The sequence below is a fragment of the Homarus americanus genome, unplaced genomic scaffold (assembly GCF_018991925.1).
Source record: "Homarus americanus isolate GMGI-L3 unplaced genomic scaffold, GMGI_Hamer_2.0 scaffold18703, whole genome shotgun sequence".
Taxonomy (NCBI): domain Eukaryota; kingdom Metazoa; phylum Arthropoda; class Malacostraca; order Decapoda; family Nephropidae; genus Homarus; species Homarus americanus.
This window is the reverse complement of record NW_024749779.1, coordinates 8,697,740-8,769,828: the sequence shown is the minus strand read 5'-3', so window position 1 is coordinate 8,769,828 and position 72,089 is coordinate 8,697,740. Positions and strand designations below refer to the sequence as shown.

Sequence of the window (72,089 nt, the reverse complement as noted above, 5' to 3'; positions counted from 1 at the left end):
GTTCGGGCCCTGACCTCTGTGAACCTTCTGATGCAACTCATCCGGGGACTCCTGCCAAGTGAATAAATCAAGAATCAACAACATAAATTATGTAAAATAGACGAAAGGACAAGTGGGAGAAAGAGTTACAAGATTATAAAGGTAATAAGAAAATATAGTGTAAAGAAATGAATGGATGAGGTCGACAGGAAAAACAATTGGTAATAAAGAATTGAAAATAGATGGATGCTGTGATGTTTTATTCAAAAAGAAATGTTGTAAAGGTAATTTAAATAATTTGGAAGAGAAAATTTATGATGAAAATATGCGCTAATGAAAATATATTGATAATAAGTATAAACAGGAGACAGATAGAAAACAATATACAGTAAATTTAGATAAGAATGTGAAATAGAACAATAAAGGATATATGATGATAATAGATAAGTAAAGAATTAAGACAAAATAATGTAACTATGAATGAAGAGAGAATGAAGGAAGAAAAGCGGAGGATTTGTCAGCAAATGGAATAATGAATGACGAAGTGAATTTTTTTACGGGATTAGCCCACCAGGCACAGGTCATGACCCACAACGTCTGGGGGCGAAAATGTAATAATAATAATAATTATAGTAATAATAATAATAATAATAATAATAATAATAATAAAAAATAATAATAATAATAATAATAATAATAATAATAATAATAATAATAATAATAATAATAATAATAATTATAATAATAATAATAATAATAATAATAATAATAATAATAATAATAATAATAATAATAATAATAATAATAATAATAATAATAATAATAATAATAATAATAATAATAATAATAATAATAATTATTATAATAATAATAATAAATAATATTAATAATAATAATAATAATAATAATAATAATAATAATAATAATAATAATAATAATAATAATAATAATAATAATAATAATAATAATAATAATAATAATAATAATAATAATAATAATAATAATATAGAAGCTAAAGAGAAGAAGATACAGATGCGCAGGGAATATATGGAGAGAGAGAGAGAGAGAGAGAGAGAGAGAGAGAGAGAGAGAAACTATTGTCATATATTTTGTTTGTATTCGCCACGCTGGTAGGAACAGAATCTAACCTAGCATAATCTAATTTAATACACCTAACCTAACCTAACCTAACCTAATCTAACCTAACCTAACCTGATATTAAAACTAACCGTAACCGAATTTAACCTAAGCTAAGTTATTCTCAACTGATCTTACACTGCCTAACAAACCAGCCTTAATTATTTACCTATCCTGACCTAAACAAAATTAACCTAACCAAACCTAACCTAACCTAACTTACTACCTCAGCTCAGCGTTTTATAAAAAATGTGTTGAGTATTTGACTTGACGTCTGCAGCTAGGAAGAAGGGCAATTGCCTGTGTTACTGGGGTGAAGTAATAAGGTGTTTTTTTGGGGGATGGGGGGCAGGATTAGTTTAGGACAAGGTAAATGAAGGGGGATGAAGAATTAGGAGAATGATAGTATGGAATGATTTTGTTGCAAGTAAAACCAAAATTTTAATGATGTATTTTCCTAGCTTGATAGACACTAATGAAAATATTAAAATAAATATATGCAGTATTCATTTACAAACAGGTGAACAAAAGTAAACCCGAGTAAATGATAATGGAAATATTCTAAGTTTCAGTAGTTTATATTTGTATCTATGATATAAGTTTCTTTCATTTAGTTTTGAAATTACCCTCAAAGTATGTGAGCAAGCTAGAGCCAGCCTCATTGTGCCAAGTCAGGTCAGTCTGGTACCAAGTCAGCCAGGAGTCTATGGGATGGTGACCCGAGGCACGTCAACATGGCTGTCAGGATGCCACCGTAGGAGGTCATGAACACCAAGGAGGCCAGGAGCCACGTGGTCACTATGAGGCGGCCTCCGTCCTTCTGTAGGCAGCCACTCAGAACCTGTGAGAAGAATGAAGGAATGGTGAAGAAATCATGTGGGTATACAAAAGTGATCCTTTATATGGTAACGCTCTTATGTTACCTAATACATCACTGATTTAATGTTGCCAGATGAAAGTGTGATGGAGTTAAGAGGTGAAACGTTTGATTTAACACTAAATGAAGTCGATCGATCACTGTAGAAGGGTCTGAGGCATGATACCAAGTGAAGAATTAACTGACATCATTTCGCACTTGTTCTCCAGCAGTAAAAACTTACATAATTTTGATTATAATAATAATGATAATACTAATTATTATTATTATTATAATTATCATTATTATTATTATTATTATTATTATTATTATTATTATTATTATTATTATTATAATTACTATTATTATTATTATTAATTTATTAATATTTTCATTGTTATTGCTATCACGATTATTTCTATTACAATTATTATAGTTTCATGAACCGCATATATGTTTCGACGTTGCTCGTGTTATTTTTGACGAAGTGATGTTAACCAGAGCTTTGCCGAAATTAAGTGCATAGGACTAAGCAAAAAATAATAAATATATACAACTAAATGAATAACTAAACAATATTAATTATCTGCTAAATTTCAGCTTTTTATCTTCAAGCTTGTGACCGTGCATTGCAGACAGAAATAACACAAAAAGTCACATTATACATTAAAATTATGTTTTGAGAAGAATATAAAGATGAAAAAGATCGCTAACTTACTCTCTTGGGAGAGTGTCTGGATGACCCACATAAGAGACTTGGGGAGGATATTGTTGGTGAGGATCCCGAAGATGTTATCCTCAGCCCTTACCACACAGGTCATGGCCATGCCCACACTCAAGAGGCTGGCCAACATCAGTAACCACACCTGGACAACAATTAAGAACAACAAGATGCTTTACTGCTGTACGTCTGTAGTCACCACCGGAAAATAGATTGGGTGATAAATTCTAAACTTGAAAGTAAAAATGAGGTAATAGAAGAGAACAGACAAGTGGAACTAGGAAAACAAATCTAAATTACAAATTAACAGCATCAAATATCAATCCATTTATATAGTAGAGAGGAAAAATCGTGCAAATGGTGATACGAGCATGAAATTTGGCATGATCATACCCTAGGAGCTACTTGTCAAATCTGCCTGATTGGTCATTTGGAAATCCAAGATAGCGGCCATTTTTCAAGATGGCTGCCAAATTGACCTTCAAAAGATGATTGTTTTTTTTAGAAATTGATGTAGTTGGTCAATCTAAATGATCTTAGTGTCGATATGTATGTTTTCAAGCATGCTCAGGTGATTTTTTTTTATTTCTGATACTCTCACATATATATTTGTGTTATTTATGACTGGTTTTATGTACTGGTTTTATGTTTTTTCCAACTAGGTGAGGGTAGCATGCAGAGGGTCTCCGCATGTGAGGGAGTGATTTTCGGGCACAACCAGGGCACACAGGTGACTCACTGCTGTGCAACTCAGCATGGGGTTCAGTGTCAGCTAAGAAAAAGCATGTCATACTGCAACAGCTTAGTGTCCCATATGCTGCTTAACCAACCCCAAATGAGTTAAGCAGCCGCACCTGAATTGACAGGATGTGCCAGCGCGGGAGAGCCGAGCCAAGGAAAACTGGGTTTTAGTTATCTGGATGGTGTAAAGATCGCACGGGACTAATGACACTGGATGAACGATCGGACTAGGTGTAGGGCAAAAGGCATGAACCTAGCTGTATCCCATACAAGACAGTTCTCATCAGGGTGATAAAAGGATAAACCCTCGGCCCTGAAGATCAAAAATAGTTATGGACACAAAATCTACCAACAAATCATTCCTCACTGACTGGGCAAAGTGTTGTCTTTGTCAACAGGATAAGAAGGAAGATCTTAAGTCTCCACATGCAAATCCTGCCAAAAAAGGATATGACGATTACAATAGATTGGCAAGGAATATTCATCTATTCCATTCAATCAATGCACTGCCAATCAAGCTTGACCCTGCAAGACTTGTTGAAGATGATGGGATAGAGGAGACCTTAAGGAGAAACAAGGCACAGTATCATGAGAGTTGCGGACTTCTGTTCAACAACACAAAGTTAAATAGAGCTCAGAAAAGGCGAACCTCTGCAGTTGCTACAGAGGAGAGCAGCAGTAGCAAAATACCACGAATGGTCAGAGACCCCAAAGCAACAGAATGCTTTCTATGTGAGGAAAAAGCTTCGGGAAATGACATAAGACATGGAATGATAATGAAACGTTATAAAAGATTGAATGATTGTGCGAAGACACTTAGCGATGGAAAAATCCTTCCCAAACTAAGTGCAGGAGATTTTGTGGCACAAGAAGTGAAGTATCACTCTCGCTGCCTGGCAGACCTGTGCAACCGAGAAAGAACACACCGAAATGCTCATGAGTAAGAGGAAGCACAAGAGCTTCATCCGAACAAGGACGCATACCCAACTGCTTTCTCTGAACTGGTCACTTACACCACTCAGATGAAAGCTTCTAGTGAAGGTACTGAACCACCCATTTTCAGACTTGCTGACCTGGTCACACTCTACAGACAGAGACTTGAGCAGCTGGGTGTTGGATCGCCCGATGTTCATGCTACTCGACTGAAGGACCAGCTGCTTTTTCACATGCCCCAGCTGCAAGCTCATCACCAAGGAAGATATATCCTACTGGCCTTTGAGAAGGATGTTGGCTCAATCCTGGCACAAGCAAGCAAATACGGTGACGCGATCCATCTGGCCAAGGCTGCTGAGATGATACGACGGGACATGCTTCAGCACAAGTAACACTTTAGCAGTACATTTCATGAAGGATGCATTGAACAGGCTGTTCCACCATCACTGCTTCAATTTGTATGCATGATCGAACGTGGTGCAGATATCAAATCCCAACTCCAGCATGGCGCATCGAAGTCTGTCTGACCTTGCTATGTCACAGCTCTTACTGCTTTGCCAACTACAAGGTAGGAACACAAATCCACAAACACTCCAAGGACCATGAGACACCTTTTGCTATCTACGTCAGCATGTCTGTGTTTGCTAAGACAAGAAAGAGGCAGCTCATCGAAATGCTGCATGAAATTGGGGTCAGCATTGCATATGACAGAGTTCTACAATTATCAGCCCAGCAAGGAGAAGCAGTTGTATGCCAGTACGTGGAAGATGGAGTGGTGTGTCCACCAATCATGAGGAAGCAGTTGTTCACGACTTCAGCAGTGGACAACATTGACAACAACCCCACTACGACTACGGCCAAAACGTCCTTTCGTGGGACCAGTGTGTCCATCTTACAACATCCAAGCCCTGAGCAGGCTGGTGAGGAGCGTGAGCCACTAAAGACGGAATGCACATACGATGGTCTAGAAAGTTCCTGAGCTTCCAGAGGCATTCACCAATGTGCGACCAGCTTATATTATGAAGAATCCCAATCCGACCTTGGTAGCACCTCAGTCATTGCCAGCACCTGAGTCAATCCAGTCACACCTGCAGGAAGAGTATGCTTGGTTGGAAGAAGTCTTGCTCACTGAGGATGTGGCTGATGAAGTCTGCATCACGTGGGCAGCTCACCATGCAGCACAGAAGAGGAGTCAGCCATTTGAAGTGAGCATTATGTCTCTGCTTCCCCTGCTTCGAGATCAGGCACACTCTGTGGCAACCATCAGCGCATGTCATGGAAAAGGTTCGTGATACAGTGGCTTTTCTGAACCCAGGTCAGATCCCAGTCATTGCTGCTGACCAGCCACTGTATGCCCTGGCAAAACAAATCCAATGGCATTGGCCTGAGTATGGAGAAGACAGGTATGTTATTATGTTCGGGGGACTTCACATAAGGATGGCTGCACTGAGATCAATAGGAACGCTACTACAAGACAGTGGTTGGACCGGTTCCCTTGTTGAAGCAGGAGTGGCTTCATCTGGTACAGCAGAGTCTTTTCTCTCTGTGTCAAGTGTAACTAAGACAAGACTAGCACATCAAGTCACAGCATGTAGTTTGTACAAACTGATGAAGGAGACATACCAGGACTATTGCTCTGATGAGTCTGAAAGGTTAACTTTGAGCTTTGAAAATTGGTGTAAACAACTGAGGCTTGAGAGTTCACAGTTCCAATTCTGGAACCTTGTGCTGGACATGGAGCTCACCATCTTCATGTTGATCCGCTCATTCAGGGAAGGCAATTTCAAACTCTACCTTGAAGCACTCTCAGAGCTGATCCCCTACTTCTTTGCGAACAACAATGTTAATTATGCCCGATGGCTTCCAATTCACCTTCGAGACATGATGTGCCTTGAGCAACAAAATCCAGATGTAGCGAGGGAGTTCTACAAGGGGAACTTTGTTGTCCACAAGTCAGGAAGAGAGTTCTCTGCCATTGCTATTGATCAAGCCCATGAACAAAACAATGCAGTCCTGTCAACTGTGGATGTCTGCAGAAGGGAGAGGCATGGCAGATACGTTGGACGACTCTTCCCCCGATTGCGACATGCTGTCAGGAGCTGACCAAATGTTCCTGTAAGAAAGACTGCAACCAGAGATGCAAATGCTTTCGCTCTGAACTTTCCTGCACAGCACTTTGCAGCTGCATATGCGAACAGCAGTAAATGCACAAAGATGTACTGTCAGGAGAAGTCACAGGAACCAGTGCTAATAGTGAGTACTTTTTTTTTAGTAAGTTCTTTTTTGTTATATTTTTTTTTTACTAAAAGTGTTATTTTATGTGGATAAAAATGTTACAATGGACTTCAAACTATAAAAAAAATCATCTGAGCATGCTTGAAAACATACATATCGACACCAAGATCACTCAGATTGACCAACTACATCAATTTATATAAGAAAAATCAACTTTTGAAGGTCAATATGGCGGTCATCTTGAAAAATGGCCGCCATCTTCGATTTTCAAATGGCCAATCAGGCAGACTTGACTAGTAATCATTAGAGAATTGCCATGCTAAATTTGGTGTTTGTATCACCATTTGCATGATTCTCTTGAAAAATTGCATTTAGCTGCCCCACTAATAGATGAATTTGGACCATATGAAGATTACTTTCCCTAATTTATTTCACTTTGAGATTAAACCAAACCAAACCTAACCTACCCTTATATTATGTAATGTAATGTAACGTAACCTAACCTAACCTAACCTAACCTAACCTAACCTAACCCCCCAGAGTATTTAATCATAAGGCGAGATAAGCTAGGGGGCTAATCTTCATATGATCCAAAATTTCCCAGAATTCACACACAAGAATAGTTTAGTGAAGATCTAACAGCTGCCTCAAAGAGATCGTTTACCCCCTGTGGTAACGTTAACGTGTTGTACATGTGGCAACGTTCAGAAGTAATTTCACTCGGAAATAATAATAAATAGATGTTGCGATATAAACTCAACATAAACAACACACACATAGATATTTCTAATAAGAAAACAAATATCAATATGAGTGATAGGGCTTTAAAATTAAAACTTATACGTGGAAAGTTGAGTAATTCATGATCATCATACACCAGGAAACTTCTTCACACAGAGACACCGGGGCCTTGATAAATCATACAATGGATCATACAATGGTTCAAAAACTTGTAATCCTTAGAATTCATATTATGCGGAAATTGATTCATGCATGATACATGTTATAATCATACAGAACAGTTTAGCAGTGTAGCAGTGAAAAATGCGAATAAGGATATACGGGTCTGAGGAGGCTAAGCAATTTAGGGTGTGTCAATTTTGTCAACATGTTAAAAAACAAATTTGGTAGTCAAAATATTGTGCCTCTTTATGTCTAAACTTGAGATTAGCAAACAAAAATGAATTGAAATAACCCTCACCTACATCAATTATACCTTAAAGTTTCAAATATCAGTATTTCAACAAATTAATGAGACTTGATTAGAATTATTCACTTGATATTAACTAATCTCATGTAAGCATATGGATTATGGAGTATTTTATGGTTCTATAGCTTGTGTACAATATGCATGTCAGAACATGAACATGAACAGGCTCTCCGTGTGGGACAGTTTAATTCTTGTTTTGACTTGTACCAAGCGTGAGGATAAGGCGCCCGGCTCACTCTCCTTCTAGATATCATAGACGGTGGTTTGCTCTCATTGCACTTGCACCTACTCTACCAGACGAATTCTACATTTTAATTATTGTAAGTAGGGCATATTGATTGTCGCAGTTACTTATATCATTGTATAAAACATTATGTTCTAAGAAATTATTATGTTATTTCTGTTACAGCATTTTTGATAAACAAATTGATATTTTTTGAAACAACAATTGAATTATGAAACATTGAAATATTTTTCTATTTGTCAGATAGTGTGAAGATGTCAAAATTGAAGACAAGAAGTCAGTTGTCAACCCACTTGAGCCTGCTAGTTGGTAAAGGGAAGGAGCTTCCTGTATCAGAACTTCCAACAGTGAGAGACATGCTAAGATTAGGGTTACTCCTTCGAGAAAAAAATGCAAAGGACAGAAGGAACTATACAGATAAAGAACTCATAAATGACATGATAGTCCCTCTTCTGCATCAATGGACAAAAGCTAATGCACTATTCAAACCACCTGTGATTAATCAGTGTCGAACTATTGAGCTAAAACTAACGAAATTATGGCACAAAGCAGTTGAAACATCACTTGGTAAAGGAAACTTGGCCAGGAAAAATGAATTTCTGCACACACTTGATACTCTGTTTGACATTTTGACCTGCAAGTGCTCCATACAATTATGTTCTGAATCCAACTGTTCTCACTCAGGTAAGAGAGAAAATAATTCCCACATTGATTGTGGTTGTCCTCGTGAAAAGAAGATCCCTGTTTTAGAGCTTGAATTTATAAAGGCACAGAGGACAAAGGCAGAAGGCCAAGGAAGTATGCAAATGGGTTCAATAGATTATTCAGAAACAAAGAAGCAGATTGCTAATGCCAAGAAGAGAGAACAAATCCGAGAGAGGGAACAAAAGAAGAAAATGAAGAGTGAAGAAGCCATCCAAAGAGAGGAAGAGCTGTGTCAAGATGTTTATCACTTCTTTGATAGTTCTTCTGATGAACAGGAAGCAACATCAGATGATAGTTCCAAAGAGCCATCTGAACCTTTACCAAAGAAAATGAAATACAACACAAGAAATATTTCAAACATTGCTTTAGCTAGTATTCGCCACCATGCTGGACTTCGTGAGGCTGCAGAAATTGCAACTGCCGCTTGGATAGATGCAGGCCTCATCAGCCGAGAGGATGTATCTTTGGTGATAGATCATAATAAAATTAGAAGAGCACAAGAAAAAATAATGAAGGAAATATCTGATCATCATGAAAAAGATTTAAGCGAGGGAGGGCTCTCCTGTCTTTTGTTTGTTGGAAGAATAGATGACACAAAAGTTTTGCTAGAAGTAGAGGGAGTGAACAGAAAGTTTCCAGGTCTCATCAAAGAAGAACACTACTCTGTCTGTTCTGAGCCTGGTGGTCGGTTTTTGTTTCACTTTGCTCCCGAAACTGAAGTAGAAGGGAAGAAACATGCAGAGGTCATTGCTGATCATATTTTATGTTGGGTTCAGGAGAGAGGACTTGGCAGTTCACTGCAGGCTGTTGGTGGAGATTCAACTGCAGTGAACACCGGATGGCAGGGGGGTGTAATGACGCATTTAGAGAAAAAACTAGGAAGAAGACTTGTTTGAATTGTATGTGATTTACATACAGGCGAGCTACCTCTTCGTCATCTCATCCAGGAACTTGATGGTCCTACAAAGAGCAACAACAAGTGGTCAGGTCCCCTTGGCATCATGCTGGATGAAGCAACACAACTAGAAATAAATACAACCTTTCCAAAGGTCGAAGTTGGCCCTCCCCTTCCGGCGTTGTCTGAAGGAGTCATCAAAGATCTTAGCACAGATCAATCCTATGCTTATCGTATTGCCCAAGCAATAAGATCAGGAGAAGTGCCTCAGTCATTGGCTCTCTTGGAGATTGGACCTGTCAGTCACAGCCGTTGGTTAACTACAGCTCTTCGTTTCTGCAGGATTTGGATTTCCAAACACGAATTGAAGGGCAAAGTGCTGAAGAATTTGAGGTTAATTGTTGAATTTATTATTGGAGTTTATCTTCCCCAGTGGTTTAGTGTGAAACTTAATCCTATGTGGGTGGATGGGCCCAATCACCTTTTGTTTCAATTGCAGCTAGTAAGAACACAGAGGAAGGTAGTGAGGGACATCGTGTTACCTGTGGCAAGAAGGTCCGCTTGGTATGCTCGATCAGAAGCAGTTTTGCAAGCAATGCTTTGCAGTCAATGTACCAATCTCCGAACCGAGGCTGTAGAAGTCATTCTAAAGATTAGAGGAACGCTAATAGATGACGACCAGTTGGGAGACTGTTCGTTTCATTCAAGAAAAGTTCCCCCAATAAACGTCAATGCCACCAAATTGTCAGAATTGGTTGACTTGAGTTTGGAAGTCTTAGAGCCACCATTGACAACAAGTCTAACTAGCCAAGAATTGAGAAACCTTAAAGAGACTCCAATGCAGGTGCCGAAGTGGCCTTCCCACACTCAAAGTGTGGAGAGATGTGTGAAAATGGTCACAGAAGCAGCGGGCCATGTTTACAGCCACGAGAGGCGAGAAGGTTACATCAAAGCACAAATAGCAAGCAGACTACTGATGACAAGAAACCAAAGCAAAGAGAGTATGAAGGCATTGGTTACTTTCAAATAGACTACGGATAATAAAATATAATAATTTGAAACTTGAAACAGTAACATGTGTGCAAACGCTGGTTATGTTATAAATTCACAAATATGTACATTTAAAAATCCATTTGATGTAGGTAGGACTTATTATAAAAAAAAATTTATGCCAGAATATTGTTTTGCATGCTTAAAGACTACAATAAATTGCTACCAAATTACTCGATTTTCAATTTAGCCAGTTCACCCCCTAAATTGACACACCCTACTAAGCATAGCAACGAGTTCAGTTAGGTCAGTCAACCCAATCCGGTAAGCCCCCAGCCCCTTCACTTCAACCTCATTAAATGACTTACCTGCTGGGTATCTTATAGGTGATAGGTTTCGTGGGAATTAAATCACCTGCTCCCACCGATTTGAAGTATTGTATAATTATTACTTTGAATATTTATGTTTCTTTGTCCGTGTAAATTGTTTTAAATAATTAACGAGAATCTACACAAATCGTGTGCTAATATTTGTAACCCACTTTTAAACTCAGTGCGCAGAAATTCTCCTATTATATGACCATAATTTTTATAATAAAATCTAAGATAAAATAAATATAGATAAACCGTAATATTTGTAATTAACCTTTTACGGGGCAGAGGGCATTAACCAGAATAAATCGTCTTGCATTAACCAGAATAAATCGTCTGGCATTAACCAAAATAAATCGTCTGGTATTAACCAGAATAAATCGTCTGGCATTAGCCAGAATATACTATCAAAAGTCCCCTTGCCCGCAGGCAATCATTTATGATCCATAACCTATTTTGACTGTTAACCAGTTGGTGCCCCGTCTGCCTATTGTATTTAAATTATATTCACATAGAAAGTATTGCCATTACATACACACAAATTCATGTTAGTTGGGTCTAACGCATCGACCTTATTCCCTGGCTTCCAGTCTGTGCACAACCACAGCATGAATAATTAAGAGGAAGAATAGTCGGCATGAGACAATTCGATCTTTATATTACCTGTATAGCTAGAGAACTTGCAGCTTCCAAGCCCACGGTCCAACTTTGGACCAGGAGATAGGAAGAAGTGGGGAATCTTCGAGACCAACCAGATAAAACAACATGGGCTGATGACAGACGACTCCTTGAGGCAGTTAGATGCTCTCCAATTACAAATGCGTTGATAGACGGATTGCAACTGGAAGTTTCGCCTGGTACAATTTGAAACAGGCTGCAAGAAGCAGGGGTTCACCATAAGATTCCGCCAAAAAATATAATTAGAAGATCGTCATCAGTAGGCAAGACTTGAATTTTCACAACAACATGAGAATGGGGCCTTGTTTATCAGTACCGGGATATTTTCACGGACGAAAAAAAGCGACAAAACATTTGCGTCACCATCCAATATAACGTGCGACATATGTCAGACATTTTCAAGATTCGCTGTTCGGCGAGACCTTTGATCTTAGTTTCCTTTGAAAATTGAGCGTTTTTGATATCCCGACATTTTCAAATTTCCTTGTCTTTTTTATCCATCCATTTAGCCCTCTTCTTCACTTACTTCTCTGTTCTCTCTCTTACTTTCTCTCTATTTTACTCCCATGTCTATTTTTTGTCTACATCCATTTTTTTTTACAGGGATTAGCCCACCCGGGCACAGGTCATTGACCCACATCGGGGCCTGGGGGACGATACATCTATCTAATCACCACTACCTCAGTCTAGCAAACTATCAATTAGCTACCAATATTGATTTATTTCCTGATATATCATTACATCTCACATCTGTTTCATAACCTCTCCATATCTGGTGCGTCGTGTCTCATTGCACTAATATATTCCGGGAAATGTTGGATAATGATTCGAATTGCTGTTGCCTAGAAGTAAGACTTCAGACATTACAAACAGTATCATGTTGTATTACTCATGGCATGATAGTTTATTATCAAGACTCCTTCGTATTGGCAAATATTTGTTCGGTAGTATGTATTTTGTGGAAAAGGATTCCTCAATATTAGTTCACGCCAGTTTATCACTTCTACTGAGGGTATAATTTATTGCCTATCTTTAAATCAGGTTGATATTAGTTATGGTAATTTGTTGGGTTTATGAGAACTCTTACGCAATACAACTTGTACCCACCTGAAACAACTAGTTCCCAGTTTAAAGAAAATTTTAACCAAAGAGCAGAATTTTATAAGTCGATAAGGCATATATAAATTAAATAATTAATAATTCTATCAAAGAATACTTCGTGAATTGCATTACAAAGAGAAATAATTTAGAAACAATATGAGTTAGGTATCTCTACTTAAGTCTCAGGTCTGGTCATAAATGGTCAGAGGTCAACTACGAAGTTCATATCAAAAGAATGAATATAAACCACAGCAGATAGGAGGCAATAACATTACATTTGGTACTCTGAATGTTAACTTGGAGCAAATAGGAAATATCAGTATTCTTATATTGAGAAGGAGTGCTTACTTAACACACTAGCACGGTGGTGGGACAGACCTAAGCCTTACCACCACCTAAGCCTTACCCACACTTCTCCCTTTCTCCCGTGACACCACCACCTCCAAAGCCTTATTTGAACTGGGATAGGGAACTGTCAAGCAGACAGCAAGAGCTTGCAATTGCAATTTCGATTTACCCTTATCGTAACACCTATGATGCTTGATGTGTCCAAACCTTCGTTGAATTTAAAAACTGAAACCTTATAGGAACATTCGTAAATGTCAAAGCTAGGAAGGTTATTGGCTAACGAACTGATTGCAATCAGATCCACCGTGTACGGTAAGAATGACGAGTTGGTGTGAAAACAAATCTTGCTCTGTGGAGAAGGGTAGGGGATCGGTGGTGAAACAGCTTAACTCTCACCAACATGTCATATTCTGTCATCAAAAGTAAGAAAAACACGCCCAGTGGGATTTTTACTGGTACAAGTATGAGGTTGAGGTGTCGTTTTCTTGGTTTATTAATGTAGATGACGAATTTTGATGGTGCCCAGCTCTTTTCTCCGGTAGAGTAGAGATGTTGGCAATATTAATGTATCAAAAGTTACAGTAAATGTGACCCATGGCCCCTCATTAGGTGGCACCTAATGTCTATCAGTAGAGATATCTTACTGATTAAGTTTGAAGTGTCAGTTCTTATTGATACATAAAAAGTCACAGAAGATTATATCAAAACCGAATTAAATCCTATAACCTACTAACTCCAGAATGACCTGTGCCCAGGTGGGCCATTCTCCGTAAAACCGCATTGCCACCCTTGCAAGCCTCGACCAAGAACCCCACAGCGGCACAGCACGACCACAGTGACACCACTTTTATTTTATTCGTGGAAACCAGCAAGAGGTTTTACATATAAATGCTGATTGTGGTAGGCCTGTATCGTGAAGTACGGTGTGAGCACGGTGCTGTGGTCATGGCAGTGGTGGGGATCGTTTTAACAGGTGTGTGCTCAGAGCCGTTATGAGATATAAAAACAGGGTTGAGAAAGGTTACTTATTTAACACGAAAGTATTATCTCTGGAGCAGGGACTATACTTCCCTAACTGCCGTCTTCTGACGTCCAGCACATGAACTTGTCCACCAATCAGCCCCATTGTTACAAGTCTATTAGCCATTCATTCATAAGTTTGATAATGCGACTCTGTGACATTTACGTAAACATCACCACTTGGGGTAAAATAACTCTTTAAGGCAACATGAACGTACTTGTGTGGTGAATGGCTTGACTACACCTGTAACGTCGCTCTGTAATCCAGGTCGAGGGGTGAGGATGGCCCAGTTCTCGTGACTAAGAGGTACAAAATCACAGACGGTCGCCCTCTGGCTAGTTATAATGAAGGGACCCAGGGCGAAATCCACCTCCTGTAAAATAGGTATAAGCATTATTTCACCTGGTGGGTTTGGATTGTGTATATTTTCTTATTGCATTTATAAGTCGTACACGAAAGTACTTACTGGTGATCTATATATATATATATATATATATATATATATATATATATATATATATATATATATATATATATATATATATATATATATATATATATATATATATATATATATATATATATATATATATATATATATATATATATATATATATATATATATATATATATATATATATATATTAGGGGACGAGGGGGGGAATGAGGTATGACATAGAAGACTGAGTGAATACAAGAAGTAAAGAAGGAGAGAGTGAGGTATGCAATAAGAGAGAGAATAATGAGAGGAAGCAATGAGGGAGAGAATAAGAGATGGCAAGACAGGTGAAGTGAGGAAAGGAATGAGGGCGAGAGGAAGGAAATAGGAGAGGGAGAGAGGGAAGTAATAAGAGATGAATTGAGGCTAGGGATTAACGCAACAGAACAAAAGGAATGATGAAAGAATTAAATCGGGATGAGAAATTCGCTTGCAGGATGTCTCACTCACCTGTTTGTGGATTTGGCCCATCATTCCTGTCCAGGTGTCATTGAGTAACTTGACGCCCCACACACCGTCAGGCGGGGGCACTACCACATACCTGTCAACAAGACGAACAGGTTTCAAAGAAGGTGTCTCTCCCCTTCCGTCTTTCTCTTTGTCTGTTTATCTTTCTCTCTGTTTCTGTTTCTCTCTGGTTTATATTTGCCTTTCCCTCTGTCTTTCTCTGTCTTTTTCTCTCTCATTGTTTCTTTTTATCTATCTATCTGTGTATCTGTCTCTTTGCCTGTCTTTTTTTTTTTTATTGGTCACCCCCTACATCGGTGTGTAAGGTGAAGCGCAGAAGCGTTTACAGTGCCCAACAGGGAAGCATGCTAAGTTCATGCTTGCCTTATGTCTCATGAGTTAAGGACGTAGAAACCTGAAGAGTCAATGGTTTATGTCTAAGCAAGTTATTGGAAGCTCCAACAACTTGTCCCTGAATACGAATTTGCAACTTTCGACTTACAGCAGGTACCTACTTTGCTGCTAGGTGAACAGGGACGAAGGGGACTAGGAAGAGTGTCCAAACAACTTCCGCCGGCCCGGGAAACGAACCCGTGACATCTGTCTGTCTGACGCTTTCTTTTCTCACAACCTCTGTCTATCTAGATTTTTGTTATTTTGTCTGTCTGTCTGTCTGTCTGTCTCTCTTTTAACACATTATAACTCTGACATTAGTTACGTCGTTCAAGTTAACTCGTTCATTGCTTAACTTCGGGTTTTTGACAATTTGGGAACAGCTGACCTCTTGCTTCTTTCTTTCTTTCTTCCTTTCTTCCAACATGACAGTAATTTGAGTGTTTACTTGCGTTAATCTTAATTACTTATTTACTTTATTATTTTTTCTTACTTCCGAAAATAATTAGCTTATTGTTTTACTTACTTTCACTTGTTTATTTTTACATATATAAATTCTTATTTGCTTACTTACTTACTTCCTTAAATAATTACCTTATTTTTACATTTAGAAATTCTTACTTACTAAACTATTTAATTACTTACTTACTTACATAACTTTCTTACTTAATTTTTCATTTACTTCTTTACTTATTGACTTAAAAATAGACTTTAAAAACATTACATCGTCCTTCATGTCTTTATCGGCGTCGTTACTCACTCAAAGTCCATATAGCGGGCGAGTACCTCCAGCAGGTTGCTCAGGGGCCCCACCAGCTTGTAGGTCCCGTCTAGCTGTAGTCTTGGCGCTCCAAAGGGCATCCACTGGAAAGGATAGGTTAGGTTTGGTTAGGTTAGGTTAGGTTAGGCTAGGTTAGGTTAGGTTTGGTTTGGTTTGGTTTGGGTAAGGTTAAGTTTGGTTTAGTTTGGTTTGGTTAATATTGGTTTGGGTTAGGTAAGATTAGGTTAGATTTTGTTTGGGTAGGTTTGGTTAGTGAAACGGAGTAGAAAAGAATAACGGAGAGGAAAACGAAGTAAGTTCAATACTACTACTACTACTACAAGATTTTTTTTTTTAAATGGCCTCCAGCCTCCCCCAATAGCCATACCTTCGCCACCATTTTATTACCTAAATATTAAATATCCTAATACATAAGTAGCTATCCTAGCTGTGTTGAGCTAGTTGAGCCGCAGATCTATGAGGCATTCAGTGACTGCTGCCTCATAGTCAATATATTCGACGGTTGTCTGCTGTGGAGCCGATGCTCTCGTTCCCCTGAGGCAAAGCAATGCGGACCTAAGCAGAGAGAAGGACAGTCGACAACTCAACCAGGATGTAACGTAACTTCTAGGCTGCTGCTTCCGTTCAGATAACACCTCCGCGAGTCTGGCAATGAAACATTTTGCACCTGGTCCCATCCCACCAGAGGTTGTGAACACCACAGGAGTGAAGCTGCCCTTATCAACATTCCAAATTCTCTCCCTATATACCCTGATCTTGTCATTCTCGTTCCTCCTATGTGCAGCATCCAGAGCTAAGTTACGGTGACATGCGGCCATGGAATCGAAAATCCTTATGTTAAAAAGTCTCGGTGTCCCCGCGTCCAGAATCCTCGAGCACTGACGTCCACAAGGGCTTCCTTGGATGTGTTTGAAGTCCTGTGACGGAGGTTCTCACCGTCCAATGGAAGGGAGGGGGGGGGGGGCGCTTAAATCCTGACGTCGTGGCAGATTTCCTTCAGTAAATTTGCTGTGAGATCCCTTACTTCGTCATGCCCCATATATACAAAGCCTCTTTTCTTGCACACCATGGCGTGGTCACTGTCATAAGATGAGCCACACAGGCTTTGGGAGGGCAAACCTTTTGCTGGCCTACCGTACCTTAGAGCAATGGCATCTGTGAAATCCTGTTTATTATGGATGAAGCCTTTTGCTATTATCACTACAATTACTAGTACTACTGCTACTACTACTTTTTTTTATAGCCTCCAGCCTCCCCCAATAGCCACACCTTCGCCGCCATTTTATTACCTTGAAATTAAATATCCTAAAACATAAGTAGCAATCCTAGCTGTGTTGAGTTAGTTGAGCAACGGATCTATGCAGCATTGAGTGACTGTTGCCTCGTAGTCAATATCTGCAATTGTTGTCGGCTTTGGGGCCGATGCTCTCGTTCCCCTGAGGCAGAGCAAAGCAGACATAAGGAGAGAGAAGGACAGTCGACATCTCATCCAGGCTGGAACATAACTTCTGGGCTACTGCTTCTGTTCGGATAGCACCTCTTCGAGTCTGGCGTAAAAGCATCTTGCACTTGGTCCCATACCACCAGAGGTTGTGAACAACTGAGGAGTGAAGCTGCCTTGATCAACGTTCTGAATTCTCTACCCATGTGTCCTTATCTTGTCGTTCTCATTCCTCCCGTGTGCAGCATCGACAGCTAAGTTACGGTCACATGCGGCCATGGGATAACAAATCCAGATGTCGAAGAAGGCTCACTGTCCCCGCGTCCAGAATCCTCAAGCACTGACATCAACACTGGCTTCGTTGGATATGTTTGAAGTCCTCTGTTGGAAATTCTCACCGTCCAATGAAAGAGGGTCGGTTCTACCCTGACATCATGACATATTTCCTTACTTCGTCATGCCTCATGCATATGAAGTCCCCTTTCTTGTACACTATGGCGTGATGTACGTCATAGGAAGAACCACACACGCATTAGGAGGGCAAACCTTTTACTGGCCTACCGTACCTTAGAGCAATGGCATCTGTAAATTCTTGTTAATTTGCCCTTATCGGTAACGTAGTTAACCAGTTCGAGGCGCCCACCTCCTGCGCTATAGCTACTTTATTTTTCTCAAATTCTCTGGTACTTGCAGCATCAGTTGCTGCAACTTTGGCTGTACTGTCGTTCTGTTGTAATGGACCGTCGAATCGTGTTTACTTTGCTGGTATCCACCACGCTTGTTGCGTTCTGAGCTATTATATAGTCCATGAGGGCTGCCGTGAGCTTAACTGAGTTTTGATATTCGGTGGCAGCAATCTCCTCTGGATTGGACAATCCCATTCCTCCCAATCTCGGTAGTAGTGCAAGGAGTGATCTTTCTGCTGGGATTAAGTGAAGATGTTTCACTAATTTGGGAATGAAATTGGCGCTGATAGCTTCTTCCCGAGGGCGGAGGAGGTGTCCGATATCAGGGATAGTGCGCATCAGGTAGTTCTAGAGATGCTTGACTCCGTGGGTGAATGCTGCAAAAGCTGCATGTGGCTCTGTGTTAGCAATATTAGATAGAGCTTGCATTTCCCTGACCCACTCATTTACCTTTCCCGTTACGTATTCGGTCTTGAAGTCTGTCGTGCCGCTTACTGCGCCTAGGTGTCTTTGGCCATCCATTGTTATTTTGACCTCACTTCCTCCGAGCCCCTCCATTACCTGTTCATAATGTTCTGGCTTCACAATGAGGAAGGACTTGCTGGCATTTAGGTGGTACCCGATTTGTGGACCATTTGATGTTATCAGGTCCCACCACTTTTGTATGTCCTCCAATTTTCCTGCTCCTGTAAGGTCGTCAGCATACACCACTTGCTTGGCCTCGGTTGTCTCAAATTTCATTGTGTGTTGGAGCACGGATAGACCTATTTCATACATTGCCATTGCAACAGGAGTCCCCCTGCGTTGTTCCCCCAGTTGACTGTATGATGGTATCAGCTCTTGGAGCCTTGATTTTACTATATTGAGGTCTGATGGATTCCTAGTGTTTTCAACATACATTGCATGGCTTGGACACTTGATCTTTATGCTGTGCAGTGCGGCCTTTCAGTTAAGTATGTTGAATGCGTTGGAAGCATCAACCAAGAGAACTGCCTCACAATCGCGCTGCTCAAATATCGTTTTCATGGCGTAAATGGCAGCTTCCCCTCCAGCCTCGTGGCCAGCACAAACTTACAGGTTCCCTGCCGCTGCCCTGACATCATCCTTTACCATCTCCATTATGCATTTTCCGATGATCCGCCTCAGCACTTCCCCCACCCAAATAGGCCTATATCCTGGATTCTTATCCAGGGGAATGAGACGGCAGGCCGTCAGAGCATGGAGGTGTTGGCAGCACGAGGTTGCTAGCTTTCTTGCAAGGGCGGCAATGGCAGTGCAGAGATCACTTGCTACGGGGTCATACTTGTTAGTGCTGAGGGTGACTCTCCAACCGTTTGCATCCAGACCTGAAAGGCCGGCCTCTACTTGAGTTTTCAGTGCTTTTTTCCACACCAGCATTTGGTGGGTCATAGTCACCCTGGAACCTGATGCCTTTCTTTTCACTTGCAGAGGGATGTTTTTCTTTCAATTGTTTTAATGTCTCTGTTTATTGGTAGAACACCACCGGAGGATTCCTATGTGAGAGATCTGACCGCCAAAGACACTTCTCCCACACGCATTTTGTTTCCAAACTTTCTTACAACGTCATCGGTGTTTTGCCTTCCGGCTTCTATAGATTTTAGTTTTTCCTGCAGTAGTTGATAGAGATGAAACTACTGACGACAGTATAGTTTAATAGCTACTAAGAGCAGTCGTGTTAATAGCTACTGACACCATTACCTTATAAAGCTACTGACAACACTACCTTATAACGCTATTTACAACATTACCTTATAAAGCTACTGACAATATTACCTTATAAAACTACTGACAACACTACCTTATAAAGCTACTGACAACACTACCTTATAAAGCTACTGACAACTTTACCTTATAAAGCTACTGACAACTCGACCTTATAAAGCTACAGAGAACATTACCTTATAAAGCTACTGACAACACTACCTTATAAAGCTACTGACAACTACCTTATAAAGCTACAGACAACACTACCTTATAAAGCTGTAGTATAGCGCTCCAATATAAAGCTACTGACTGCACTATTATTGTACAGCTAATGACAGTAATAAAGCCTAATAGCTACAGATAACAGTAAAGCTTAACAGCTCTTACTAGCTGTAGAGTTTAACAGCTACTGGCAGCATTGGAGTTTAATAGCTAACAACAGCACTACTGACCTCCCCTGCAGCTATCTTGAAGAAGGATTTATTTCCTGTCATGTTCAGGCGATGTCATGTACAGAACTTGCGATGTGTCTTGCTCCCGGAACACTGCTGGTATAGTGAAATATAATAGTATTAAACGAGAGTTTACATTCATTAAGGTTAACAGGATTATCTCCCACAAATTATGTCATCGAAACCTTTTCTTACAATAATTTAAATATTTGAGATTCTTTTATAATTTGCGCAAGAATAGTAGGCTGCAAGTAAGAGCGAAGCTGCTGAGTGTAGCATCCATTTCTTTTACTATATATTTCACGCAGTACTGTGGACGACCAGCTATTTCATATAATGGTAAAGTAAATATAATTTGTCCAATATATATATATATATATATATACTTCATTTTTAGTCCATATAACACGCGGACTTTGAACACATAATCAACGACCTCACCAGCAAGGAATCGAACCCTCAACCTACTGGGTGTGACTAGGGAACGCTTACCGGCTAGGCCACAAGGACACTAAAAGCAGTTCTAGACTCTGTTATATTTCACACAAAGCCTGTTCATCGAGCTGATGGCGCCGTGAACTTCAATGGGAAACTGCCCGTGCCTCTTATGTGGTGTCAGTAGCATTTTACCGAATCCAGCTGGTATGAAACGCGAGGTACATATATATACTTCATTTTTAGTCCATATAACACGCGGACTTTGAACATATAATCAACGACCTCACCAGCAAGGAATCGAACCCTCGACCTACTGGGTGTGACTAGGGAACGCTTACCGGCTAGGCCACAAGGACACTAAAAGCAGTTCTAGACTCTGTTATATTTCACACAAAGCCTGTTCATCGAGCTGATGGCGCCGTGAACCTCAATGGGAAACTGCCCGTGCCTCTTATGTGGTGTCAGTAGCATTTTACCGAATCCAGCTGGTATGAAACGCGAGGTACATATATATACTTCATTTTTAGTCCATATAACACGCGGACTTTGAACATATAATCAACGACCTCACCAGCAAGGAATCGAACCCTCGACCTACTGGGTGTGACTAGGGAACGCTTACCGGCTAGGCCACAAGGACACTAAAAGCAGTTCTAGACTCTGTTATATTTCACACAAAGCCTGTTCATCGAGCTGATGGCGCCGTGAACCTCAATGGGAAACTGCCCGTGCCTCTTATGTGGTGTCAGTAGCATTTTACCGAATCCAGCTGGTATGAAACGCGAGGTACATATATATACTTCATTTTTAGTCCATATAACACGCGGACTTTGAACATATAATCAACGACCTCACCAGCAAGGAATCGAACCCTCGACCTACTGGGTGTGACTAGGGAACGCTTACCGGCTAGGCCACAAGGACACTAAAAGCAGTTCTAGACTCTGTTATATTTCACACAAAGCCTGTTCATCGAGCTGATGGCGCCGTGAACCTCATTGGGAAACTGCCCGTGCCTCTTATGTGGTGTCAGTAGCATTTTACCGAATCCAGCTGGTATGAAACGCGAGGTACATATATATACTTCATTTTTAGTCCATATAACACGCGGACTTTGAACATATAATCAACGACCTCACCAGCAAGGAATCGAACCCTCGACCTACTGGGTGTGACTAGGGAACGCTTACCGGCTAGGCCACAAGGACACTAAAAGCAGTTCTAGACTCTGTTATATTTCACACAAAGCCTGTTCATCGAGCTGATGGCGCCGTGAACCTCAATGGGAAACTGCCCGTGCCTCTTATGTGGTGTCAGTAGCATTTTACCGAATCCAGCTGGTATGAAACGCGAGGTACATATATATACTTCATTTTTAGTCCATATAACACGCTGACTTTGAACATATAATCAACGACCTCACCAGCAAGGAATCGAACCCTCGACCTACTGGGTGTGACTAGGGAACGCTTACCGGCTAGGCCACAAGGACACTAAAAGCAGTTCTAGACTCTGTTATATTTCACACAAAGCCTGTTCATCAAGCTGATGGCGCCGTGAACCTCAATGGGAAACTGCCCGTGCCTCTTATGTGGTGTCAGTAGCATTTTACCGAATCCAGCTGGTATGAAACGCGAGGTACATATATATACTTCATTTTTAGTCCATATAACACGCTGACTTTGAACATATAATCAACGACCTCACCAGCAAGGAATCGAACCCTCGACCTACTGGGTGTGACTAGGGAACGCTTACCGGCTAGGCCACAAGGACACTAAAAGCAGTTCAAGACTCTGTTATATTTCACACAAAGCCTGTTCATTGAGCTGATGGCGCCGTGAACCTCATTGGGAAACTGCCCGTGCCTCTTATGTGGTGTCAGTAGCATTTTACCGAATCCAGCTGGTATGAAACGCGAGGTACATATATATACTTCATTTTTAGTCCATATAACACGCGGCCTTTGAACATATAATCAACGACCTCACCAGCAAGGAATCGAACCCTCGACCTACTGGGTGTGACTAGGGAACGCTTACCGGCTAGGCCACAAGGACACTAAAAGCAGTTCTAGACTCTGTTATATTTCACACAAAGCCTGTTCATCGAGCTGATGGCGCCGTGAACCTCATTGGGAAACTGCCCGTGCCTCTTATGTGGTGTCAGTAGCATTTTACCGAATCCAGCTGGTATGAAACGCGAGGGACATATATATACTTCATTTTTAGTCCATATAACACGCGGACTTTGAACATATAATCAACGACCTCACCACCCAGGACTCGAACCCTGGAACTAATGCATGGGACCAGGGAACACTACCGACCATACCACAAGAGCACTAAAAGCAGTTCTAGACTATGTGACATTTCACACAAAGCCTGTTCATCGAGCTGATGGCGCCGTGAACCTCTCATTGGGAACTGCCTGGTCCCATGCATTAGGTCCAGGGTTCGAGTCCTGGCTGGTGAGGTCGTTGATTTTATATATATATATATATATATATATATATATATATATATATATATATATATATATATATATATATATATATAAAATCAACGACCTCACCAGCAAGGAATCGAACCCTCGACCTACTGGGTGGGACTACGGGACGCTTACCGGCTAGGCCACAAGGACACAAAAAGCAGTTCTAGACTCTGTTATATTTCACACAAAGCCTGTTCATCGAGCTGATGGCGCCGTGAACCTCATTGGGAAACTGCCCGTGCCTCGTATGTGGTGTCAGTAGCATTTTACCGAATCCAGCTGGTATGAAACACGAGGTACCATATATATATGGTACCTCGTGTTTCATATTGATAAAATCGCACAGAGAAAAGGGAAACAATGCCTCTGAAGATGTCTTGAATAAAGACGAAAGCTAAGGTGCTCCATTGTTTCCCCTTTCCCTGTGTGATTTTATCAAAATTTATCTTATCGACGTTTCCATTGTGGATCTAAATGAAATATATATATATATATATATATATATATATATATATATATATATATATATATATATATATATATATATATATATATATATATGCTGATAACCACAAGGAAAGAAGAAACACGAAGTTCCCAAGCGCGTTCGTGTAATTCACATCTTCAGGGGTGAGTACAGACTAGTCTGTACTCACCCCTGAAGATGTGAATTACACGAACGCGCTTTCCTTGTGGTTATCAGTACATATACCTTAGATCACACAAGCATCTACAGTGATTTCATTTGTATATATATATATATATATATATATATATATATATATATATATATATATATATATATATATATATATATATATATATATATATATATATATATATATATATATATAATATTCAGAAATTTCAGAGTAATTTCAAATGCCCCGCCATGAGTGATACTGAGCGTTCAAGGTCATCTGAGGGGAGGGAGCGCTGCCTGCTCGTAGCGAGAGATTGCGGAACTAGGCCTATATGATATTAAATGTAATTTACCGAATTAATAATGATGCGATTCATGAAGTTAAGGGACTATTATTGAATTTGAAATTATTATAGATCGTTTAGCAGTCTGAATAATGTTACGGGTGTCCCAAGGAGTTATTAGTTAGGCGGAAAATATGTCACGTAGACCTAAGCTAACGCCTTGAGGAGACGCGACGCTGGCTAGGCCCCAGTCCCGGAGAGCATTCACACAGATAAGACGTTCCTGCGCGTCCATCACAGAAATAGTCACGTGGCCTAGTCACCTGTGCTGCGCTATTGCAGTATAACAAGTAAGTCTCATTCGATCTCAGACAGGGTTAGATAGGGCAGTGATAAAGTAAACTAGAGCTAACAGTGAGTTCATTTCAGGGTTTCCGTCAGAACCCACTTGACTGGAGTTGACCGGAGTTGACTGCGAGAGATTGACTGCCGTTGATGATTGAGGGTGGCGATTGTCGCCATTGGACCGATCAGTGTAGGCCTGTCACTGTTTAGCGGGGTAGCAAAGGATCTCTTGAGTGAACGAGTGCTCCCGACAACTAAAACGACACGGGACCAGCATCAGCAGTGGGTGATCAGTTCTTACCACTCCGGTGCACAACCCCACATGTCCCGAGCAGCTAGTGAAACCCTCTTGCTAACGGGAAGCTAAAGTTTCTCTCAACTGTACAAGGTCTGATTGGCTCACTCCCTTCCGCTTTATGGACGCACTGGGAGTACACTGAGGCTATCTGAGTAAACTAATGGTCACACACTGAGACCGTGAGTCTAGGTCTCTAGGAGATACCTAGAGGAACATTTTCCCTCCCTTATTACGGGTGTAGTTAACACCATTCCTCAGACTGATATTATCTTGACGTGTGTAGTTTAATAGTTTCTAAATAATTTTGATAATATTGTTTTGAATGTTTGTGCCATTAAGTGGAACCAGAGTGATACTGTGATTTGATTCTTTTAATGCCTCTAATTGTTCTTCATAATTCTGATCTCAGGTATAACCTTGTTCCCCAGAGTAGTGGTTAGGTTAGGTTAGGAAGTGTACATCTGTTGGGGTGCTATAATTTTGTTGAGTGCCCTTAAGGCCTATTCATTGTAGAGTATTTAATTTCTTAAATTTTATTACCATTTCCTCAGTGACTGATATTATTTTGCTGAAAGCCCTTAAGGCCTATTCATTGTAGAGTATTTAATTTCTTATTTTTTATTACCATTCCTCAGTGACTGATATTATTTTGTTGAAAACCCTTAAGGCCTATTCATTGTGGAGTATTTAATTTCTTATTTTTTAGTACCATTTCCTAAGTGACTGATATTATTTTGTGAAAGCCTTAAGGCCTGTTCATGTGTGCAAGCAACATTTCTTAATACTTCAAATTTATTGTTGCCTGTGTTTCTAATAATTTCTATGTCATGTATAACTTTTATTCCCCAGAGTAGTGTTTAAAGTTTAAGTTAAGAGGTGCGCATATTGGTGTACCATTATTTGATTGTGTTTGTAGTGTTGGAGGGAATATAAGTGTCTAAATATTACAGTGTGTCTCATTCATCCCAGTCACAGACGCTATCCTTCCACGGGTCACGGACAGTTCATTTTGTGTAGTAGATTTAAGTGTTCTTGTGCTGGTTCGGGATTTTTCTCAAAGGGGCGCTTCCACTGCCTTTACCATCTATTAAATTTTAATAAACCCCAAGTCAAGTGAGAAATTAAAGTCCAGCAAATTCCGACCGGTTACATATATATATATATATATATATATATATATATATATATATATATATATATATATATATATATATATATATATATATATATATATATACTGTATATATTCTAATTACACCTGATATAAATTTACTTAAACCTGTTATGTATTTTACTTTAAAACGCCGCAGGGTGTGTCTGCCACACTGAGATTAGGTGGGATGGGCGGATTCCTTGTGAAACACCTGTACCACTGGTGGGCGTTCACTTTTACACCTGCTGTGTAATAATAGAGCACGTGGTTATGCGCCCACCCCCTCTCCATACACACACACCAACATATATATATATATATATATATATATATATATATATATATATATATATATATATATATATATATATATATCCCAGTAAATATTTAATTTATATATCTATATATATATATATATATATATATATATATATATATATATATATATATATATATATATATATATATATATATATATATATATATATATATATATATATATATATATTTCATGTAGATCCACAATGAAAACGTGGATAAGATAAATCTTGATAAAATCACAGTCCATATATACGCGTACATGAATACTAACAGTACCTCACTGGACAGAAATCGAACAAAGAACTTTTGCGTGTGAACAAGGGGCACTCCCATGGCACTACAAGGGCAACCTATCCTAAGCTCTCTTGTATTTCACTCAAAACCTTCTTCTCCGTCTTATTCTCAAGCAACGGGAGCCTCCACCGGGGTCCCTTGCCTGCCAACTTATGCTGTAAAATGTTGAAGAATCTCCTCAACTCTAAACATTATAGCATTTTAAGTCTGTAATAATTTATGGGATGATTATTTCACCTTTTACTCAATAAGATTAAAATTCAATGTAAATTTACATAAAGGGGGATTTTTTTATTATTTTCTCTCCGTTAAACCTAACTTGGTGAATAAAAATAATTTTATAGGGAAATTGCCTGTTTTTTATACCTTTAATTGAACTCTAATATGATTAAATGATTAAAACTACAATTTATCGCTTGTGTTCATCGATGATGTAATCAAAATCTTTTGCAGATGTTTGTCTTTAATTACGAACAATATATAAATTTTTGTTCTTAATAATGAACTTATTTATTGTTCATAAAATTTCTCTCTCTATAACATGCGAATTTTATATTTTATTTCAAAGTATTTGTGGTTATGTACGTTCTTCAATACATGAGAACACGTGTTATTGTTGCTCTACGCACTAATTCATATTTTGAAGTAAATTAAATAAACAGATCTACATTCTCTATATACATAATAATATTGAAAGTTGCATTATATATTATTTGAATTGTGCATAATCATGGAATGTGTTGAGTCATACCTGAACCTTCAATCAGTTAATTAATTCAATACTTACAGTATATCATCCTGTTTAGCCTCTTCAGGTGAGTTTTTAAGACATTCCTTCTGTGGGCAGTGCAATGAAGGCTGGTTGTCTAGACCGATTGTAATTCTTTGTGTTTTATAATTATGTCCATTAATTGTGAAGTAAAAGAAGTGTCAGCAAGATGTTCGTCTGTTTCAGAGAATCACTTTGAGTTATGAATTTTCTTCGTAGCAGCGAAGAATTTAATCTTCAACTCTAGAGACAGTTCTGGCCATCATCACAAGATGAGATCTCTCCGCTGTAGTGAGATATAAATCACTCTCTATCACTGCAAGGGGGAAGAGATCTACCTGTTACTGGAGACGACCCATATAATGGCCACCATGTACTCACTCTTCGTCGTGGTGTTTTTCCTTCTCCTCTTCTTCCTCTCCGTCCGCAGCTGACTGCGGCAGGCGAAGGAGTGATGATGTTAGTCGACAGAGAATGTAACTTGACGGCGTTGATCCTGGAGATTTACCTTTAAAATGAGTTTTAACAATGCAACATGACGCGAAGAGGATGAATAGTTGCAAATCGGTTTAAAGGCTGAGTGGAAGGGTTTGTTACACCATTAAGTTTAGCCACAAACATACAACCACGTCTTTATTGGCTTTTGTGGGTGGTTCATATTGATCTGTGACTTAGTTTGTGGGGGGAGCGGGATACTCTTCTTATTGTTAAGGGGGATGGAGAGTATGAAATCAACGTGTTTCTTAAAGATGTACATTTGTTAAAATTTCCAAATCTTTTCAACGTTTTAAAAACACAGGTATTATATTGGATAATTCTAAATGCGCCTTCTTGGGTAATAGTTATTTTTGACCAAAAGTTGTAAGAGTTCTGCATTGTCAGCTGCCAATTAATGATTTTTTCTATTATATGTTTATACTGCCTAGACACACGTGAAATAATCCTTCCCCTAAATTCAATCTAGGGCAGAGTTATTGGTCATTATAATTTTCAAAGGACATTATCACTTAGTTCCTGATGCAAGTTAAAATACGTTTATCATTTCTGCTTAAGGGCACCAATCGTTTGCTTTCCTCTTTTAACATATGGGGTTAAAAGAAATAGATGAAAATTAAGGTGTTTCTACCATACTTGATGCTGTCTTTTCCTGCAGTGAGAGATTATGATGAGACGTTATCGTGCTGAGGCCAAGAATGTGTTTCCTGGCCTACTTTCCCAACCTTACATTCCCTGTGAGGCCAACTTTTTTTTTTAAAGTTGTTGACTACTTCTCCGCCTCGCCTCCCGCCCTCACACCTCGCCCCACGCCCCATTCCACGCCCCGTTCCACGCCCCGTCCCACATCACGCATTGCCCCACGCTATGCCCCGCCCTAAGGAACACATAAGGTGGTCCCTGATGTGGAGTCGAGGTCGTGTGCTGTATCTCATAAAGAATAAAAAGGAAATGAGAATTAAATAGTATGTGTAAGTGTCGCTGCCATATTTACCTTCACTTATAAGTTACGAGACACATTGTTTGGGTGGAATAGTAAGCAGTTTTCAAGACGAGGTGTAGTGTACCATTCCATGTTGAGTACTTTTATCCTTGTTATATTTTTGGTTGTTGCTCATTTTCCTTTGTTGTTCGTGTATTTTGCTGCTCATTTTGTTTCTCGCCCAATGTTATTTGCTGTCTATATTGTTTGTTGCCCAATTTATTTTTGTTAATTTTCTTGGCTCTTCACTTTCTTTATCGTCCCTTTATTCACTACCTATTTATGTCTTTGTTTAACAGTGTAACATGCTTTGAGATGGTGTAAACTGGGTCCCGTTGCACATACCATAAATAACAGGTATGTACTATACCAACAGAACGCTGGCATCTGAATAGCCGATATTGTGGACTAAACACATTGAAAGTAAACAAAACGTGAGGGACTGAGTGAATCTTGTGGAAGACGTAACAAAACATAAAAGACATAACGCTTAAAATATTAAAGCAATGCCAATAAAGAGGAGAGGTAGTCTGTGAACGTGAGAATGAACACCATGAAAGTTTACCAAGTGTTCGTAAACCATCGCCGCCACTAAAAGAAATTAGGCTTATATTTAATTCTGACTTTGAGGGAGTAAAACCCGTCAAATATTGGGAGGTTTTATCAGAATACTTACAATGTGTCTATAGGTGTTGAAATGTTCATCCACACTTTTAATGTACTGTCTATTGCAGGAATATATATGTATATATATATATATATATATATATATATATATATATATATATATATATATATATATATATATATATATATATATATATATATATATATATATGCTGATAACCAAAGAAAGAAAACACCCTGAAGATGAATTACACGAAAGCGCTTAGGAACTTCGTGTTTTCTTGTTTCCTTGTGGTTATCAGCATATACTTCGATCACCGCACCTACAGTGATTTTATATATATATATATATATATATATATATATATATATATATATATATATATATATATATATATATATATATATATATATATATATATATATATATATATATACTATACAGTATATTAGGGTGGTCCTTATTTTCAACTTTTGGACTTTTATACTCACAGATCGTGCTGCTTAAAAGTGTCAATTTAGACAAAAAAATGTGTGCAGAGTTATTTTTAAATATATTAATATTTAGAGGTTGCTCAAAGCTGTCGCAAAATTACAATTGATGAAATAAATTACTTTGTAGTTGATTACGCCCACCACTAGTGCGTCGTATCAGCACGATCATGCGAGTTTTTGCTGGTCGTGATTGAGATGATTGGGGAAATTAGAAACAGTTCTGCAGAGATTCTCATTATTAATTTATATTAGTTAATTTTTTATTCCCAGGGTCAAAATGGATAATGCAGGCGTTGTTCACAAAGAAACGTGTATTTGATAAACACATGTGATTACATTACAGGCTAAGTTACTTCAAACAGGCAAGTACATAGTATTTCTTAAGCCTGCATCGCATACAAAAAAAACATCAGAGTGGCAGCTGGGGGAGTCACAGACAAAGTTCTTCAATTCTTGGACAAAACAAACATTCTACACACCACAAAACCATATTGTGAATCCAAGTGCACAAAATGTTTGGACAAGGGAGGCTCGGCAAGAACCCTTCAAGGAAAGACAGAAATCAAACAGAAAGAGAAAGAGTTCACTGATACATTTGAAGACCTTTTGATATTTCTGCAGCATTACGAATGCTTTGAATACGACAGACAGCTCTGTGGAGGATAATAATTTTATTAGCGCAACGAGAAAAAAGGGCGTCGGGTAATGTCATCTTGGACAAGCATTCCTGAAAAGACAAAACGACGAGGAAAAACTCCCCTAAGAAAGTTGTAAATGAAAGCAGTTGGCTGTGAAGATTGGTGCAGGAGGAGGCCAAAAAATGCCAGCCAGTCGCTGTTCGACAGCAGTACGTCTTCTTCTGAGGAATCCAATCCAGTTCCATCAGCACTTCAAACTACACCTATTGTCATGAAGCGTAAGAAAAAGAAGTTCTAACCCAGAACTTTCTGCAGGGCCAGATCGGACCAAGTCCTCAGATAGAATGCCTGCACATTGTCACCAAACTGCTCGGAGTCTGGGCTACATGTCAGTGAATTGATTCCAACTGATCAAGCATCAGGATGTTAAGCTCAGCAATTACCCAGTAGCAGGGCAGCTTGAAATCCTTTCAAATCCACAAACCAGAGTCAGGTTTTAATTGTTCACCGATGGTAAATTGATGCCTGATTTGATGGGGCATGAGTTGCAAGGACAGACTCCGAGTTCTTTGTTCCCAGGTAATGGCACCTCCTAACTTCGCTGCCCCAAAACTTCCTCAATTGGTGATGAAATGCCAAAGTTGTTGTGAAGGTTGCAGCAATGCTACATCAAAGTATGGCATGTGTTTTGATACAACAAGCTCAAATACTGGTCAACAAGGGTGCGGGTATCAAAATTCAGAGCAATAAGGGTCAGATTTGGTTATATTTTTCGCCACACCATGTATTAGAATCCCAGAAGGAGCTGCTTTGAAGCTATTAAAGTACCAGCTGCTCCTGACATATTATGTCAGTTCCGAAGATTCGCCCAAATGTAGAATCAAATTGACAAGCAGAAGTTTGTGCGACTTCCTGACGATCTGGCAGGAAGAATCGGTGGAGCTGTTAGACGACTAACCAACTTCATTAGAGAAGGTTTCATCATACAGCTTGAGATGTGATTATCGAGAGCTGTTCGAGCTGGCCTCCATCTTCCTTGGCATCACCTTCGAGCAGATGATTTTTCTTGCCCCTGGTGCAATGCACCAAGCACGATGATGGCAAAGACCATTTATTCCTTCTAAAGTGTAGTTATTCTGTTCTCAGTTTAAGCTACTCCAAAGGAGAACAGAGGACCGAAGAGATTGTGGAATTTTCTTTTGCCTGAATATATGAAGGCTTGGACAACTGCTCCAATTTGCCGCAAAAGGTGCACCAAAAAGAGATCTGATACAAAGTTTACAAGACTACAGTACCATCAGCGATGCCATATCAAAGACAATCCTTCCACACAAAAAATTATGAGACATCTCTGGTACTGTCAGAAGAGTTATTGCATTGGCCTTCTTTGATGACGGATGTTCTCCAGCAGTAAAGGACTGCATGTTGGAAGCGACACGTTATTGGAGAAGAAAAGCATGAATAACGGGTTACAGTCAATCCAGAAACACTCCAAGTGAAGAACCTATATGATTTCATAATATCAAAGAACAGCTGTGTCATTTTTTCAAAAAAGTCAACTTAAATGATTTTGGCCCTCCCAGTAGTAGCCCAGTGAAAGATGATCCTGGCTTCCAAAATGCAAAAGCCAGTGTACAAGCTTTATTCCAGATCAATGATCATACAGAAAGAGTGAGCAGCCCTTTAGTCCAAGATTTCAGGGTCGCATCACCAAGGATGAAACAGCAACTGCAGTATCTACTGCAGGCAGTTACATGACCAGAGGAAATCATTCCTCAATGCCCTCAAGCAGAACTTACTGGGCGACAAAGAGTGAGACTGGTCCTCATGTGCGGATCTCGCTCTAAGTAGGGCCAATACCCAATTTGTGACCAAGTGGGGGGCAGGTTGAAATAAGAAATGAGGCAGAATATTAAGCATAGGCACAATATTGTTAAATTTTATCGACTTGGAGCAAACTCTAATTATTAAGATATTAAAAAATATATTTCTTTTACAGGCATGTTTGTACCCCAAAATGAAAACTTTTTGCTAGGGTCTATACAAAAAACATACAATTTGTTTTTTAGCCCCAAAATATAATTTAATATATATATATATAAAAAAATATATATATATATATATATATATATATATATATATATATATATATATATATATATATATATATATATATATATAGTTGTAACCAGTAAGAATTCTACCTATTGGGGTTTTGAAGTGGATGGTAATGCAGTGGAAACGCCCTTCATAGAATACCGAACCAGCACAAACATAATTAATAAAATCATTTTATCTGATCGTGGAATAGATAGTTCCTGTGATTGGAGTAAATGAGACGCAGTGGAGAAAGATAACACTTCTATTTTTTCCAACACTACAGACGGAATCAATAATTGTACACAAGCTCTAGAGAACTTCTTAGCATATCAACAAAATTATTAAAGTATATTAATTGCATCCGAAAAAACTAATAATACATGAATACTACATACCCCAGAACAGAACGAGAACTCATCTGAAACATCACTTAGTGGCACATAAAACATATTACTTGCACCGATGAATATGCCTTAATTGCATCCGACAGAATTATATCAATCCAGAGAATAGAAATCCTGATTTAAACATGGTTTCATACTGGGATGACCCACAAAATACTATAATCCGAACTGTCCTAACTACACAGAACCCGAAGGTTGCAACTACTAACCTGCCAAGTGTCAGGCATTTACAAGAAACCGAAAAAATCACTCATGAACTGTCAGGCAGGCTGGTGCTTCGCTGTTTTTTCATTACTCTTTCTAGGTTCAGGAGTCATGAGTGAATTTCCCCACCATCACCCGTAATATGCTTAACACATAAGTTCAGAATGCACCCGTACTTTAAGGTGCAACAGCCTTTCACCATTTTTTTAAGAGGAACTCCTACGTCCCACGTGTGCAATCAACCAAGAGGAGCGTTGATTCTACCTGGACTTGGCTATTCTAATCACATTTCATCACCATCACCCATAACTTGCTTCACCCATATGTTCAGAACACACCCATACTTTAAGGTGTTACAGCATCAACCAATTTTTTGAAGAGGAACTCCTACGTCACACGTGTGCAATCAACCATGAGGAGCTTTGATTACACACCTGGACTTGGCTATTTTAATCACATATATCCAATACTAGGGAGATGAATGTCTCTATGTATCCACTAGAGCTTCCGGTCCCAGCGTGTGACCCTTCATTCACTCAGTCTGCACTCAGTTGGCTTACTCTCAGTACTTCATGGACAGGAAGAGAGGGACCGTCAGCCCGCCTAGTTATGCTTGCTCAGAGTACAACCAGGTGAACCCTGCCCAGCTGAGGGAGGGGTTCTACATTGCCGTTAGTAAGAGTTTTCACTGACTAACTGAGGAGATGTGTGGGTGGTTCTGGTGGTGTTGTATGAACCTAGGTGGGGAGATTCGATGGAACAGATCGATCAAATCCAAGCTCTGCGATCAGTCACGGTAGTTAGGTAACTAGGGACACCTGTCTGCTCGCCGGCCGGGTGGGTATCCACCCCGTGAATAGCCAGCTATGTCTTCCAAACTACCACCATCAACCACCAACCACAAACCAAATGGAGTCTTGTGATCTGCAAAAGAAGTACATTGTTAACTACTTTTAAATTCCTCTCCGAACTATCTAAACACTGCCTGAGATCGAATAAGGACTTACTTGCAAAACGGATGAACGCCCGGGAAGGGACGAGGCCATGTGGTTGCTAGCTGCCAGCGCCCGTATACAGACGTACGGCTGAGTCACTAACGGTGACTTATTGAGGCCTGGTCAACGCCTGCATACCTCAGGGCGCTCGCCTGACCAACCCCCCCCCCCCATGACGTCATCTTTCGCGCATTTCTGATAGTTTCTTTGGGACACACGGAACATATTTAGAACTGGGACACTATCCACAATAACTTTAAATTTTATAATTGTCCCCTAATTTCATAAATCGTGTCGACATTAATTCGATAAAGTACATTTAAATTTCAATAGGCCTAGTTCAAAATGCTACCACCCCCTGACTGAGGGCGTTGCTTGGAGGCTTTGTTTTAACACGCCACGAGTCATGAGTGTTTCAGTATGATACCTACTTATGTTTCCATGTTCGGCAGATCTTGTATTTTTGCTCTAACGTCTCTACACACAAACACACACACAAATAAAATATATATATATATATATATATATATAAATATATATATATATATATATATATATATATATATATATATATATATATATATATATATATATATATATATATATATATATATATATATATATATATATATATATATATATATATGTGTGTGTGTAATATTCAGAAATTCAATGTAATTTCAAACTCCGCGCCTTGGGCGATGCTGAGTTCAAGGTCGTCTGAAGGAAGACCGCTCCCCCGCACATAGCGCACATAGCGAGAGGTTGTGGAACTAGGCCTATACGATACTAAATGTAATTTACCGAATTAAAATGGAGGCGTATTATGAAACTAAATATCAGTTATTAAATTAAAAGTAATGATAGATCGTTTAGCAGTCTGAATAATGTTACGGGTGTCCCAAGAAAGTTATTAGTTAGGCGGAAAATATGTCACGTAGGCCTACGCTAATGCCTTGGGGAGATGAGAGGCTGGCTGGTCCTCAGTCCCGCAAAAGCGATCGGAACGACAAGACGTCCCTGCGCGTCCGTCCACAGAAATAGTCAGGTGGCCTAGTCACCTGTGTTGCGCTATTGCAGTATAACAAGTAAGTCTCATTCTATCTCAGGTATGGGTTAGATAGGGCAGTGATAAAGTTATCAAGAGCTAACTGTGAGTTAATTTCAGGGTTTCCGTCAGAACCCACTTGACTGCGAGAGTGATGACTGCGAGAGATTGACTGCCTGCCGTTGAGACTGCCTTTGATGATTGAGGCTTAGCGATTGTCGCCGTCGGAACGATCAGGGTAGGCTTGTCACTGGTTAGCGGGAGAGCAAAGGATCTCTTGAGTGAACGAGTGCTGTCGACAACTAAAACGACACGGGACCAGCATCAGCATTGGGTGATCAGTTCTTACCACGTGGGTGCACAACACCACGTGTCCTCGGTCAGCTAGAAGTATTACCTACTGGCCATAGTCACCTGCTGGCGTTCTCTCTTCCTGCCCATGGATGCACTGGGAGTACACTGAGGCTATCTGAGTAAATTAATGGTCACACCCTGAGACCAGGAATCTAGGGGATACCTAGAGAAACATTTTATCTCCCTTATTACAGGTGTATGTTGAGTTGGGTGAAGCATGGTTCACGGGTATTGGTGGACCCAGTAACATCTCCATAATAGTGATAATATTTTTGTGTGTAGTTAATACCATTTTTTTCAGTTACTGACATTATCGTGATATGTGTAATTTAATATGTCTTAAATAATTTTGATAGTATTGTTTTTAACTGTTTGTGCCACTAATTGAAACCAGAGTGATACTGTGATTTAGTTCCTTTAATGCATTTTATTTTCTTATAATTCCGATCTCAGGTATAACCTTTGTTCCCCAGAGTAGTGTTTAAGTTAGGTTAGGAAGGATGCATCTGTTGGGGTAATATAATTTTGTTAAGTGCCCTGAAGGCCTATTCTGGGTGGAGTTAATAAGTTCTTGTTTTTTTAATACCATTTTCTCAGTGGTTGATATTAATTTGTTGAAGGCCCTTAAGGCCTGTTTCATGTGTGCAAGCAACAATTCTTAATACTTTGAATTTATTCTTGTCTAATGAGGCATTGTCTGAGTTTCTAATAATTTCAATCATGTATAACTTTTATTCCCCAGAGTAGTATTTTATGTTCAAGTTAAGAGGTGCGCATATTGGTGTACCATTATTTGATTGTGTCTGTAGTGTTGGAGGGAATATAAGTGTCTAACTTTTACAGTGTGTCTCATTCATCCCAGTCACAGACGCTATCCTTCCACGGGTCACAGACAATTCATTTTATTTAGTAAATTTAAGTGTTCTTGTGCTGGTTCGGGATTTTTCTCAAAAGGGCGCTTCCACTGCAATTACCATCTAATAATCTTTAATAAACCCCAAGTCAAGTGAGAAATTAAAGGTCCAGTAATTCCGACCGGTTACATATATATATATATATATATATATATATATATATATATATATATATATATATATATATATATATATATATATATATATATATATATATATATATATATATATTATTCAGAAATTTTAATGTGATATTTTAGAGACGTTAGAACAAAAATGACCGATCTGCCAAACAGGGAAACATAAGTAGGCCAGGCTGAAACACCCACGCCTCATGGCGAGTTAAAACAAAGGCTTCCAAGCAACGCCATCAGTCGCAGGGGTGGAAGCATTTTGAACTAGGCCTATAGAAAATTAAATGTACTTTATCGAATTAATGTAGACACGATTCATGAAGTTAAGGGACAATTATAAAATTTAAAGTTATTGTGGATAGTTTCCCAGTCTAAATATGTTACGTGTGTCCCAAAGAAACTATTAGAAATACGCGAAAGATGACGTCATGGGGGTGAAGGCTAGGCGGCCGCCCTGAGGATGACGCTGTGCCAGGTCTCAGTAGCGCTCAAGCGTTTGGTTTGGCCCAGGCGGAGGGAGTCCACGCATCTGCCAAGGAAAACGACCACGTGGCCTCGTCCCTTCCCAAGCACGTTTCATCAATGTTGCAAGTAAGTTCTATTCGATCTCAGACAGTGTTTAGATAGGGTGGAGAAGAAGTTAACAGTAGCTAACAGAGTCTTCTCTGGCAGGGTTTTGAGAACCCACTCGGTCAGCGTGTGATTGGTCACTGGTAAGCGGTCGTATAGCTGGAAAGCACGAGGTGAACAGGTGTTTGTGACGACTACCTATGTGGGACCAGCGTCGGCACTTTTGGTCGGTGGTCGTTCTGAGTCAACAAATCTCCCCACCTTGGTTCATACAACACCACATCTCTTCAGTCAGTGAGTGAAAAATCTTACAAACGGCAAAATAGAACCCCTCCCTCAGCTGGACATGGTTCACCTGCTGACAATCACTCTCTTCCTGTCCATGAAGTACTGAGAGTAAACTGAGTGCAGGCTGAGTGGATGAAAAGTTACACACTGAGACCAGGAGTCTAGTGGTACATAGAGACATTTATCTCCCCAGTATTGGGTGTATGTGATCGAATTAACCAAGACCAGGTGTGTAATCAACGCTCCTCATGGTTGATTGCACACGTGGGATGTAGGGGTTCCTCTTCAAAGTTGGTGAATGGCTGTAACACCTTAAAGTATGGGTGTGTTCTGAGAATATGTGTGAAGCATGTTACGGGTGATGGTGGTAAAGGGTGATTAGAATAGCCAAGTCCAGGTGTGAGATCAACGTTCCTCATGGTTGATTACACACGTGGGACGTAAGAGTTCCTCTTCAAAAGTTTGTGAAAGGCTGTTAGTACCTTAAAAGTAAGGGTGCATTCGGAACCTATATGTGAAGCATGTTAAGGGTGTTGGTGGAGAAAAACATTCATGACTCCTGAAATCTAGAGAGAGTAATGAAAAAAAAAACAGTTGAGCACCCGCCGCCTGCCTGACGGGTCATGAGTGATTTTCTCGGTTTCTTGTAAATGCCTGTCCCTTGGCAGGTTAGTAGTAACAACCTTCGGGTTCTGGGTAGTTAGGACAGTTAGGATTATAGTATTTTGTGGGTCATCCCAGACAGGCTATGAGTGATCCATGTTCTTGTGTAGTATGATTAAATCAGGATTTCTATTCCTCAGTGATTGCTATAATTTTGTCGGACGCCCTTTAGGCATGTTCATCGGTGCAAGTAATATTATTTTAATGTTTTATGTGCCACTAAGTGATGTAGGATGTACGAAGGATTTGTTTCAGAAGAGTTCCTCGTTCTGGTGTAGGTAGTACTGCTGCATTAGTAGTCCTCCCCAGATGCATTTAATATCTTTTAATAATTTTGATACCAAGTCTAATTTTTGTTCCCCATTGTAGTCTTTTTAAGCCACGCTAAGAAGTAGTTTAATGTTTGTGTACCTTTATTGATTGTGACCTGTAGTGTTGGAAGGAATAGATAGTGTCATCTTTTACCAGTGCGTCTCATTAACCCCAATCACAGGCGCTAGCTTTTCACGGTCACGGAGAATAATTTTATCTAATTGTGTTTTGTGCTGGTTCGGGATTTTCTCTGAGGGGCGCTTCCACTGCATTACCATCCACTATTACTCAAAAACCCTCAATAGCTAAGAGTGAGAGATTAAAATTCCGACCGGGTATACTATATATATATATATATATATATATATATATATATATATATATATATATATATATATATATATATATATATATATATATATATATATATATATATATATATATATATAGAAGAGAGAGAGAGAGAGAGAGTCGTTAATCAGGATTAGGAAGCACAGTGGTCCCGTCCCATCTTGGTCCCCTGGGGAACACTGCAGGTGAGGTGTTGAATTGTGGAGATAGAACCCTTGTACCTCACTGCTTGACGACGCTCAATCAGGAAATCAGTGAGCCATGAGACCAGGTTGGTGGGCAGCCCTAGTGCAATAGCGTTGTTGATAACAGTGCAGTGATAACAGTGCATGTGTGTGTGTGTGTGTGTATGTTACGGAGCCGCAAGTTTACCAGCTCACTTCACCAACGACATCACTTCCACAGTCACGCATCACACGGAGTTGACCCGCCGTCACCTAATGGGTTATGTAATACTGACTCATTGGAAGAATTATGTCACGTGATGTTAATGTTTCCTTAGATATGTACATATGAGCACAAATGTCGAAATATTTAACACATGATCACCCGCCACACACACACACATACACACACACACACACACACACACACACACTCTTCCTCGTTGTAAACTCTACTCTGTGATCCCTTTGCGCTACCGCTCACAGGTTGAGTGTGGGGTGCACAATAAAGTAGCCGCTGTAAGCGGCAAAATCAAAATCAATCCTCGGTTACACACCTAACTTGCGTAATCACCTCACAGTTATGAATATAATCAATCTCAGGTTTATAGGATATCAAGCGTCTGTGAACTCAGTACATACGCCACTAATCAAACTCATTCTTATGTGTTTAAGATAATAATGATTAGAATTTTAACCATACTTGTAATGCTTCGTACTTTTATTTTGAGTTATAAACATTATACACTATTACTGATAAATGGTATTTTCAGACAAGAAGAAATTAAAATACTATTTAAATAGGTCTCTATTTATGTGAAAGATTAAGTGAAAATATGGTATGTTTTGGGTCACGTGATCATTAGGTATGGTTAGATTTGGTTAGGTTAGGTTATGTTATGGAAGGTTAGGATAGTTAATAATTATGTAACGTTAAGTTAGGTTAAGTTACGATAGTTAGGCTAGATTCTCTTATGGTAGGCTATGTATGTTTTTTGGTTAGGTTATGTCATATTAGGTTAGTTTAAGTTAGGTTAGATTAGGTTTTGTCAACTAAGGTTAGATTATTTTATGTTAGGCTAGATTACAGTATAGGTTGAGTTAGGTTAGGTTAGGTTACGTTACGTTATGTTATGTTATGTTAGTTTCGGGTATATTATGTTAGGTTACGTTAGGTTAGGTTAGTTTCGATTATATTATGCTATGTTAGGTTAGGCTACGTCAAGTTAGGTGAGGTTAGATTTATAGGTTAGTTTGATTAATTATCTCGTGAAATAAGCTGAGTTTCCATATGTTTACACGATAATTTTTGTAATACATTTTAAGATATTTGAATGCATGTGTGTCAGGAGGAAACATAATTCTGCGTCAAGCTCAGGAGTTCCTTGAGGTGACTTTAACAATCAGCATTATGTGTTACGTTAACCTTAGTCACTCGACTGAGGTGGTGAGGTCATTAAGCCAAAGTGTGAATTCACTCGTGTACTGGCTAGACTTATGGCTCTAAACTGAAACTGAAGTGTGTGTGTGTGTGTGAATGTGTGTGTAATTGGGGACCTGGATGTTAATCGCTTTGCGGATCGTATTCCGGAGTAGTGGTTAGCCAGTACTGTTGGCGAGTTGTCCGGTCTTCTTGGACTCTTCCTTGACACTGGTTTCTGCAACTCGTTAACTTAGGGTGTGGTTGTTGTGGTGGTGACAGCTTCTACACCTTAAACAAATTCACGCCTTGGTGGCCCTTCGGTCGGCCACCCTCGTTATACGAGGGGCAACCATTTTAATACTAATAAATAATAATAATAATAACAATAATTATAATAATAATAATTAACGATTTATTGAAACAAACATGGCAGCCGGAAGGCTGAAAATAAACAGTTACATAATTGGGGAATGGGTCTCTTGATTGACAAATACTATACAAGTAACATAAAAACGAAATAAAAATTATATATAATAACAAGGTGGGGAGAAAGTTAAACTACAGGGCATTTCAACATAGTAACAGTGCAAATAGGTAAGATTGGTTAGGAGTGAACGCGCTGGTTGATTATGAGTTGTTGATAATTTTTACAATGGTTGGGACTGGGCTGTTCTTATTGAGATCAGTGCGTGCTCGTATGGGCTAAATACGGTTGTGGTGTTGAACAACAATTCGCGGACGAAGGAACTCTGGTGGAAGTAGGAACCGGTGTCGAGGATAGTGCAGAAACTTTTCGCCAAATTTGCAGATGAAGTAGCGGTGTGTGTGTGTGTGTGTGTTTACTGGTAATATTAAACAAAACAAAAATAATTACGCTCATAGACAAGACAAGAGAGGACAGTAAACTTAAAACATTCTTTTATTTACGGGGATTAGCCCACCAGGGCACGGGTCACTGACCCACATCGGGGCCTAGGGGGCGAAAATGTAATAATAATTTCAAGCTATAAGTTACAATCCATTAATCCATTTGACACTGACTCTCGAGGAAACTTGTACAGCAGAAGGTGGACAGAGATTCAGTTGTCGCATCCTGTTGTGGCGGAGCGGCGGTGTACGAGGTGTTCACCCAGGAAGACCACCATACTAACCGACAATCCTGGCGAGAGAAAGACACACACATTGGTTTTGTTTTTTTACGTAATTACAATTCAAAAGGACCCACCACACTTCAGAGAGAGACTCACCACACTTAATAAAGACTCACTACACTTCATAGAGACCCATCACACCTCATAAAGATGCACCACATTTCATAATGACTCATCACACTTCATAAATGCTCACCACATTTCATAAAGGTCCATCACACTTCATAAAGACCCATATCAATACAGAGAGATTTACCATGCTTCACAAAGGTCAACCATGCTTAACGGGGAGTCTCCCCATTTCTCGAAGACCTATCATACCCTTCAACAAACTAATCACACTTCAAAAAAGGCCTACAGCACTTCAGTAAATCACAACTTATCAGGACACACCTCAGTTCTCAAAGACCCACCAAACTTCACAAGTACATGAGACACTATACTGTATCTCACTAAGCCTCACCAGAACCTAACACACCTAGCACAGCGGGCTCTCAATGGGGTCCCCCTGAGTGTAGTAATTGCCTACCTATTCAATGAGATTCTGGAGACGGACTACTATAAGAACATCGTGGGTACTAGATACACGTGGCATAGGTCGTTATCATTTCACCTGGAAGGGTGGACTTTAAAAAGACACTAAGAAGAGACTCAACGAGATTCACCCAAAGATCCAGTTCACCATGGAGGAAGAGATAGATGGCCAGCTCCCCTTCCTAGACACAATCATCATAAGCACTAATGAGGGGGCCCAAAGTCAAGGTATACCACAAGCCTACCAATAAAGATGACAGTATCCACTACCTGTTAGCCCACAGCATTAAAACAAAGACAGGCGTGGTCAAAGGATTCATCCTGTGGGCTCACAGAATATGTGAAACCGAATATCTGGAGGATGAGCTGGCATACATCTTTAAAGCCTCCGAAAAACTGGGTTTCCAAAAGGATTATTGATACAGTTACAGAACAAGACCTAACACGACACAAGAAGGACGCAACACAAGGAACACAAAGCAGAGATACAAAGTAATACCTACCCCCCCCCCCCACCCCTTCGTTACTCTCATTACAGACTAACTACAACATTTCACCTTCAAAACAGCCATCACGTCAGGAACCAAGATCGGAGACATAGTCAGAAATAAACAGAAAGACCAAACAAACACCGACAGCATTGTCCGCAGTACTGTATACCCTGCGGCTCCTGCGACAAGACATACTACGGAGAGACAAGCAGAGATCTACAGACGAGACTGAGTACACCGAGCAGACGCCAGACACCACAGGATAACCAACGCCTTAATAGTATAGTAAACTTTAAATATTTTTACTTAATTTAATTTCAAAACTAAATTTTCTGTTGTTCCAAAATATATGATATTATGTAATATAGAATGATATTCAAAATTAGTTTAGGTATCCTTCTGAAATGTAAAAGAATGGGACAAGGAAAGAGAATGTGAAAACTGTTGAGATCAACAAATATGTAAAAGTTTACAGAAATCTTTTAATATTCATGTTAATAATTGTATGAAGCAGATGATCACTTTGGAATGATTTGTAAGTCTTAAAGTGCTGTAACTCAATATAAATTGATTGAAGTAAGTAAATATTTTATGGAATGTTTGTAAGATATTGTTATACATTGGGATAAGTTGTGTAAAATCATAATGTGTAGAAATTAAGTTAAATATTTAACCTAAGTGAACTGATACTGTGTAAATTAAAATTATATTTGAGCTGGAACCTTAACTAATAAATGAACACAAAATAGAGATAGGTTAAGACAGCCATTTTCTGATCTGGGTCCTTACAGGACAGACGTGTTAGGTCTGTCCCTGGATGTATATAAATTTATAAATGTGTGTATTAGAAATACTCCAGGAGATGGTAAGATCAATAATATTTGTTAATTATTTATCAGTGATATAGTAAATAAGTAATAATATAAGTAAAACATTGGAATTTTTTATGATAATCTTTGATAGGCAAAAATATTCTTTATTAATATTATGATTCTTTTAAAAATTATACTGATTATACAGGAAGTAATAGTCTGCGCGGAAAGTTAGGTCGCAATAGGGCCGACGAACAAACTTCTTACGTAAATAAGTTCATGTTTTGTGAAGGCTGTCCCGGGACGCGAGATGTTAGTACCCTTGGTTGGCTGGCACAACTGAGCACACGTCACGGCTTGCTCTCAGTGCGCCTCTGGGAATCGTGAGGGGAAGATTAACTCTGCGGGTTTGCGCGCCCCATGGCCATTTTTTGCCTCGTTTACGGTGCATTACCCCGACATAGTGGCCATCAGAGATGTCCAGGAGGGTTACTACAAGGGTCGACATTGCAGCAGTGATTGCATTGTACAAAGCAAACCACGAACTGAGAAATATTTCTGCTCAGATTGGTGTGGGATTGCATGTTGTGCAGAAACTTGTGAAGCGTTACCGTGAGGTTGGAGAGGACATGTTGTCAGCTCCTCTACCCAAGTCTGGTAGGCCTAAATTATTGTTTCCACGGATACTTCAGGATATTTCACGCCAAGTTAAGTCCAATCCCGCCCTCACAGAGAGAAACCCCCGTCTTCTCAGCCACGTCTCCTTAAGCTGTGTTCAGCAATCCTTACATGATGCCCTGGGATTTAAGAGCTTCCGTGCACCGTCGTAAATCTCTACTGACGAAGAGACAAGAAAAATAGAGTGAAATTTTGCAAGAAATATGCAGTGTGGGGTTTAGAGTAATGGAGGAGTGTTTTTTGGTTTGACAAGGGTACGATTTTTGTGACTGGCAGTGGTGGAGGGAAGATGTACCGCCCTCCTCACTCGGATGCATATCTCCTACAGTAGTGAAGACTGTTAATCACCCTGTCTCGCTTATGGTTTGGGCTTGCTTTATGCATTATGGTGTTGGTGAACTAGTAATCCTCGCTAAGAACCAGATGATGAATCAGTACAACTGTCTTGAGCTGCTCAGTGATTTCTTGCCTGAATCATTTGATAAGGCTAAGTCAAGCCCTTTCATGCAGGAAGGTGCCCCATGCCACACTGCTAAAAGTGTCATTCAGTGGCTAAAAGACTGTGAGGTACCTTCCTTTAATGACTGGCCTGGCAGTAGCTCAGATCTCAACCCAATAGAAAATCTGTGGTCCATTGTTAAGCGTCGTCTGCACGACACTGACGCCTCATCAATCCCGAAGCTAGAGGCAACTATCAAGGATATTTGGGCTAATTTCCCACCTGACCTGTTGCAAAACCTTGCTAAAGGACTGCCTGAAGAACAAAGGGGACATTATAAAGTATTAATTGAATTGTTAAATGTTACTTGACTTTATTTATACAACATAACAGTAAATATGCATTTTTTTTCAGCAGACGAGCTAACGTATGAAGAAAATTTTATACTTTTTTATTTTAAATGAACAGTGAAGGACTAATTTATTACTTTATTATTTAATATGATTTATTTAAATTGTTTACTTCTGTGGATTACTTAATTACGTCAATGATTCGTGTGTAAAGTGAACATTTGTGATTGAAAGTGAATTATTATTTATCTAGAATAGGTACTGAAAATAATGCCATTTTCAGGAGTTTAAAGGTTGCATCTAAGTGGAAGAAAACAAGATGACACCACTTGGAACAGGACTTATGTACCAGCTAAGTTTAATACATTAGTATGATTATGCATAGAGTGATATAATTTTACCTGAGAAGGGGTGAAATTGTAATTAAAACCTCTGTGATTTATGTGAACAAGTGATGCCAAGTGAGGAGTTATCACTTGTATTATGATTTGTGCTATTGATAAAAACTTTTACACATATTCTTTGTATAATTGATTCCTTACTGGCAAGGAATTGTCTAAATTTATAAACTCTTCGATTAGTTGAGTTTAGATAAGGTAACTAGAAATTTAAACCTTGTTTTACTGTTGCTACTAGAAACTTACCAATTGTCTATCGATCAAGTATTATCTGCATTAACTTATCTGAATAACAAAGAATAAAGTCGTATCCTCAAATAATCTAATAGTTTATAAGTCACTATACTTATAGCTGCTGGCGCGATATTCATAGTTATACAAAACTGACATAACAAGTTGGTGGTAATATCGGTCTTGTCACTACAATGGCGGGTTGAATACCAGGTTATACCGCTATGCACTGATAACAGCAGTGGGATATTATAAATCTCGCTGCACAAAAGGTAAAATGGGATTTCTGCCCAGATGGGAAGGCGTCCATGTCTTACGCAAGGGCGTGAACAAGACGACCAGGAAAGGCCTGACAGCAGCTTACATTACGCTGCAACTGAACATCAACACCAAAGTAGTTTGGGTGACATTGTGACACACCGCCGCCCAGACAGCGTCACGTGATTGGAGGAAAAAAAGGACAACAGTGACACCAAATGACCAATGGAGAGACGTGATATAGTTCTGCCCACCACCGCTGTCAAAATTCTGTGTACAAGTGGTAGCAACCCATATTGGGTAATATGGGGAATGATGGATGTGTCGACTGAAACAAACAGACTGAACTGCTGGAACACCTGGAACAAAAACACGCTAGCATTACCTCATAACGAATAGGCAAGTACCCCACGCTGAAAATAACAACAGACACACACACTAATGTCGTATCCCTACAGATCAACAGCATAAACCTCAATGATTACAGTATTCCCTGCAAAGAAATTGAATTCGAGCAAGTACTAAACACAAGACAATGTTACACATGCTATAAATTTGGCCACAACTCTAAGCAGTGCAACGAAACACAGATCTGCTCAAAATGCGCTAACAAAAACCACTCCCATCACTTCTGCACATCCACAACAATTAAATGTTGCAACAGTGGAGGAAAATAAACAACTGTTAGTCACAAATGCCTCATCCACTCCTTCCCACATTCACGACTCTGCCTGGACAAGACCCACAACCATCAACATTTCAACCACCCTAATACTCCCATCACACCAAAATAAACACAATTGTGAGAGTATCCCATACTCTCTGCAATGGGGATAGGGGAACCTTCCTCAAATATGTGGAGGAAGGCCTCAAAGCCAACATGTTACCAGTGAATAAAATACGGGAGACTTACAAACACGGAGTTGCACCATCACCTCCCACCCACCACCAAAACCAACACCCCACCTACACTCGCCAGGACTACTGAACCCATAACCTCCTCCACCACACTTATCCCACCCACAATGTACATCACCCAGACAGCCCTCACCAATAAGACCACCCAAAACAACCAAACTACCAACCCACACACCAAGACAAAAAAATGCACCACATAAAAGAAGCAGAAACCCCGACAAACTCCCAACACCCCCCAACAACTCCTTAGCCACCTCACAGCTAACATACCTCCCCAGAATACTGAACCTACATACCCCTCCACCATCTTAGCCACACTCACACCTGACTCCATCCAGACAACCGCCACCACCACCAGCCACGTCATTAATAAACCCACAACAACCTCCATCAATTTTGCTGCACCCACACCTGACCTCACCCAGGCAGCCACCAACACCCATACCGCTAACATTACCAGAGAAACCTCAAAACAAACAATCACACCTCGCCTACACCACACCCAGACAAGAAAAGACAATACGCCGCCACAAATTACTTGAAATCACCTGACAAGCTCCCTAACCACAGCCCATAATCCCATTAACCACAGCCCATAATCCCATTAACCACAGCCCATATCCCACCATCTCATCATCCACCTACAAGCACATCCCCTGCACACCTGCACCAACCACCACATCCCAGAACAGATCACGATCTGATTCAGCCACTCTGAAGACACAATCCGAACTTAGTTGAGAAACACTCAGATACAGGAAACACTCCTTTTAAAACGAAAACAAGACAAAAACCAACTAGACCAACAAAGACAGTAAAAGCCATGCAAACATGATCACCATAATACAATGCAACTGTAGAGCATACTCTACAAGCAGACACATCATCTCTATCCTTCTACAGTAAAAGAACACAAGCCAGACATCCTCCCGCTCAACTCAACATATGCAACACAAAAATCAAGCACCTTGGGTACACACGCAGGCAATCATCACAATAAAATCACGAGGGTGTAGCATTCCTCAGCAGATCCTCCATCAAATACGAATTCATCACCAATTTCACCTTTAAACACTTATGGCCACCAAGATCGACACTGAACACGGACAGATACTGATGTGCACAACATACACAAGGCCAACCACTCGCATCCCTTTCACAGATATGAATTCTATCTTCAACAACACACACCTATCAGTAATACTAATGGCTCATCTCAACGCAAGACACTCAGCATTCTAACACAACACAACAACCGCCATGGACAACAACTACACATCTTGTTCACACACAAAAACCTTTATCACATTGGACATTGCTTCCCTACGTGTTGCCCTGGACATGGCAGAAATACCCAAACATAGTCATCACAAGCACATTAGCCCTTCAATTTCAACATTACGTTTCACCAGGCCCCTTGTCAGGCTCAGATCACATACCCATTACACTACAACTCTCCACCAACCCCATCCTGATCCCAACACCTGCACTAAAATATCAAAACTTTGACGCAGACTGGGTCACTTTAAAATCTACACTTGCTGAACAAGAACAACAATACACACTCACTCTCGAGCACCAACCAACAGGAAAGTATACAAAACGTGCACACAACTCTTTAACACAATGGCCAACTCAGCAAACATACACATACCAAAACGTTCTCAGAAGAAAAGATTACCTTTCAAACCTTTTATCAGAACACAACGATTGCTACACTACTACAGTCGACGAATCACAAAAAACCAACACAACCTTGCATCAGTACAAAGAGACATCACCAGACTAAGAAGACACATTATCAAAAACCTCCCCCACGACCACAACGTGCACTGGGCAGGTTTCGTAGCAGCCGCCAAGGAGCACAGGACACACAACCTCCAGGAATCCGACAAAGAATTGTTAAACTCAGGGGGATGGCCCGGTCCCCGTTCGATTTTCTGTTAGTAAACGGGAGATGAATCAGAGAGCCAGCTGAAGTAGCACAGACATTAAAACAACACTGGGAACACATCTTCCACCAACACACCCCCAACCCAACACAGACCCACCCTAAACGACATAAACAACATCCCTACACTGCACGACAGAACCACACCAAAACTATTATCGTCACCATCACTCTCACACAAGAACACATCCTCACTGCACCATTCACCCCAGCAGAAGTCAAACAAGCACTCGACATAACAACGAAGAAAACACCACACCAAGCGACAGCAAGATAGGACACCAAATCCTTAAACAAATTACCCCCAGAAATAGTCACAGCCATCGCATACCTTTACAACACTCAATTTGCTACAGGATACTTCCTCAAACTCTTTGGCAGCCACAGCCATGATAATCCCAAAACCAGGCAAAAACCACACAAACCCACAAAACTACAGACCCATCAATCTCCTACAAGTCTAAGGCAAGATATTTGAAAAACAACCTTGAAGATGAAGAACTACATTCACATAAACAGTTTGGATTCAGAGCATAACATTCCACATAGGATGCACTAAACATAATCACAAACTACCTGCGCTTGAACGAGGGAGTATACAAAATAGCACTCATCACCAAAGAGGTACAAAAAGCTTTCGAAACAGTCTGGCAATACGGACTAAAATACTAAATATGCAGAAACTTCAATCTCCCCCAAAATCACAACACCACTTACGCAACTTCCTAATATTACTTGGAATACCTACTATATTTACAGTACCTGCTTTTATTATACCATCAAAACCGTTTTATCGGAAATTATCATGTAAATAGATACGTAATTACCATTGCAATAAACATAATTGCCAACTAGACATAATCCTGACAGCTCTGTCCTCTTGTTCAACCTTATTACTGTACAATCCATGTTGTACTGCTCCCCCATTATACTTATGTTTTTCAATTCCACTGCAATTTATGCATATATATATATAAATAAATACCAAAATAAACTAAAGCAAAAATAAATAAATAAATAAAATTAATAAATATTGAAGTGATAACCGTGGTAACAGTATGAGATGTTCTTATTACCACCATGCTATTGTACTATTCCAGATGATACTAACTGTTACATAATACTTCCTTGAGATAAATGTATAGTATATATCAGGTGCCTAAAAGAGAGCTCAGGTTCTCAACTGGCTGAGCCATGTTAAAATTGTTAATATTATCCACTCTGTATCAGTGTTTTTCTGGCTAAATAAACTGTTTCAATTCAATTCAATTCAGACTACTTCCAGCTGAACGCAGGAGTTCCACAAGGCTCAGTCCTTTCCCCAACACTATATATACTTTACACTAATGACCTGCCTGACCCCATACATACTTACTCACTGACCATAAAATACGCCGAGGACATAACACGACTAGTCAGATACGGAGCAGCACTAGACTACCCCACAGAAAAAACAAACACATAGGGAACTTGAACAGGTCACGAAGTGGGAACTAAAATGAGGTATACAAACAAACTCCAACAAATCACAGATCACTTACTTTGACAAAAAAAAAAGACATCAACCTCGCCAGATATGCCTAAACGTATGCGCCAACAACCCAACACCCATACCTACAGTATAAAACAGACAAACAGAGTACTAGGTATAGCATTCAATCACACCTTCACCATGGAACATCACATTGCCATGAAAAGAGCAATAGCACAAAAAGCACTCACAGTCATACAAAGATTCAGAAGTGCAACAACGAAAACTAAAACACATTTATACAACGTACTGTTAATATACGCACTCCAGTTAGCGGCACCACCAACATCAAGAAACTGCAAGTCAAGCAGAATAAAGCACTGAGGTTCATACACAACTCACACTGGACATCATTCATCACAAACGAACACCTACACGAACAGAGCAACATTTCACCACTCAACATCTACCAGAGACTATTAGGTGATAAATAGATAGAAAAACCCCTAACCATACACCCACCGTAGTATAAATACTTTGACGACATCATACTTCACCGCAGATACAGAAACAGGAACCCCTCCATACTAAACTGGACCAATACTCCATACCCACCCCCTCTATACTAAAACACGCAATCAGCAACAATAACACTCCTATATCTGCACCTGGGTGGACTGAGAACAATCCAGGTACACCATATCAGGCGGTTCTGAGTTGAGATATTCTCTTCTCACCATTCCACTCAAACTCTGATGGTGCAATAGCAAATATCGTAACAAATGAGATTTGTCAGAGGTGCGATTATTCCTTAGCAAATCAGAGAACTATTCAACAACTTTCTTCTAAAAACTGCAACAATGCCCTCAATCTTCCATGCAACGAATATTCTGATATTTTAAGATCAACGATTCAAAACTCTTCGTCTCCAACTAGCTCCGTTCCATATTTGGCATAGGCTCATCTGTCTCCAAACGATTACTTCTTCCCTTTCCACTGGTCGGAGCCTCCCGGGGTTGTTGGTTCGAGCATGCAGCAGTGTGAGTCTTGTCGCGTCGGTCGTGATGCCGGTGGTCTGTAACAAGGACTAAAAAAATCTTATCAGTGGTCTGTACTACAATCCTTTAACAATCAGGCTTGCTGTGTTAAGCTCACTTCCATCAACTTGTTTTCCCTTCTCTGAACCTTTTTTCTCCCCTGTCAATTGGGATTTATGTATGTATGTGTATTCATTCCTTCTAAGTCTTGTGACGAAACGTCAGGAAAGAATAAAATAGCAATTCATAGTTGGGTTTCCATTTCTACCACACTTCAGTAAATCTCACCTGGACCCAAGTAAGTTCATTAGAAGTCATCAGACTTTACTAAAACCCGTCACTCACACACACACACACACACACATACATCGTCTTCAGCCTTCATGGGGTGAGGACGTCTGTGGTAGGCGCTGCCCGCTGAGGCGGTCGTGGTCTTTTTGGTCATGAAGACAGCTGCCAGCCTGGTATATCGGGCCTTCCCCTTCCCCATCTGGATTTATCAACATCCTCCCACCAACAGTACAGTGCAAAGATTGACGATCAACCTACAAGAGATCTACAAAAGTGACTATTTCAACTCGAAAATGAAACAACTGTTAGAGCGACAATCGGTGCTTAGCGGTCAATGTTGACCTGACGCTGACCTAACCCCAGGGTCCCCATACACCCACCACCACCACCAACACTGGATGAGGAACCAAGAAAGACTCCAAACTACATCAGGAGAGAAATGAGGGCTCCCTACTTCACCTAGGTGAGGATTTATGATTTCCCAACTATTGTATATCACATGAGGAACAAGAGCCACTTCCAACACCTTGTGTGAGCTGAAGGACCTACCCGGACCATGTGGTGGATGTGGTAAACGTCAGCTTAAGTAGTGAGGGAGAGGCTTAGCAACTCAGGTACAACGGCCATCCAAACAGTGTGAAGGACTTTGTTGGCGCCAATATCAAGTCACAAGAATGTTTACAAGACCAGCTTCCACAGTACCAGGTCTAGAGTTAATCTATATGTTGACTATGTTTCTTATATTTTTTTGTATTGAAACCTTTCCTCAATCAAGTGACCCACTAACCGATTTCACCATATGTAACTTATCAACCCTGCTCATTGTATATTTTCAGCTTTCGTGCTGCCATATTATCTTAATAAACCGTTAATTATTATTATTATTATTATTATTACACACACACACACACATACACACTTGTCAACAATCAGTGAGACAAGACATGCCCTGAAGGCGTTCCCAGTTTTGTCAGCCAGGCCGAGTCTGTTTGGCCCTGCCCCCCTCCCCCTGCTATATTCCAACGTCCAACCAGCCTTACTACACCGGAATTTATTCAGCAAAACATTTAAGTGATCAGTGCAATGATTCATTACCAAACAGTGTTCCGATAGTGCATTCCAAGGAAAAGCACAAAAACACAGCAGTGTAATACCAGATAATGGGCACTTTGTCGGTCTCCTTCAAAGTGCCTGTAACAAGGACCACCGCGGTGTTTACATATATAGTGGATACTGTGTCGCCAACCCTAAGCGCCAGAGACAAGGACTGACGGTGTTTACGACTGACAAATATTAACAGATGTCTACCAGTGTCAGTGGCCCTCAAAGTGCCGCCAGTGAGTTTATGGCCACCGGGGACAAACACTTCCGTCCTGTCCACAACAACAGATATCAACCCTCGACGCTTTCTGTACCTTCTAAAGCGTGGGAACGGTTATCCTGATGGCAGTGTTATCGCGCGACTCAAGTCACTGAACATATTCCACGCGCACAGCCGAAGACAGGGGCGTCATAAACAAAACCCCATTAGGACCATAACCTCCACTAGGAAACCAGAGAAACTCACCCCTGACAGACCGTACCATTAAATTGAAGTTCCACGGATATGGTATGATCTCCCTTCTTTACTGCTCTCCAACGTCACTTCCCTAGCTAATAAGTTTGAGGAGCTGACAACCACAGTCAGGTCAGTTGCGGCCAACGTCGTTGCCATATGTAAGGCTTGGCAAATTGTGCCTGAAACGTGTCATATTGAGGGATATCAACTCATTCATCACCTTCGTTCACATGGACGCGGGGAGGGGGCGTTGCCCTCTTCTGTCAAAATGACCTATGCCCGTCACGCCTGGATGTTCACGTCCCAGCAGATGTGGAGGCATTATGGGTACGTGTTGTGTCACGGGCCCACCCGTGCCACACTACTTCTATCATAATCTTCATGTTATACCATCCGCCTCGCTCACCCACCAGAGACACTCTTATCTATTATCTCATTACCACCTCAGAGTTAGGTACCCATATGCCAAGTTAGTATTATGCGGGGATTATAATGAAATTGACACCACTCATATCCAGGACCAGCTGTCACTGTCACAAGTTGTGAACATCCTCACACACGGTCAAAATAACCTTGACCTTATCTTAACTGACTTAGCGGACGAGTACCAGCCACCTCAACCAATTCCTCCTATCGGGTGTAGCACACACCTATCAGTGCTCTGGTCCCCAGCTGCCACTCCCACTCAAGTACAGAGACCCTACATCAAGACCTACAGGCCGATTACTGACTCTGCAGTGCATCTCTTCGGGCAGTGGATAGTTTACCATCCCTGGACTGAAGTACTTAGTGAGGATGACGTTGACACCAAATGGAAAAATTATACCAGCACCACCATGGAAGCTTCCCACCACTTCTTCCCCGAGAATTCCGTCAGATTTCACCCAGCTGACTTGCCCTGGATCACACCTCGGATCAAAAGACAAATGCTACAGAGAGACAGAGCCTCATATCTCAATGACCACAACCGCTACAGGTCCCTTCGCAACCGAGTCATCCGCGAAATACGCACTGCAAAGAAGTCTCACTACCTAACCAAACTGCAACACCTGAAGCAGACCAACATCATTCAGTGGTATGGTAAGCTTAAAGAACTCTGTGGACTACACAATAAGACACACCCCTTTCCCTTCCTTAGCTATCTCACTAATGTTGACGCAGCTGAGCAATCAAATAACCATTTCGTTAATATATGCCAGATGCTCCCCCGGCTTGACACAACCAATCTCCCTGCTTACCTACCAGCCCCCTTTCCCACTGACTTAGTAGAAGAATTTGAAGTAGCAAAACGTCTGGACAAACTGAAGTTAAAACGCTCCACCACCCCCATTGACTTACCAATGAACTCTTCAAGGAGTTTTCCCCGGAGCTAACTAAACCCCTCTGTTCCATCATCAAGCTTCCCTCAGTCAAGCCAGACGCCCAGCTGACTGGAAGAGTTCATATGTGTCACCGGTGCCCAAGTCAAGCAGCCAACAATCCTTAAATCAGCTACGACCCATTGCAATCACCCCAATACCCAGCTTAAGCTGTGAAAGTTTTGTGTTTGACTGGGCTTATGCTGATATTACAGGCGCCGTAGATCCTCATCAATTTGGTAATATGAAAACTTCCTCCACCCCTCATTGTCTTTTCAGCCTTCTCGACTACATATACCGCCATCTGGAAAAACAAAAAACGTCTGTAGCTGTGGCCTTCATTCACTTCAGTAAGGCATTTGACCTAGTCGACCACAATTTAATCATCAACAAAAGCTATCGACCTCAGGTTTCTTATACCATGGCTTACACACTTCCTCAGTAACCGACGCCAAGCTATACGCTTCCGAGGGGCTGTCTCCACCTTTCAGTCACTCACCTGTGGCGTCCCCCAAGGCACCAAGATGGGACCCCTATGCTTCCTTATGCTTATCAATGATGCCCTAAGAAAAACCCCCTCTCGCCGGAAATATGTGAACAACTCCACCATTGGGATCAGTGTCAACAATTATGCTCCTGACTATACCATTCTTCAGGATTTATTGAACAGTCTCCAAAACTGGGCCACCAACAACCAAGTCACCATCAACCATACCAAGACCATAGTTACAGACATCACACTCTCCTCCGACGTTGTCCCACCCCCCTTCCATTACCATAGGACCCAACACATTCCAGGTTTTAGATTCCACTAAGCTCCTCGGCGTCACTATAGACAACAAACTAAATTGGAAACCACACGTCAGTGAAGTTGTCAAATCCTCCAGTTTCCGTCTCCACCTCCTCCGCCGATTCAAGTCCCTCAGAGTTCCTGCGCCCGACCTCCTCAGTGTTTACTCAACATTCATCCATCCCAAGCTCACCTATGCCTCCCTTACCTGGTCTTCCTCCCTAAATGCCACACAATGTAAACACCTAGAAAAAGTGCAAGAGAGGTCATGCATGATTATTCTCTCCCCTTCCTACTACACATATCAAGAAGCGCTCAACACACGGACCCTCTCGGCTCTCTCTGACCATCACCACGACCTCATCTGCAAATTTGGTGAGCAGGTTCTGCACCATCCTCGACACCGGCTCTTACTATCACCCGAGATCCCTCGTCCGAGAATTGCTGTTAGGAACCACAACCGCATCCAGCCCATACGAGCACGAACTGATCGCTATTAGAACAGCCCAGTCCCATCATTGTAAAAATTATAAATAACTTGTAATCAACCAGTCAATCTTACTTTTTGCACTGTCACTAAGTTGAAATGCCCTGTAGTTTGAGCTTCTCCCCACCTAGTTATTATATATCATATTTTTATTACTTATTTTACTTGTATATTATTTGTAAATAAAGAGACCCATTCCCCAATTATGTAACTGTATATTTTCAGCCTTCCGGCTGTCATGCTCTTTCAATAAACCGTTATTTATTATTATTATTATTATTATTATTATTACACACACACTCTAGAATTCACCACAATTTTCGAGATTCCCTGATAAGACAGTACCCGAGGAACTCCCATACATCAGAAGTGCTCACCTGTTAACACGATGAGGACAGGTCCGAGGAAGGACTCTAAGTTGAGGGGCTGTACCCCTCCGTGTCTGCGGTCGGAGGTGGGCGGACGGAGGCACTGGGTGGTGTTGGTGATCTCAGTAGCCAGCCACTTGGCCATAATCCCTGTCTCACGTAACCTTTGAATACTTGAATGAAAATGGCAGTGAAAATGGTGAAGCAACATGTAACAGTGAATGGAGATATTTTGTTTATATTCTATTTTTAAAGATATACTGTAAGCTACTAATGTACTGTACTCGCATGGATCATTAAATATTTACAAGTCAAACCGAAGAGGAAAAACTAAATAACTGCTCACATAACATTTGCCTTCTCGAGGTAAGAAGACTTGATCTGGAAGGCGAGAGCCATCATGGTGTTGGAGTAGACACGCTCCCGGCCGATGTACAGGTGACACTGACCGCTGGTGCTGTCACAAGCACTACATTTTAATATGCGATATACCACTTAGCGATTCTACTATGACGCCCTTGTTTTTTGTGACATTCGTCTTTACCACTTTCAATGATGCTCACATTTCATTAATATTAACACTAATCAGCCAAAAATGACTCACGAGCTTAAGTATAATTAACAATAGTTGGATCTTTGATTACCTGAAGTCCCAGGACATGACCTTCTTCATGGTAGTCTCATCACAGATGGCAGCGAAGGCCCCACTGGCGATACCTTGACGTGCCGACCAGCAGTCCGGGATGGTCCCAGACATCTCTTTGAACGCTTTCTGTCTCACCTTGTCCTCTGAGTCCTGCAAGTTTTAGATTTACAGATGATTTTTATTTTTGTTGGAGGGAGTAGGTACGAAATCGAACAATAATGATTGCTTATGAGACCACAGCTTACAGTTCAAATAAGAACAACACATACAGCAGTAACCAGAAGCGCAGGCGTATACCCACGTAAGTTAACCCACCCTTCATAATTAAAGTTAGATTAAGACCTGACCTAGCAGAGGTCACGGTCAGGATGAAACAGAGTTCTCACCGCCGCCTGATTAGTCAAACCGGCGTCATGACCGTGTTAACTCAAGAAAGTACCCTCCAGCCCGCACCACGCACCTGATCAAACACAGCTGTCTCGACACACCCAGATTAGTGTTAATTAGTGACGACATCTGCCGGCCTGACACCGCCAATGTAAGGGGCCGACAGCTCCTTCCCAGACAGACAGGGAGAGACAGAACTGGAGGCAGATGGAGTCACAATCGTCACAAGTCGAGGTCAGGAGGGGAACTTCCCTCCCGAGCACCGAGGCCCCAGCTAGCAGTCTCCCACAGGAGACAGAACCCAGCACCCGCCTGCACCACTCTCTTCAGCATCACCTGCAGACATTCCACAGCAACTGGGCCTCCTTTAGGTCACTCGTGAGTCATTGTCAGACCGATCCATAGGGTGAGTTACTTACGGTGGAAAGAGTATCCATTTCATCTTTGTGTCTGAGAGCCATTGTTTAGTAACATCGATATATTTATTAATGTGTCTGTTGGAAGATTCCCCCTAAGAATATAATACCAAGTTAAATAACCAATCGGCCACGCTACCAACCTTCCTCACTTTACAATCCTACAACTAATAAATTCTTACTTAACGTAAACCCAAGCTCTCCCTCGCTTAGCCATTACACCTGGCACGTCTCCCCTATTTATTTAATTCAGTTTGAGTATTGTTTAACCGTGTGCGGTATGGAACCCCGAGTAGTACAGTTTGAAAAAGTGTCCTAGTGTGTCATCTGAGCAGTTCAAGTAAATGTTTCTCATAGTGGTATGTACGAATTGCTACTAGCATAACTCCCCAGAATATGTTCGGTGCTTAATATAATTTTTCAGTGTCCGACAGTGGACAACAGCAATCAAGAGGTGAAGGTGACGATGGAACAAACATCGACTCCAGCCACAAGGAACTGGAACAGCACATACGAGCAGAGGAGAGAAGCAGCGTGATGAATGCAGCACTTCACCTATACCCACCACACACCAATTCACTTCTTTCAAGTCCTCCCTTGGTCTAGGATTAAAGAGATTTTATATTTTTTTTACTTTAGGCAGTTAAGACTTGTGGAATGAGGCCGTGACGAGGGAGACCCTGCAGCACCACACATTAAACCCTAGCCGGCTGAACCCGATGGGGGTTTCCGCTGCGGGTGCGTGGGGCAGGGCGGACCGGTGCCTGTGTAGCTCTGGTACCGAGTTCGGGTACCGGGATGCTGAACCTGCCCCACACGTCGTCCAGAGTGATGGCAACCACCCTAGTGTGACCGGCCACCCCCGGCCGGATTGGCGGAAAATGATGCTTTACACATAGAGGAAACTCAGATGGAACTAGAAAAATACTATCTTGAATATATCAGAAAATTATGCTGTACAAAGGAAACTCAGATGGAACTAGAAAAACTCATCTGGACTATGAAAATGATGCTGTACAAAAGAAACTCTGATGGGGTTGGAAAAAACCATCTGGAATGTGATAGTAATTGATGCAAGAGGAAATTTGCATTATAAACCAGGAGGAAGTGAGAAGAAGTTAAGTGTGGAGACATGACCTACAAGGTGCGGCAATTGAAGAAAGAAAAACGTGCCATGTGAAGAGAGAAGACGTAAGACGTGCTGTGCTGACATCAAAAGAAAAGTCGGTGGATCATTGGAAGGATCAACCTACCACCGCTGCTGTACTGCCAGTATCCCTGATACCAGTTGGTGGAGAATGTGAGCCATGCTGGGCCACATTACTGCATTGCTGTTTTATATGTTTAATGATTAAAAAAAAACAACCTTATAAGTGAAAGAAGGCGCATCTTTTTGTGTATTTTGAAGTATCTCATTCTTACATGTGATAACATTTACTAGAGATATTTTTTTTTTAAAGATGTAAGTAATTTTCTATGGGTTTATTTGATCAATGTTTTGTATTACCTAATGGAATGTCGCAACCATACTGCTGATTGGTCTAATCATTATTTTAACATGGGCAGGCAAGGCCATGTAACACCTGTTATTGCTTATAAAATGTGATTTGCATTTTTTTTCTTAGACACTATTCTAGATCTGTAGGATCTTTAGCTCAATAACTATTCTAGTTGAGCTCATACAATTGTCATTCACTGTGTTTGTGTCTTTTCTCCTGGCAGAGAATCTTTGATCTTGACGGGAGGTATAGTGAGTTTTGTCACACCAAACCAAGCCAGTAGAAAAACATACATATCACTAACTATGAGGGAAGTGCTACCGATAGGTAGCGGTTATTGTTTGTAAAATGTGAAGTTGCATTTTCGCCTCAGGGGCTATTCTAGATACTGCACATGATATTACCATGATCACTGTCTATATGTGTCATCAGTTCTCTGGTATGGAAGCTTTGGTCTTGGCGGGAGGTGCAATGATTGCTTATCACACCATAGCTTACAGACCAGCGAAACACAACACATATACCAATAACCGGAAGCGCAATACACTCGCGTAAGTTGACCCACCTTTTGTAATTAAAGTGAGATTAAGACCTGACCCAGCAGAGGTCATGGTCACGATGAAGCAGAGTTCTCACCACCGTGTGATTAGTCAAACCGGCGTCATGACCATGTTAACTCAAGAAACTGCCCTCCAGCCCACACCACGCACCTGATCAAACACAGCTGTCTCGACACACCCAGATCATTGTTAATTAGTGACGACATTTGCCGGCCTGACACAGCCAATATAAGAGGCCGACAGCTCCTTCCCAGACAAAAAAAAAAAAAAACTTATGACTCAATACAACTATTCATTAGCAACACAAATCATATCACACCTAAGGAATCCTTCCATACTATAAATTAACCCCACAACCTCCAAAGCCCCCCTCTCCTCTCCTCGCCTCCCCTCTCCTCTCCTCTCCTCCCCCCTCCTCCCGACAACCGAACCATACCTGACCTTATATCAATTATCCTAACCCTCCCCCTCTCCCCTTACTACATTTCCACGCAAACGCATACACACTCACACAACAACCCCCCCGAAGCAAAAAAGTAATTCACCTCAACTCAACATACAACCTCCACCCCCGCCAATCCCCAAACACAAACTCCCCCACCCCCGCCAGACAAAGCCTCTCATAACACCACAACTCTCCAAAACCAAATCAAACATACCCAACCTCTATACCAGCCACTGTCAACATTATCGACCTAACTCAAGACTGAAACCAAACAACCTATATCTCACTCTCATCTCCGTTCACAATTTGACAATGCTCAAATCTGTCCCCTGCTATTACTAAATAACTCTCCTACGATACACTCATCCTTCCTTACTACGAATACTTTGACATTTCAAGCTCAAAGATTCAAAACTCTTCCTCCAACTCTCTCCATTTCTCTCTGACATAGCTGAAAGACCCACAACTCTCAGAAACAAATCAAAACATACCCAACGTCTGTGACATCCAATTATCAATAAAATCAACCTAACTCAAGACTGAAACCATTCAGCCTATATCTCATTCTCGTCTCCGTTCATAATTTGACAAAAAAGCTCAAATCTGTCTGCTGCTATTACTAAAAACTCTCCTACGATACGCTCATCCTTCCTTACTATGAATACTTTGACATTTCAAGCTCAAAGATTCAAAACCCTTCCTCCAACTCGCTCTGTTCCTCTTTGACATAGCTCAAAGACTTTACCTTCTTCTTTCTCCAAACAACCCTACGACTAGCAAAATTTCCATGTTTTCACCTTCTCTGTTAATTTGTTCGTGTGTGGCCTGTGCGTCCGTCCACCTGCGCTTCTCGGCTTGCACCGCCGCCGTGGCGGGGCGGTTCTTCCTCCGCTTTGCCAACACTGCCTAAGCTAGACGACAACCAGAGCACCCGCGTTGGCCCTTTGGTTGCCCGGACCTGCTCCCGCCCTCCCTCTGCCTCGTCCTGATTATGATTGTTGCACCCTCAGGGCATTTTGCCTACCCCCTCACGCAAGCGGTGTTTAGCCACTGCACCTGTTCTCTCCTTCTAAAATTCACTTCCATCCTCCCTTTATTCTTCCTCTGAACCTCCTTCCCCCCTGTCACTAGCATTTTTCTAGTTCTAGTTCCCAGACAGACAGGGAATGGCAGAACTCGGAGGAAGATGGAGTTACAATCCTCACAAGTCGAGGTCGGGAAGGGGACTTCCCTTCCCAGCACCGAGGCCCCAGATAGCAGAGTCTCCCACAGGAGACAGAGTCCAGCAGCCGCCGAGACCACTCTCTTCAGCAGCATCTGCATAAATTCCCCAGCCGCTGGGCCTCCTTCAGGTCACACGTGAGTCAGTGCCATAGCGATCCATAGTGTGAGTTACTTATGGTGGAAAGTGTATCCATTTTTTGTTTGTGTCTGGGAATCATTGTCTTGTAATGTCGATATATTTATTAATGTGTCCATGTCATTCAGGTAACTAATAAACAGTTGTAAATAGAATTGTAGTTTGGAGGATTCTCACTATGAATCAATATAATACCATTCACCGAAACATCGATATAATAGCATTCACCGAAACATAGATATAATACCATTCACTGAAACATGGATAAACTTAGACTCAAGAGAGAGTTACCTGCCAAATACTAAATTGCAGGTTACAAATTATTCCATACCGATAGGCAGTTTAGGAAAGGAGGATGAGTAGCAATATGTGTCAGGGATAATCTGAAGTGTGAAACAAATAAGGGAATAAAAACTAAACTGAATACAGAAACAATTTAGATAGAATTAATCGATGGTAGGGAAAAATTAATCGCAGGAGTAAAATATAGACCTCCTAATCATGATAGAGTTAATGAACGACGTATTTGGGATGAAATGCGCAGGACTTCCAGGCATAGCAATGTCTGTATAGTAGGCGACTTTAACTTTAGCCAAATAGATTGGATCGACCTTACAGGTAACTCTGAATCATATGATTTTCTTGAAAGAGCTCAGACCGTTTCCTAAGTCAACATATAACAGAACCCACCCGGGGTAAAAATATACTCGATTTAGTTCTGTCAAACAGAGAAAACCTCATTAGTAATGTCGAGGTAGGGAACGAACTTGCCAACAGCGATCACAAAGAAATAAGATTTCAGTTAAAATTTAATGGCAGTCGCAAGGAAAATTCCATTAAAGTCCCAGATTTCAGAAAGGCAATATTTGATAGGTTGAAAAGGCAGCTGAGACATGGGGTATCACGTTTTGGGATGGATTACATGACCTCGCGTAACGTGACCTCACACAATGTACCCACAGAAGGCGACCTCACTTTACCTGGAGACCTGACAAAGATATCCTCACAAAATATGGCGGTTGAGGATGACCTGATCACGAGATCTGAGGTTGACGAGTTCCACAACAATTTAAATAATGAGTTACTTAAAGCACACAGGCAGAACATACCATACAAAAAATTCAGATCAAACAACATTGACCTTAAATGGATAAATAATAATTTAAATAATGTTATTGAACAAAGGAGGGCTATAGGTAGAAGAAATAAATCGTGGTGAAGTTTACCTCCGATATTATTAAAAGGTGTTGGCCAGTAGGGTTAAGACGGAAATAAGAAAAGCAAAGACGTTTAATGAACTAAAGGTAGCAAGGGAGGCGAAGTCAAACCCCAAGGGATTCTTTCAAGTGTATCATACTAAAACACAAGAAAAGATTGGACCAATACAGTCAGATACCGGCGAGCTAACTGATAACTACGGAGAAATGAGCAATAATCTGAAGAAATATTTTTCAACAGTTTTCATAACCTAAAATTTAAACATGATACCCAAGGCACCGACTCTATACAGAGATAGCGAAGAAAATAGGTTAAGCGAGCTAGTAGTGACTAGTAACGATGTTAGTAAGCAAATAGACAAACTAAAGCCCAATAATTCGCCAGGTCCCGATGAGATATGTGCCGGAGTATTAAAGGAATGTAAGGAAGAGCTTAGTATGTCCTTAGCAAATTAGTTTAACCTGTCAACAAAAACGAGTGTAGTGCCAGAATCCTGGAGGATAGCGAATGTAATACCGATTTTCAAGAAGGGAGATAGATCACTATCCTCTAACTACCGTCCAATCAGCTTAACATCAATTGTAAGAACATTATTGGAAGCAATAATTTCAAACTCTATTCGAAATCACCTGGAGAAGCACAAGTTGATCAATGATTCCCAACATGGCTTCACGAGCGGGCGTTCATGTCTAACTAATCTATTAACATTCTTTTCAGCTGTTTTCGAATCAGTGGACGAAGGGCACGACTATGATGTGGTATATCTTGTCTTTAGTAAAGCCTTCGGCAGAGTCCCACACGAAAAACAAATAAGAAAAGTGGAGGCTCATGGCATTGGAGGAGATATTCTAAAATGGATTAGTGCGTGGTTACAGGACAGGAAACAGCGAGTGAGCATTAACCTCACTAAATCCGATTGAAGTAACGTCACTAGTGGAATACCCCAAGGCTCAGTACTTGGACCATTATCATTTATTATGTACATAAGCGACATAGATATCGACGTAGACAGCAATATAAGTGAATTTAGTGATGACACTAAAATAGGGCGTATAATTAAATCTGACGAGGACTCCGCAAAACTACAGGAAGATGTGAACAAATTTTTCGAATGGTCTGAAAAACGGCAGATGAAATTCAATGTGGACAAATGTAAAGTACTTAGTGTAGATGATTAACCAGATATCAGATGAACAACGATGTTATAGAGAAATCCGAATGCGAGAAAAATTTAGGAGTAATGATAAATAGGAATCTTAGGCCAAGTAAACAATGTGTATTTCCTCGAAACAAGGCTAATAAAGTACTTGGGTTCATTATAAAGGAGTGTTAGTTACAAGACTAGAGAGGTTATCCTAAAACTATATCTTGCGCCTGTGAGACCTTACTTAGATTACGCAGTTCAATTCTGGTCACCGTATTACAGAATGGATATAAAGGTAAAATCCCAAGAAAGAATACAGAGGAGAATGACAAGACTAACCCTGGGCATTAGGAACCTTGAGTACAGAGAGAGGTTAAAGCATCTTAATTTGTACTCCCTCGAGAGACGTAGAGTGAGGGGCGATATGATAGAGGTGTATAAATGGAAGTCAGGGCTAAACAAAGGTGATATAACAAAGGTACTCAAACTATCCAACCAGGAGCGAACTTGTAACAATGACTTTAAATTAGACAAATTTAGATTTAGGCGCGACGTAGGCAAACATTGGTTTGGAAATAGAGTAGTTGGTGAATGGAACAAGTTACCAAACATCATCATTAACTCGAATACACTGGATAGCTTCAAACATAGGTTGGATGGATATAGGAGCGATAGGGGGTTGGGTGTAAATGGGGATGTCCATTATGGGCCAATAGGCCTGCTGCAGTTTCCTCCATTCTTATGTTCTTATGAACACACTATCAAGTTAACTAACTAATGGCCACACTACCAACCTTCCTAACTTTACAGTAACTACAAATATAAATTCTTACTTTACTTGTACTTCTTACTCCACAATCATTACAGAACTAGATGAGCTTATTGAGGAGTTTATAGTATACTAGCGGATGAGCCGCCCTCCGGGCGGCTCATCCGCTAGGCCACGATAGGACGCCACCCTCCGGAAGGCTCCACATTGTCTCACTGTTCAATCCCCAAAACTTCTTCCATCAATAGTTCATTAACGGTGTATGTAAGTTCCACTACAATGGTACAGCAAAGTATATTTTTTTAGCATTAAACTGTTATTATTGTATTGTCTAATCATCACTACATATAACACCACCCATCATCACTACATATAACATCATCCATCATCACTACATATAACACCATCATCATCACTACATATAACACCATCATCATCACTACATATAACACCATCCATCATCACTACATATAACACCACCCATCATCACTACATATAACAACATCCAACATACATATAACAACATCCATCATCACTACATATATCACCATCCATCATCACTACATATAACACCACCCATCATCACTACATATAACAACATCCAACATAACTACATATAACAACATCCATCAACACTACATATAACACCATCCATCATCATCACTACATATAACACCATCCATCATCACTACAGATCGGTAAAGTAGTTTCTAAGATTCTCGTGCGCACACAAATCAAACACACAGACATACTTCTTGTTATATATATATATATATATATATATATATGGCACAAACTGATTGTCCTCCAGTTTCCATCCCCAATCCACTGCATTCATGTCACTCTCCTTTCCAGTCCACACCATGATCTGGTAATACACTCTAAAGCTATGATATTTAGTCGAGGAGGGAGACATTCTGGGGTAACAAATGACTTGGCGGAGACAATTTTCTTGATCAAAAGGTTGTAGCGCAAAGAGGCAAGTGAATCGGTACTCTTGCCACTAAACAGAACTGCCATCGCCTTGCTCCCAAGGTCCTCTATGACACTGTTTGCTTGACTTGGGAGCAGAAACGCATTCGCACAGGTCTGAATGGTCAATTCACCATTCACAAGTTTCTGGAACGCTGACTTTTTGCCAACACTGAAAATGCGGGAAGTTGTGTCACATCCTGTGAAAGCGTGGATAAACAGCAACTGAGAACACATGTCACTACCCAGGACTTGTTTCACCTCACTGATGTTGTACACCTTAGGAACTGTGGACTTGTCCGAACGAAAATAGAGGCCCCTATTGTTTGCTTCAGCATAGTAGAGGAGAAGGATGAGCAGGTCTGTATCCTCCCCTATCTTGTAATTCCTCAGTTACAAGATCAATAAGTCCTTGTTTGTTGCAAGATCTGGAAGGAAATCTTCCTTTCTTCCAACAAACTCAATTTTTGCATTGAAGCTGATGATCGGGCGGGTGTTTTGCCCACGTCGCTGATGCGTATTGTCTTTGATGGAAGGACCTTCACTAAAGCCATCAAAAACTACGGCTGCTTTTCCATAATGGCGTATGGTAAAGTCAGCATACATCCGTGCAATGGCACCATAACTGTCACCCTTTTTCCATGGAAAGAGATGAACCAGGGAACCACCATCAAGGACATAATGTTCAGTTAGTGGGATAGAATCCATGATAGCTTCTTTTGATTTCTTGCTTGAATACTCAGCAACTGCATGTGCTACATTGTTAAAAAAATCTTGTAAAATTTACAGAAAATTCACTGGTTATATTATTGCCAAACATTTTCTGTATAATTTACAGAGATTCTGTATATATTTTACATAAAATATCTGTTGAATTAACAGATTGTTGGAAGTTATTGGAAGCTCCAACAAGATGTCCCTGAATACGAATTCGCAACTTTCGAATTTACAGCAGGTACCTTACTTCGCTGCTAGGTGAACAGAGACCAAGGGGACTAAGAAGAGTGTCCAAACAACTTCCGCCGGCCCGGGAATCGAACCGGTGACATCTTGCTTGCGAGGCAAGACCGATACCACTCCACCAGAGCCCACCCCCATGTGATGATGTGGCGCTCTTTGAAATAATGTAAACAAACACGGACATACGACAAATGTGAAGCACAAGCAACCGCCAACCGCATATTTAGTAATTACATATAGAAATAACAGCATTAACATGCAATTTTAAATGTTCTTTGCTTCATGAAGTGTATATAGTATGATAAAATGTCAGTTTATATTGATAATTAAACAAATTGAAACAGAGAAAGAGGGTCTGAAATATTTTACAGAACAAAAAAAGTAATTCAAATTACTACGTTTTCCTGGTCGGAAATACAGAAGAAACATGTAAAAAAATACTGAATTTTCTAACAGTGTAGTTGGGGCTTGTCAGCTTTACGAAAGATTTCCTTGGCTTCAAACAGGGCTGTAGGGAATGTGCTGAGCTCATAGCTCATTACATCTGCCAGTGAAAGGTCTCGGGTTTTTGACAGAACCAGAAATCTTTGGAACAGCAGAGCAGGATCAATGGTTCTGCCTTGGGCAAATTTGATGGTGGACTCCCGTGCTAGGGTTTTTGCCCGGTCTTTCCGTTTGAATGAGATCCCAAAAATAGATTTTCCAACCATTTTTTCAATAATCTCATTCCCAACAGTCTCATACTCATGGACATTCACATCCTCTTTGGCAACTAAACCAGTAATGATGTTTCTCAGAGATGGGTCTGGAGAAAATGGCATGCATGTGGACAGTTTTTCCTTGATCTTTTTCAGGTCAGAGTGAACTCGTTTCATCCTTCCTTCTGTTCATTCTCGGTGTTGCTCGCTGATCGTGTAGGTGAGGTCATTGAATTCCTGCATGGCATTGTTGTGCTCAGATGTGATGGGTATGGACAATTGGACATGGTCCATAATGCGTTGGTCATTAGTAAATGAAGTCAGTAAATAAATAATGTAAATAAACAGTCACACAAAGCAAATTGTATCTTAGATTTCACAATTATGTAATCATGTCGCTTTTTTAACAAGCCAAACAGATTCCTAGGCCACCAAAACATGGGGTTAGACATCAAAATTACTTCTCTAGGATGAATAATGAAGGAGTAACAGGCATTTTTTGGATTTGGTGGCTATTCGACACCATCTTGAAAATTACACCTTTCTCGTGGTCAGACCGTGGTAGACGTTTGATATGTTATTAAGCATACCTGATACTACAATAAACAGTTGAGAAACCTTTTGTAGGAATTTTTTTAGGGTAAGGTGGGTTTTTTTCATAAATGCAGCCGCCTACTAATGAACATCTCAATTGAGTATAAACTTTATTCTCTTTTATTTATACCCCCAGGTAAGGTAGCATCATAGACCCAGATTCGAGTCGCCAGGGCAGGTCAGTCTGGGATACCAGGTCATTCAGGGAGTCTATAGGAATGGTGACCCGAGGCACTGTCAACATGGCCGTAAGGATCCCGGCGTAGGAGGTCATGAACACTAAGGAGGCCAGGAGCCACGTGGTCACTATGAGGCGTCCTCCGTCCTTCTTGGGCAGCCACTCAGAGCCTGTGAAGAATTTGGTGGTAAATCATATATATTACTGAATAGTATTTATTTTATTATCTTTTGCCTTTAAAACATCAAAGGTAACGAATGACTATAGTGAATTACCAACTGCCTAAAATGCTAAAGTATCTATGAATGAGTGTCAGCATAGTTAACGGAAGAAAAAAACACACAATTGACTGAAAGGCGAAGGAATGCAAATAACAGAAAGACAAGACAACACCTTTGGTATCTAGAGGAATAAAGTTGTCCTCTAACAGCTAGACTAAGAAACTCATCACCACACAGATCTTACTCTCCTGAGTCAGGGTCTGCAGCATCCAGAGGAAGGTCTTAGCAGGGATATTGTTGGTGGTGAGGGAAAAGATCCGCGCCTCAGCCCCAGCCACTACCACCATGGCGCCCATGATGATCGCAACACTCAACAATACCATCATCCACACCTGAGGGAACGTTGAATATTGATGATTTATTTATCATTTTTTAATTTTTTTTACGGGCATAAGCCCACCCAGGCACAAGTCACTGACCCACATTCGGGTCTCGGGAAGGGTGGGGGGCGAAAGTATAATAATGGTAATAATAAAAACAAAAATTATAATAAAGATACCCCCCTACCCCCCCCCCCCAAAAAAAAATAATAATAGATAGTAATAATAATAACCATAAATAAATACAAAAATGAAAAAAAAATCTAGAGTGAGAAACAATATATGTATGTTGTGTTGTCAAAGTAAGATAGACAATTGAGACCCTGCAATTGTGTGAAAATGAGGTAAAATGTCAGATGAGCAACCTGGGACTTGGTCGCAATTTTCGTGATGCCATATGGCAGTAGATTCTACCATAAGAGCTTCCAATATCTACCCAGGAGTTAGTACCTCTTTGTTTGGTGGCTACCTACTACCTACCTGTTTATGAGTATTTCTTCCCATATCTATTACCCAGTTTAATTTAATTCAACCAAAAATCTTTCTGTATTTGTCTGTATTTTCAGCTCTTTGTTTTTCTATCCATTTTCATTATAGGGTGAATGTTGGATTGGCAGCATCAATACTCTCTTCTCACAGGGAGATTTAGGTTCGATCCCCTCGTAGACTATCTAGTTCGTTTTGTATTGATCACCTAATTTGTTGTACATCTACTTATCTCATCTTCTCCACCACCCTCCTCCATTCCTCTTTTCAACCTATAATCTCCAATCCTATCCCTCTTTCTACCTTACCCTCCCTTTCTCCCTTCTCTTTCTACCTCACCCTCCTTTTCTCTACCACTCTGAGTTTCACCTCTAGCGTGAAGGGCTTGAGGAACCCTGTGATATCGTTCTGTAGGCCCGGCCTGACCATGAAGATAGCCTGGTTGTCGCTGTGCACCGCCAAAGTGAAGTCGATCGCTCCTTCCCTTTGAGGCGTCACGGTGAAGGGGCCCAGGGCGAACTCCACCTCCTGTCGGGTCATCAACGAAATCTAGTGTTTATAATTACCATCTCTCTACATACTTATAAGTTTGGCAAGACTATGTAATTAAGTAATTGTTGTTCATATTATTAGTTAGGAACCTTTTAAGCAGAATCTGATCACGAATCACGAATAATACTTAAATAGTACAAGGTAATGCAGAGGTTTACGTTTTGTTTACACGGGAGATTTTATAGACTGAATTCATTAGTATTGCGGGAGAAATATTGTGAATAGACAATGAAACGCATGTTATTTTAAGGGAGTGATTTTAAAGTTTCCAATCGTCATTCATCTTCTAATTATCTAATCCCTTGTTTAATATCAAGAGAACCTCCTTGAAGACCGAGCCAGGTGAGATCCGAGCTGTGGAACCTTTTTTGTAAAACTATGGCCAGCTGGAACCGTCAACAGTGGCTGTTGTTCCATTTGGACCAGCATAATAATTCTCTTATGATAATAGTACTACATCCAAGGAAGTTTTACATCTGCCTACACAAACAACCTTGTATGTTTAGAAAAACAGACCACCACCAGTTAGTACTGTGTTTAGAAGGACCTTCTTAGTAACTTTCGGTGAACTGGACCAACACGACACAGTTATAAATATTATATATTTTTTGTGGAAGAAATATCTGTTGAGTATTATGATACAGGTAACAATGTTGTATGTTTGAGTGGAAGAAATGCCTTATGCAGAGAATAGTACGTCTCGTAAATTTAAATTTTGATGGACTAGTGTAATTACTAACATTGATATGCGCTTAAAGACCGTCGTGGTTGAATCGTAGTAATAACGATATAATTTCAATTGAATACCGTATCTGTTGTGTATTATGCGCAAATTAACGCATAAATTTTACTTGTGATGAATAAAATAAAAACCATTGTGTAAGAGATCTGTGTGGCAACTCATGGTGGTGACTCAAGAGTAATACCATGTGTCAGGACTCACATTCCGGTGCACCATCCCTACCATGCCATTCCAAGTTCCGTTTGGCAGCTTGATGCCCCAGTAGGAGTCTGGTGGTGGTGACTCAAGAGTAATACCATGTGTCAGGACTCACATTCCGGTGCACCATCCCTACCATGCCATTCCAAGTTCCGTTTGGCAGCTTGATGCCCCAGTAGGAGTCTGGTGGACGAACTGTCTCGTATCTGCATAAAGGAAAAAAAAAAAAAAACGTTCTAAATATATGAATCTTATATATATATATATATATATATATATATATATATATATATATATATATATATATATATATATATATATATATATATATATATATATATATATAAATGCAAGTAAATCACTGTAGGTGCGAGTGATCTAGGTATATGCTGATAACCACAAGGAAAGAAGAAAACACGAAGTTCCCAAGCACTTTCGTGTAATTCACATCTTCAGGGGTGAGTACAGACTAAAGAGAAGTACAAAACAAGGCGTATATATACAGAGGAGGGTGAGGCACAGTACCTACCCCGCGCAACAGCACGGCAGTGTCGTCAGACCTTCTCACCTGATTACAAATCTTCTTAATTACAAAATTGTCCAGTTTGTACATGCCATTACTCAAATTCAAACCCAAGCATTCAACATGAATTTGAGTAATGGCATGTACAAACTGGACAATTTTGTAATTAAGAAGATTTGTAACCAGGTGAGAAGGTTGGGTCACCTTACCCTCTGACCTGACTACCGGTTGCCGTGCTATTTAAAGATTAGTAGGGTCATTACCTAATACCTGACCATTGTGGACCTGGTCTCACCCTCCTCTGTATATATACACCTTGTTTTGTGCTTCTCTTTAGTCTGTACTCATCCCTGAAGATGTGAATTACACGAAAGCGCTTGGGAACTTCGTGTTTTCTTCTTTCCTTGTGGTTTTCAGCATATATCTATATATATATATATATCTATATATATCTATTTATATATATATATATATATATATATATATATATATATATATATATATATATATATATATATATATATATATATATATATATATATATATATATATATTTATATTTATATTTATATTTATATATATAATCTCTTCCTTCATTGTCTTTCATTTAAACTAAAATTGTGTGCAGCATCAAATTGTATTATAACGTTATCAGATTGGCCATTTATATTCTCCAGCCACAGCTTATTTCTACATTATGTGCAAACAAATTTATTAAGATTTAAAACTTCACACACACTATTCTTGTACAGTACATATATTTTTGACGTTTATTAGAGGGT

General features: G+C 40.3%; 2 protein-coding genes across 2 annotated transcripts; both read right to left on the bottom strand.

The window, feature by feature from the left end:
* Positions 1-1,820: 1,820 nt before the first annotated feature.
* Positions 1,821-28,091, bottom strand: LOC121853851 (glutamate receptor ionotropic, kainate 4-like). Its single transcript, XM_042348228.1, has 7 exons — positions 28,009-28,091; positions 20,590-20,685; positions 16,265-16,368; positions 15,115-15,205; positions 14,383-14,538; positions 2,691-2,838; positions 1,821-1,957 (listed from the first exon to the last, which is right to left on the bottom strand). The coding sequence occupies exons 2-7, from the start codon at positions 20,629-20,631 to the stop codon at positions 1,821-1,823; spliced, it is 678 nt and encodes a 225-aa protein (XP_042204162.1). The 5' UTR covers positions 20,632-20,685; positions 28,009-28,091.
* A 13,216-nt stretch (positions 28,092-41,307) lies between these two features.
* On the bottom strand, positions 41,308-70,856 carry LOC121853858 (glutamate receptor-like). The gene is made up of 8 exons (XM_042348237.1): positions 70,788-70,856; positions 69,662-69,820; positions 68,671-68,818; positions 68,158-68,375; positions 57,004-57,155; positions 56,706-56,816; positions 56,369-56,532; positions 41,308-41,947 (listed from the first exon to the last, which is right to left on the bottom strand). The coding sequence occupies exons 1-8, from the start codon at positions 70,809-70,811 to the stop codon at positions 41,868-41,870; spliced, it is 1,056 nt and encodes a 351-aa protein (XP_042204171.1). The 5' UTR covers positions 70,812-70,856; the 3' UTR covers positions 41,308-41,867.
* Between the last annotated feature and the right edge of the window lie 1,233 nt (positions 70,857-72,089).

Excerpts from the sequence above, each read along its gene's own strand:
- LOC121853851 (XM_042348228.1), bottom strand. The coding sequence starts at position 20,631 with ATGACAGGAAATAAATCCTTCTTCAAGATAGCTGCAGGGGAG. Across the intron at positions 15,206-16,264 it reads GCCCGCTATATGGACTTTGA|GTATGTGGTAGTGCCCCCGC; the intron begins GTGAGTAACGAC and ends TCTTGTTGACAG. Across the intron at positions 2,839-14,382 it reads TCAAGCCATTCACCACACAA|GTGTGGTTACTGATGTTGGC; the intron begins GTACGTTCATGT and ends ATTGTTGTCCAG.
- LOC121853858 (XM_042348237.1), bottom strand. The coding sequence starts at position 70,811 with ATGGTAGGGATGGTGCACCGGAAT. Across the intron at positions 56,817-57,003 it reads GTCATGTCCTGGGACTTCAG|CACCAGCGGTCAGTGTCACC; the intron begins GTAATCAAAGAT and ends TGCTTGTGACAG. Across the intron at positions 41,948-56,368 it reads TGTCCTCATCGTGTTAACAG|GATTGTCGGTTAGTATGGTG; the intron begins GTGAGCACTTCT and ends TTCTCTCGCCAG.